Raw genomic sequence first — 72,089 nt, 5'->3', positions numbered from 1 at the left:
TAAATACTTGTTCTGTCTTACATAGAAAAAACCATTAAGATCCTTGATGCAATTCTTTAGATTTTATCCATTTGCTTTTGCACTGAATTAGAAGATCCATGAGACATTAAAGACACAAGGTTAGTTTTCTTTTTTATGTTATATTAATCAATATAATTATTATATTAATTTATTACATCATTAGTTTTTGATGTAGTGTTCCATGATTCATTGTTTGCGTATAACACCCAGTCCTCCATGTAGAACGTGCCCTCTTTAATACCCATCACCTGGCTAACCCATCCCCTCTCCCCTCCAGAACCCTCAGTTTGTTTCTCAGAGTCCATAGTCTCTCATGGTTCGTCTCCCCCTCCGATTTCCCCCTCTTCATTCTTCTCTTCCTGCTTTTTCTTTTTTTTTTAAACATATAATGTATTATTTGTTTCAGGGGTACAGGTCTGTGATTCAACAGTCTTACACAATTCACAGCAAGGTTAACTTTCTCAACAATTAATTATGGTCCTAGATTTGGCTGTGATCCTGATGCTGAAATACTTTAATAACTCCTGCATATTTTATTTTCTTTCTACCAGATTTCACCAATGAGGACAAAAATATAAATTTAACAAGGAATGTTCTATCTTTAAAGTATAGTGTAAATACAAATTTATGTTTTTATCCTGACTGTGAAGTTTTAATATATATTTGGCTAAATCTATCTAGAAAATTGCTGCTTGAAAATTCATGCTTTATTGGGAGCAATTAAACTTTTTTAGGTCACTGGGTTATGGCAAGTTTCACCTAAGATGAATTTATTAGTGAATATTCCAGAGGCCAGTGCCTTTCCATAGTCAGAGAAAAGACAAAAAGAATGAAAAAAGTGAGATATAGAAAAAACTATTCTTGATCCCTAAGCACATCATAGTACACTTCCCCCAACACATGTATATATAATTATCCTTTGACACATATTTTAGAAACACACTCCTAGACCATGTAGGGCACCGGGTATGCCTGTATTGAACGGAAATATAATATGGCTTCTCTTAGATCAGATAAGGTCAATTTATTGAGCAACAAGTAACTAAGACCACTGTACTTTAGCACAGTGTAGGGCCCCTGAGACCGAAGGCATCACTGGATTAAAAAAGACCTGGTTTTGAGTGTCTCTGTCACTTACTAAAGGTCTGACTTTCAACAGGCTTCTGTTTATAGACCTCTAAAACCAGGACAGCCACACCTACTTCAAAAGGGTTGCCATGAGAAATGCATGAGTCGCAAGTGTAAAATCAGCGGCAATGTTCTAGAAAATAGGAAGTGCTTGCCCAGGGCCCTACGAAGGCCCCCACAGTGGTGCACCTGCCTGTTTGCATCCAGGAGGTGTTTCATGCTCTCCTTTCCTGCCACGCTCACTGTACGAGAGCAAGCCTAGCTCCAGTTCAGTTCCTCAGAAACATCCAGGAAAACCTCTGTCCTCATAGACTGTAACCTTCTTTCTCATTTTTAGAAAACTCTTCTCTCACTTGTAATCCGACTATTCCTTCTCATATTTCATGATTGGGCTTACATGTCTCTTTCTTAGGAGGGCCCTTTCTGAGCATCTGCTCATAATACATTACTCTATTTTTCTTGAATGTTAGTATTTGTGTATTTTCCTTTTGAATTTATCAAAACCTTTATATTACATATGTACTTATTTATTGTATACTGTCTCACAGGATTTTAAATTGAGATCAGACTTCAATTCACTAGACTGTATGTTTGACTTAGAGATGTGTATATAGGACAACTTTATAGCTTTTTTTTTTTTTAACAAATCAGTGAGTGAACAAGTGAATGAACTGAATGGATCCTCAAACAGTGTTGTTTTTTAATAAACCTAGACCAGAGTTGCAAAGCTAACAAAAAGCATTTAGATAGGAAACAGGAAAATCAGTTTCCTGCCATGGTTATGCCAGATATTGGATATGCAATTTTGCTAAAATAGAAACTTCCATTTTCTCATGGGTGAAATATACAGTTTGGACCAGATTGTCTCACTGTGAAAGAAGTTCTTAACCTTGCCTGGAACAGGTACCCCTTTAATAATATGCATATATGTGTATAAATGCATGCAAAATTATTGATAAAATTTCAATGGGATTCCCAAACTCATTAAAGCTCATCCCAGAGACCATGAGGGATCCACAGACCTCAGGTTAAGAACAACCTTCCTTTAGAGCACAAACATTCCATTAAATTATAAAATTCTGTAGGATTCGGGAAATTTTCAATCCACTTTGGATTCAGCCAGAAAATTAAATTGACTACAGAGTTAAGAAGGTTAAGTGTGGAAATAGTATCTTTAATTTTCATTAAGAATCATTTCCTCACAATAAGTTGTCATACTGTTCTAGTATGTTTTTAGTTTAAGAAAAATACAAATTAACCACTTACAATATCTTGTTTTCCTTTTTCATCTCATTGTTTTCTAAAAACAGCAGGTAACACTCATAACACATTATCAGGTGTTCAGTCTCTTGTTTCAATCAACAACGGACACAAATGCATAACAGAAGCACTTCAATTATTATACGTGTATCACTTACTGAACATTTATTTAAAAATTATGATCACATGTATCTTTGAGAAGGAAATTTGAGAAATAGGATGTAATAACATAAATTATGTGCATAAAAAATCAAGCATCTACAAAATGAGTAGATTTAAGATAACAAAGTATTAAATCTATGATAAAACAGGTGGAAAGTAATTTTGTCAAATTAAGAAAATCTGAACCTTCCCCAGAGCAAAACAGAAGCATACTAAAACAGTATGTAAGCCTTCCAAAAATAGGCATTTGGAAAACTTTCAAAAAGATAAAAAGGATTAACATTATTATGATATCATTCCAAATGGAATAAAATGAGTAATAGCCAGAAAATTGTTTTAAGGTAATATTACAACAATAAAAAATGGAGCATAAATACCTAGTAATTGATGCTAATTTGTGGATAGCTCATTTAACAACTGGAGTTTTCTTCCAGTTTGTATACCCAAACAATTATGACTTCTGAAAATAGCTTTCTATTTATATATTCAACAAATATATAGAGTACTGAAGATAGTTAGGCATTGATTTGGAAAGGGAGAAGAAAACTATGATAAAAAAAGATGGACATGCTCTCAGTCCATTCCATTAATCTATCCATGACTACTCCTGACTTTAGAAAAAAATACTGTGGTGGGGAAGGACTTTTCCTTGGCTTTTAAAAGTCCTAGGAAGGACTTTTCCTATATAAGAATATATAGGATATTCTTAAAACTAATATAACTGAGATTAGATCACTAATATCATTAAGATATATAAATATATATATGTATATAGGATATATATATTAGCTAAGATATAATTGGGGTAACAAAAAAGGTATATTGAAATTGAAAAAAAAACAATGTGTTGATCATCACATAGTTTAGGAAATCCTAGCAAGAAAGAAGAACTCAACTGTGGAAACTAGCAGAAATCTCTTTTTTTCCCTAAATAGCATTTTTTTTTCTTTTCTCCCACAATTGGCTTTGGTGGTGAAGAGGGGTTAATATTATGTTAACAAATTATATAAAATATTAGTATATAAGTAATTTTAAAGGGGCTTTCACAACCTGAAGAAATTGGAGGAAAAAATCTCTAATTAGATTTTATATTTTCAATTCTGTGCTATCTAGTTTCTATAGGGCCACTAGCTTTAAGATACAGTGATTACTTGCATTCAAGTATATTGTTTATAACCTTATTTAGGCTATCATCCCCTATCAGCCCCAATAAAATTAAAAACACTCCAAGAAGTCACATTCAAATTATTTTAACTAATGTGTATTTATTGAGGATGTATTATGCACTAGACTGTTTTAGTTTCTGAGAGCTAAAAATTATGTAATAAAAAGCCAGTGATCAAGGTTCTCCTGGAGGCAAGCCTGGGGGAAGGAAGTGGTTGGCAAAGAACCAGCAAGTAGAGTACAGTGGGATTTGTGTCATTATGGAACTAGCATGGAATTGTATTGGAGCCAAGATGGGGGAGCTAGTGAGGTAAAGAAAGGAGATACAATTACCAAGGTAATTTCCGCTCTAAACCACACTTAGTTCAATTATAATGAACTGAAGCACCCCATAATTGGTTCATTCTCTATTGTATGCTGCATACACAGCCCTAAACTTAAAGCATCATTATCCTTTGTTTTGGAGGCAAACTAGGAGTTGCAACTGTAAGCCTCAGACCTCCCAATCTCCTTAGCCCCCTGCTTGTGTGGCAGCCCAGCATGCCCTCCGATTGAGGACCATGAGCCACTGCACATTGCCAGAACACACAGACGGGTGGCAGCAGTGGTTTTCTTTCCCTTGGCCCAGCTATTATGTAAGGCATATCAGAGAACTATGTACAAAATTGGCATCTGGGTGTTAAGAAAAAAAGGAAAAAAAAAATGTACCAGGCTCAACCGAACTCACTGTCTAGAAACCACTCTTGCTCCAGCTGCCCTTCAGACTGTCTCGGAGAATCACAACAGAGCTGGGGTGAAGTACAAAGGAAGGTTAAAAGAATGCTTTTTAAAAAGAAAGGATTTCAAAAAGCTATCTCTGTTAGCTAACTTGGAAATGAAGGGATTGTGGAAGGTCTTTTACTTATTATTATAAAGAGACAGTAACATTTCATAACACTGTAAAGGTGGTAATTTCATGCCCCCATAGTATAGTTTTTAAAAAGATTATCATTTCTGCCCCCCCCCCCCACTACTGTTGCTGCATTATACCGATTGTATAATTCCTGGATTGGGTATTTTTTCCTATAGTATTTGCTTGCTTCCCTTTCCTTCCTCTCTCTTTCCTCCTTTTCTTCCTTATATAGTCTCTCCTCCCTCCCACTCTCACCTCCTTCTTTTCCTTCCTCTGTTCTTTCTTCTCTCTATTCTCTTCCTCTGTCTTCTTCCTGGCTTGTTTTTAAGCCTACAATGATCTGATATGCCTGGATGTAATACTGTAATCATAGTATAAATACTATATACTACTATCATAAAGCTGCCAAACCTCTGGATCCTCAATTTCCTCATCTGCAAAATGGGTATAACACAGCTTGCTTCCTCAGCTAGCAATTACATAAGACCATACCCTTAATACAGTTGTTGACATATAATAGACTCTTACTAATTTAAACAATTGTTATTATATCACTCTCAAGGTTTTTCCTTGCTTTGAATATTCTTTCTTTGAGATAAATTATAATACAGGTTATAACTGTTTATTTTTAAATATTGCAAAGTTGTATTATAAAAGATCTATGCAAATTTGATATAACATTTTGATAAAACAAGAATAGAAAAAAATAGCTCCTATTTCAATCCTTCCACTAAAATGCTAAACTAATTACATTATTTAAACAGAGTAAATGAAATCAAAATGTCATAAGAAAACAAAAACAGTAATTGGCATACTCTTTTGTATAAAAGAATCTTCTAAAACTAGAGAAGTAGAGAAAGAAAGCTTATGAATTCACTGATTTTGCTACAATTAAAACAACAGAAACATCAAAAGAGAAGTCACAAAACAAAAAAAAATAACAAATTTGGGATAGCACTGGCAAATACTTTATTGGAAAAGGAAATTCTTTCCCTAATATACAGAGTTCTTACAAATCAACAATTATGGATAGAAAAGAGGACATGAAAAAGACATTCATGAAAGCAAGTAACATTGCTAATAATCATTTTAAAGCATGTTTAACCTTACTTAACTATAAAATAATTACAACTTAAAACACTGTATCATTTTCTATATCAAATAGCAATTATATGAATTCTATGTATCCTTACTATGGAATAGTATAAAGTCATTAAATTGATGTGGTAGAATAATACTAAATATCAAAGACAAAATACATGATAATATTGTTAAATATAAAAAGATCAGGTAAAGGGGGAAGAGCAAGATGGAGGAGGAGGAGATCTGAATTTCGTCTGGTCTCAGGAATTCAGCTGAATAGGGATCAAACCATTCTGAACACCTATGAACTCAACAGGAGATCGAAGAAACAATAGCGGCAACTCTCTGAACAAAAAGCGACCACTTTCTGGAAGGTAGGACGTGTGGAGAAGTGAACCTGAGGCAAAATTCAGGAAGATAGACAGCGGGGGAGGGGGCCTCCATCGGCAGCTTCTGGCAAGTGATAGAGCCACGGAGCACAAAATCAGAACTTTTAGAAGTCGGTCTGCTGAGGGATGTTGCTCCAGTGGCTAAGGGGGGGGGGGTGGAACCCTCGTGGGACAGTGTGGTCTCAGGACTCTCAAGGTCACAGAAAGACTGGGGGTGCCTGAGTGCGGTAGAGCTCCCAGGTATTGGAGCGGGGAAGCCAGCTGCAGAGATGGAGCCGAGGAGTGCGCTCTCAGCTCGGGGTTGCCATAAACCGTGATCCAAGGCACAGTCGGGCCACTGATCCTCCAGCAGGGACCCAACAAGCGGCAGATCTGGGGATACTCCCTTTCCTCCCCCAGGGAGGAGCAGTGCAGGAAGGTGCCGCAGGAATCTGCTGGGTTTGGAGACTCCAAACGGGGTCATGTGCCAGAGATAGAAATGCTTGGTCACAGGCCAGGTGAGCACGGAGTGTGGCTGGAGACGGGAAGATGAGAGTGGTTGACTGCTTTTCTCTGGTGGCGCAATGAGGAGTGGGGCCCCGAGCTCTCTGCTCCCTGGGGGCAGAGATAGGGAGGCCGCCATTTTCACTCTCATCCTTCAATGCTGTACGGAAAGCTTGCAGGGAACAAAAGCTCCTGAGAGCAAACCCAAGCAGATTACTTAGCCCAGACCTGGCAAAGGCAGGGCGATTCCACCTCTGGCAAAGACATTTGGGAACCATGGCAACAGGTCCCTCCCCCAGAAGATCAGCAAGAACAGCCAGCCAAGACCAAGTTTACCCATCAATGAGAAGGGCAGAACTCCAGTGCTAGGAGAATACTGCACATAGAATTCATGGTCTTTCCCATGATTCTTTAGTCTTTCTAAGTTAATTTTTAAAATTTTTTTTGAATTTTTCTTTTTCCCTTTTTCAACCAACATCTTATCAATCCTGTTTTTAAAAATCTTTTTTATTTTTCATTTTTAGAGTCATATTCTATCCCTTCATCTCAACCTTATTTTTGGTATATATATAAGTTGTTCTCTCTTTAAAATATTGGAATACAGTTTCTTCTAGCAGACCAAAATATACCCTAAATCTCTAGTGTAGGCTTTGTTCTAGTCTCCTGCCTGATCACATTCTCTCCCTTTTTTTTAATTACTTTTCTTTTTTTCTTTCAACCAACTTCTTATCAATTCCTTTTATAAAATCTTTTATAATTTTCATCTTTACAGTCATATTCCATCCCTTCATCGTATTTACCCTTATTTTTGTACATACATAAGCTTTTCTTTCATTAAAATTTTGGGAGGCAGTTTCTTCTAAAAGACCAAAATATGCCCAAAATCTAGTGTGTGGCACTGATCTATGCACCAGCCTGAACATATTTGATCATATTCTGTTTTCTTTTTTATCTTTTCTTCTTTTTTCTTTCTTTCCCTTTCTTTTTCCCTGGTTTAAGGTCTCTTCTGGTTTGTTTAGCATATATTTTTCTGGGGTCGTTGTTACCCTGTCAGCATTTTGTTCTCTCATTCATCTCTTCTCTTCTGGACAAAATGACAAGATGGAAAAAAATCACCTCAAAAAAAAAAAAAAAGAAAAGAACAAGAGGTAGTACTGACTGCCAGGGACCTAATAAATACAGCCATTAGTAAGATGTCAGAACTAGAGTTCAGAATGACGATTATAAAGATACTAGCTTGGCTTGAAAAAAGCATGGAAGATATTAGAGAAACCCTTTCTGGAGAAATAAAAGAACTAAAATCTAACCAAGTTGAAATCAAAAAGGCTATTAATGAGGTGCAATAAAAAATGGAAGCTCTATTTGCTAGGATAAAAGAGGCAGAAGAGAGAACTAGTGATATAGAAGACCAAATGATGGAAAATACAGAAGCTGAGAAAAAGATAAACAACTACTGGATCACAAGGGCAGAATTCGAGAGATAAGTGATACCATAAGATGACACAATATTAGAATAATTGGGATCCCAGAAGAAGAAGAAAGAGAGAGGGGAAGAAGCTATATTAGAGCAATTATAGCAGAGAACTTCCCTAATTTGGGGAAGGAAACAGGCATCAAAATCCAGGAGGAACAAAGAATGCCCCTCAAAATCAATAAAAATAGGTTAACACTCCGACATCTAAACTAAAACTTATGAGTCTCAGAGACAAAGAGAAAATCTTTGAATGGATAAAGAAGTGGTATATATATACAATGGACTATTTTGCAGTCATCAAAAGGAATGAAATCTTGGCATTTGCAACAACATGGATGGAACTGGAGGGTATTTTGCTGAGCGAAATAAGTCAATCAGAAAAAGACATGTATCATATGATCCCACTGATATGAGGAATTTTCAATCTCAGGAAACAAACTGAGGGTTGCTGGAGTGGTGAGAGGTGGGAGGGATGGGGTGGCTGGGTGATAGACATTGAGGAGGGTATGTGCTATGGTGAGCGCTGTGAATTGTGCAAGACTGTTGAATCACAGACCTGTACCTCTGTAACAAATAATATATTATATGTTAACAAAAAGAAGACAGTAGGAAGGGAAAAATGAAGGGGTAGAAATCGGAGGGGAGACGAACCATGAGAGACTATGGACTCTGAGAAACAAACTGAGAGTCTAGAGGGGAGGTGGGAGGGGGGATGGGTTAGCCTCGTGATGGGTATTAAAGAGGGCATGTACTGAATGGAGCATTGGGTGTTGTACACAAACAATGAATCATGGAACACTATATCAAAAACTAATGATGTAATGTATGATGATTAACATAATAAAAAAATTTAAAAAATAAAGTGGAATCCTTTTGACACCAAAAAAAAAAATCAGGTAAAGTATGTCCAATATAACATTAAATATATAATGTGTATAAATGTATAGATATACCTTATCATTTATATTAGACTATTTGTCTATGCTGTTTATGTATATAAATACATGCATCTATGTATAAATTAGTATATATACACTACATATAAGTGTATATATGTATATATGTGATATACATATATTTCTTTATGCATAAACATAGATATTTACATATAAACATGCATGTTTCGTGAGGGAGTGTCAGAAAGGGTATTTAGCCCTCAAATTGAGAATATTTGGATATTTGTGGGAAACAGAATGCCACATGAACCACTGATGCATGTTTGCTTAGACTCCGAGATCTCTGAGAAAACTCGAGATTGCAGGGTTAAAAATAACCCAAAAGGATCAGAGTGAAATGCCCTTGGAACATGTGTGGTCATTTCTAAAGTACACAGCAGATGTTTTGTAGATAGGAAGCCAGCTGTAAACAACACACTGTGCACTCCTCTTTGTTCCCTTGTCCTGTAAATTCTGTTTTAAAGATTCTTACATGCTTGACTAATCCTGTATACATGGAGGTATGTGCCTTACTACATCCCTGCTGCAAATCATTATAGATCTATATCACTGTAGAAGGTATATAAGAGCATGGAAAATAAACCTTGGCACCTTGAGCTGATTGCTCGGGGTCCCCTGTGCCTTGCTCTACTGTCCTCTCTTTTTCTCAGTTCCTTCGCCGCTCCCGGTCCCCGACTCTCTGAGGTCGACAAGTGGCGCCCAAACAGGCACCTGAAGCCCCCGATGAGGAGTGATTGGCCAGCGATAGGAACCCTACAGAAGGTGGTAAGTAGGAAAGTTTATTACAGGGTTATGGGGCAATCAAATGCGAAAGCATCAGGTTTTGCTGCATTGATACATCATTTTCTTAAAGAATATGGAGCTAAAGTTACTAAGCAGCGCATAGAAAAATGTTTGGAAACAGTAGTTGAATATAATCCTTGGTTTCCGGACGAAGGCTCCTTAGAGGAAGAGAGTTGGATCCGAGTGAAAAATAATGTCTTGAAGGCTATGAGACAGGGTGAAATGATTCCCCTTGATTTCTGGCCCATTTGGGCTTTAGTAATAGTGGTGATCAATACTATGTAAACTGGGGATAAGTTATCCCCGGCTGAGGTTGCTAAAGAAACTACGAACTCTTTACATACATATGAATTAGACGATGAGACTTTAGAAAAGGCTAAGACTGAAAGTAAAAAAAAAAAATTTTCACGGCTTTACAGTCCCAGCCGTCACCCATGGCCCCTCCGCTTTTAACGGAGGACCCCACCAAAGATGATCAACCACCCTCCAAAGATTTATTCCCTCTCAAATGACCCTCCCTAGCTCTCTCACCTCTCGAAAAGGAACTCCGATGGCAAGGGGCTAATGATCTATTTACGGCTTTCCCCATAGACCGACCACAAGCTGCTGGTCCCGTCTATGAGGGATTAGATTTAAATGCTTTAAGGGAACTAAAGAAGGCTTGCCACTTGTATGGACCCACAGGCCCCTATACTATAGAGATTTTGAAAGCTTGGGCAAATTCTGGGGAGTGGATCCCTCATGATTGGCATATGGTTTGCACAGGCTTGCCTTAAGCCACAGGATTTATTACAATGTAAAATATGGTTATCGGATGCTGCCTATATGAAAGCCCAGGCGAATTAGGCTAACCCAGCCATGCATCATATTTCTTTTGACATGGTCACTGGCTCTGGCCCCTTTTCAGATGTTCGAGCCACAGCGCAGGTATCTAAAATCGCCCTCTCAGCTTGGGGAAAGCTAACCCCTTCAGGGGAAGTGGGGCAAGGTTATATAAAAATTGTGCAAGGCCTTACAGAAGCATATACTGATTTTGTTTCTCATCTCAAAATGGCTATTGACCGCCAAGTCAATAATAAACCTGCTAAAGAACACTTGCTAAGACAGCTTGCTTTTGAAAATGCTAATGAGGACTGCCAAGCGGCCATCCGTCCACATAGGAAAACAGGAAACATTCTCGATTATCTTTGTCTATGTAGAAATATTGGCACTCTTACATATCAAGCTCAGAGAGCCTCCCTTCAGCTCACGGTCTTACAAGAACAACAGGATATAAAATGTTATAATTGTGGGAAAGTAGGACATGTCAAGAAGGAATGAGGTAAAACCCCCCAACCTAGAGCCAATTCTCTAATACCGCCCCTAGCCTCTGCCCTCGTTGCGATAAAGCAAACCTTGGGCCAAGGAATGCAAATCCAAATTTGACAGACAAGGTAACCCACTCCCATTAAGGTCGGGAAACAGGATGCAGGGCCACCCCCAGGCCCCAAACAACAACAGGGGATTCAATATGTCGCCTCTCCAGCAGCAACTTCCTGCTGCGCACATAAACCTTTCATGTTATCACTCAGTCCCACCACCCAGGAAAGTGCTGCAGATTTAACCACTCCTTTTACAGTAAGTCTTCACCCTGGTCTCAGGCCTCAAAAAATACCCACGGGTTATTACGGACCTTTACCAAGAGGAACCGTGGTCTTGTGCTAGGAAATCTAGCCTAAATCTTAAAGGAATCCAGGTGATGCCTGGAGTAATAGATTCTGACTATGAGGGAGAAATAATGGTGGTTGCACAGACTCGGGTTCCTTGGACATTTAAGGGAGGAGATAGAATTGCTCAGTTATTATTATTACCCTATGTACAAATTGGTCAGTCCCAACAGATCAGACGAGGAGGATTCCATAGTACTGATCCTCTCATGGTTAAGTGGGCTTCATTATTGACTCAGACTGATCATCCTCCTATGACTCAAAATTAGAGGGAGGACTTTCTCAGGTCTTGTAGATTCTACCTACCTCTTATAAGGACACTTGTGATGACATTGAAAGTCCATCCAGATAATCCACTGTCCTCTCCTCATCACAAGATCCTTAAACACCTCCACAAAGACACTCCTTTTTCTTTTAAAGATTTTATTTATTTATTTATTTGACACAGAGAGAGATAGTGAAAGGAGGAACACAAGCAGGGGGATTGGGAGAGGGAGAAGCAGGCCTCCCGCTGAGCAGGGAGCCCGATGTGGGGCTCGATCTCAGGACCCTGGGATCATGAGCTGAGCCGAAGGCAGATGCTTAAAAACTGAGCCACCAAGGCACCTCACAGAGACACTCTTTCCAAACAATACAATATTTACAGGTTTCAGGGGTTAGGAGCTGATGATATCTTTGGGGAATATTTTTCAGCCTACCCACCACAATGGTATAATGCAAAATTAAAATAATAAAGTAGGTAAATAACAAAAGATCTGGTTCTGCCATTTAATTTCAAGGTAAACCACCAGACAGAGGCAGTCTGCACCCCTCAGTCACCACTTGGAAGACCAATTGCCTAACAACTTCTTGGATTGTGATATGAGAGAGAAAGGAGCCTCTATTGTGTTAAACCCTTAAAATTTAGGATTGTATCCTATAATTGCTCATGTTAATTATCTTCTTCACATACAGAAATCTATTTATATAGTTCCTTTTGTCTAGTTTCCTCTTCCTTTATGGATCCCTGAGATTGAGTCTCAATTTCTACCCCTGGCAAAGTAATCAAGTTGAACCTCCTTTCTTCATCATACCAATCTGATCTCCCTGAATTTTTCAACATAATCTTTACTTTGTACTGTATCTGCCTGTCTATAAACCTCATTCTTTATGTGAATAAAAATGGTTCAATTTTGGTATTCAGCTTAATAGATTTTTATTCTAAACCATAGCCAGATATACTCCAACTGCCCTCAATTTCATTAGATGGTGAGAATCACCACTCTGAGTGGTTAAAGCCATTAACATCCAGAGGAGGAGAGATGAACCGCACTGGTCATAAAGCTCTTTCATTTCACAGTTCTGTACTTTAGAAAAAATACCCCAAGTTCTCAGGAATTTGAGTTATCTATGACTGCTGATATTCTTACAACTCAGAGGTTTCCATATCTGGGATTGTGATTATCCTCAGTAGGTTCATCACTTGTTTTGGGGGGTTATATTTGTGGCACTTTCCAAGTAGAAAACCTTATTACTTCTTTACACCATAGCATAGTACTAGTTAAGGACATCAACTTTAGGGTCATAAACACCTGAATTCTAATCCCATCAGGCACTTAGTGTATCTGAGAAAACTCCCCATCTAAGACCTTGTTTCTTTTTCTTTAGGGAGATCACTGCTGGAAAGATTTCTTAAATACACATAGCATGTCATTGATTCTGCCTAGCAAGGGCTTCGGAACCCTCACCCTGACCTCAGGTACTCCTGACTGCATTCTAAATATGAATTGAAGAGATGTGACAGCCTATAAAATCTATACAGACTCAGAGCTACCTATCTATCTCCACAGAAAACTATCCTAGACTCACACTGTGAACTCTGATTTACTTGAGACATTCAGATATAACTTTCAAGATTCTTCAAAGAGACCCCAGCTGAATCTGAGATGCTTTCAGTAGACTATCTTGTTTTGCCTCAGTTACCATATTCTGGTTGGGTAACAGTATCTTCTGAAGGGTTGACATATAACCCACAAGTCAATTTTGAAAGGACTTAGAGTCTCTTGTCTAATTGCAAGCCCACCAAGGACTACCGTTCTCAACTCTGATTTAATGTAGATATTTAGATATGATCTGGATGGCTGAATTAGAAAAGGACAATTGTCAACAAATTACAGTTGGGTAGATATCAAATGTCTGCCTTCTGCTCAGAAGTGGGTAATGTTGTGATGGGTGTGATGACACAGCCATTTTGAATAAGATGGAGAAAATGATGCTTATACAGAGGGAGGAAATGGATGATTACTGCCAAATTATATTGATGCTCTATAGGAGAAAAATGATAATCAAATGCTGATAATGGCTAAGGAAGAACTAGGGAGCTTCTGTAACAACATATAAAGAAGCCCTCATCAACTATAGTGGAAGGATGCAGGCAGCCGAATGGCAGATTGAAAACCTAATTGCTAGGAGTCATATAGCTGCAAAACATTTGAATGCTCAGTCAAGGCAGGCCTATTATACAAAGATGAGAGCCTTGGTAGGAAAAGCTATGATCCTGAAAACTCAGAAAAGGATAATGGATGGATGCTCCTAGGGATATTGATGTTACAACCACCTATCTTCACTGAGACCTCCTATGCTTGTGCTAGTAGGCAACACTTCTTTTGGAAGGGTCAGTTTGTTGAAATGGAATATACTGCATAATCCTCTCTCTCATGAGGTGGTATGTGGCCTATTTAGGGCCATGCTCCATCACCTTTCCTAGCTGCCAGACCAAAAATACGCATTAAATCCTAGGATAATGCAGTTCTGCATATACTGGTTCTGATAATTGAGGAAAAAAGGCTATATATGTAAAGAATTTCAAGAACTAGTGATATTACACCTAAAGGAAGCAGAAAAGAACCCCAAAGTTAGAAGGAAGGAAATAATAAAGTCCAGAAGGAAAATAAATGAAATGGAGACTAAAAATAATCATAGAAAAGACCAATGAAACTAAGAGTTGGTGCTTTGAAAATATAAAATTGATAAACCTTTAGCCAGATTCATTAATACAAAAAGAGGGGACTCAAAATCAGAAATGAAAGAGAAACTGCAACCAACACCACAAAAATATAGAGACTACTTTGAAAAATTAAATGCCAACAAATTGGACAACCTAGAAGAAATGGATAAATTTCTAGACACATGCAATCTTCCAAAACTGAATCAGGAAGAAATAGAAAACCTGAACAGATCAATTACTTGCAAGGAAATTAAATTGGTAATCAAAAACTCACAACAAACAAAAGCCCAGGACTAGATGGCATCACAGGAGAATTCTACTAAATATTTAAAGAAGAGCTAATACCTATCCTTCTCAAACATTCCTAAAAACAGAAGAGAAAGAAGGGGCGCCTGGGTAGCTCAGTCGTTAAGCGTCTGCCCTCAGCTCAGTTCATGATCCAGGGCCCTGAGATCGAGCCCCGCATTGGGGTCCTTGCTCGGCGGGAAGCCTGCTTCTCCCTCTCCCATTCCCCCTGCTTGTGTTCCCTCTCTCACTGTGTCTCTCTCTGTCAAATAAATAAATAAAATCTTAAAAAAAAAGAAGAGAAAGAAACACTTCCAAAGTCATTCTATGAGGCCAGCATTACCTTGATATCTAAACCAAAGACACTGAAAAAAGAAAATTACAGAACAGTATCTCTGATGGATATAGATGCAAAAATACTCAAAAAATATTAGCAAACCATATTCAATTAACACTTTAAAATCCTCATTCACCATGATCAGTGAGATTTATTTTAGGAATGCAAGGATGGTTCGATATCCACAAATCAATGTGATACACTACATTGACAAAACGAAGGACAAAAATCCTATGGTATCAATAGATGCAGAGAAAGCATTTGACAAAGTTCAACCCCCATTCATAATAAAACATTTCAACAAGGTAAGTATAAAGTAAACATACCTCAACATAATAAAGGTCATATGTGAAAAACCCACAGCTAACATCATACTCAATGGTGAATACCTCCAAGTTTTTCTTCTAAGATTGGGTACAAGACATGGATGTCTATTCTCGACACTTTTATTCACCATCATACTGGAAGTTCCAGCCACAATAATCAGACAAACAAAAGAGCTAAAAGGCATCCAAACTGGTAAGGAGGAAATAAAATTTTCACTATTTGTGGATGACATTAGAAGACTCCACCAAAAATCTATGAGAACTGATAAACTCAGTAAAATTGCAGGATACAAATCATATAGAAATCTGTTGTATTTCTATATATTAATAACAAACTACCAAAAAGGAATATTAAGAAAACAATCCCATTTACAATTACTAAAAAAGAATAAAGTACAGAGGAATAAATTTAACCAAAGAGGTGAAGGACCTGTACTCTGAAAACCATTAAGATGTTGATGGAAGAAAGTGAAGACCAAACAAATAAATGGAAATGCATACCATGCTTGTGGATTAGAAGAATACTATTTAATGCCCATACTATCCAAAGCAATCTAGATTCAATGCAACCCCTACAAAACTGCCGTTAGTATTTTCCACAGAACTAAAATAATCCAAAAATATCTATGGGACCACAAGACACCCAAATAGCTAATGCAATCTTGAGAAAGAAGAACAAAGCTGGAGGTAGAACAATCCCAATTGTAAACTATACTATAGAGCTATAGTAATCAAAACAGTATGGTATTGGCACAAAAACAGACACATAAATCAGTGTAACACAACAGAAGGATGAGAAATGAAACCACACTTATGAGATCAATTAATATATGACAACACAGGCAAGAATGTACAATGGTGAAAGGACAGTCTTTTCAATAAATGATAACAAGAAAACTGGACCACTTTCTTATACCATACACAAAAAATCAACTGAAAATAAAGACTTGAATGTAAGACTTGAAACCATAAAATTCTTACAACACAGGCAGTAGACTTTTGGACATCAGCTTTAGCAATATTTTCCCAGAACTGCTTCCCCAGCTATGTGAAACAAAAGCAAAAATAAACAATTGGGACTACATTAAACAAAAAGCTTTGGCACAATGAAGGAAACCATTGACAAAATGAAAAGGCAACCTACAAAATGAGAGAAGACATTTCCAAATGATATATCTGAAAAGGGGTTAATATGGTTAATAGCCAAAATATATGAAGAACTCATACAACTCAGCATCAAAAAATAATCCAATTAAAAATGTGCAGAGGATCTGAAGAGACATTTCTCCAAAGAAGACATCCAGATAGCCAGCCGACACATGCAAAAATGCTGAATGTCACTAATCAGCAGGGAAATGCAAATCAAAACCACAATGAAATACCCCCTCACACCAGTCAAAATGGCTGGTATCTCTCTGTATTTATGAGAAAAAACTAGTAGTTACCAGAGGGGAGGTGGGTGGAGAGATAGCAAAATAAACTAAGGGGATTAAGAGGTATAAACTTACAGTGATAAGTCATGGGGATGAGAAGTACAGTCAGGAAATACAATAAAAATATTGAAATATCTTTGTGGTAACAGATGGCAACGATACTTATCATGGGGAGCATTGTGTAATTTTTTTTAAACTAGTTTGCATGGATCAGCTGGAACCAGGGAAAATATTTGTAGGATTGGACTTTTAGGATTCTTGATCAATGGGGTCAGAGTCTAAGACTAGGTAATAAAAACTTTATTGTGTGAGTGACACTTTCTTGAGATATGGGACTTAACACACTGGCCATGAGCCGAGATGATAGAGCAAATTCACTGTGTGTACAGCTCTTATAAGCCTTGGGGGGGGGGAACCCACAGCCAATACTCAGTGTAGTAGAAACATCTAACTTGTCCTGACACATGGTAGAGGAAGAAATAAAGAAGCTAAGGGAAATAAACATGTTGGAAGATATATATGATGTAAAGCTAGAAGATCTGGTGAGTTGTCTTCCACAAGGCAGCTGAGGATACATCATTGACCAAGAACATGACGAACATACTGAAGAAAGTAATGCCGGTATCACTAAGAAGTTCTGTGATGATTCTCCTCTGTAAGTCAGGGCTGGCTGTAGAATGGAGTCACATAGCCTTCTCATTAACATACATGGAGATAATGAGTTCCTAAAATAGTAGGGGGCAGTTGGTCCCACTTTAACCACTAGAAACCAGGAATCTTCAATTATTGTAACAACTAACAAGGTCAAAAGAGCAGGCCAAGGGCATTTGACCTGTGGGGAGTTGAGATGGTTAATGTAGTACAGTGTCCATAAAGGTAAAATAGAGAGCAAGGATGTTATTTAATATCTGTTATAAAAAAATCAAGAACAAAGAGGCTGCAAGAAGACACTCATTTCAGGGGGGGATAAAAAGGTTATGATCCCTTGCATAATTCTAAGATGTGAACTGATTTTCAGATCCAGAATCCACTGCTTAAAAAGGGTACTGGGTCCCTAGGGAGAAAAACTCTGCAGTACCAAAGGGAATATACTGTGAAGATTCCCCAGTCCTTCCTCATAGATACCTATGGTCAATCACTCAAGTGACTATAACTATACCTGGGGAAATGGGGAATGAAACTGTTTAAAATCTAGTTAACATTGAGTGCACTTTGTTCAAGAACCCATCCAGAGTGTGTGTGTGTGTGTGTGTGTGTGTGTGTGTGTGTGTGTGTGTGTGTGTGTGTGTGTGTGTGTAATTTCTTTCCCTGAGTCTCTGAGTGCATTGTTGAAATTCATTGACTTGGCAGTTGGAGTAACTCTAATTTTAGGTCTCCAGATGCCAGATGATGGAGTAAGAACTATTATTGTGAGGAACGTCAAAAAAACAAAAATAAAACCTTCTAAATGTCCTTACCCAACATGCACAGACATCCACATAGGCCAGAATGGCAGAGACTAATGATACCATAAGAAGACCTAAAGAAATCATAGTTAGTGGAGCCTAGAATTTATGCATTTTACATGCCACCCTGGCCCTCACAGAAACCAGATGGATCCTGGAGAATGGTCATAGACTATCACTGATTTAACCAGGTAGAAGCTCTGATCACAACTGATCTGCTGCATGTATTTTAATTGTTAGACCAAGTACTGCAGCCCATGGCATGTGGCTATTAATTCAGCAAATGTGCTATTTTCCACTACAATCAAAAAAAGATCAGAAAGAGTTTGTATTCACATGGAATGGAAAATATTCATTTATAGTTTTGTCTCAGGGCTATGTTTATACTTCCATCCTGTGTTATTATATAATCTGAAGAGATCTAGATTTTCTCAATCGACTGTGTGTGGAATCAGAGAAATCACACTTATCTATTACATTGACAACATTATGCTGATTGAAAAGAGAAGCAAGGTGACTAGCACAATGAAAGACTTGGTAAGACAGAGTGGGAGAGAAACTCTATGAGGATTCACAGAATGGCCATCAATGGCAATTGGCTATCAATTTTTATGGGTGCAGTACCCTCTCCAAAGTAAAAAACAAATTACTATATCTTGCATGCCCCACCTGGAAGAAAGCAGCATTGTGCCTGGTAGCCTTCTTTGCATTCTGGAGGCAATGTATTCCAGGAATATTGGCACAGAAGGCTTCCAGCTTGAGTGGAGCCTAGAGAAAGTCACCATAGTAGGTATGGCCACAATGCAATCAACCCTTCTTCTTGGGACATAGGATACACAGACCTAGAACTTTAGAAGGGTCAGTGGTAGAAAGAGAGGCAATATAGAACTCACAGAAAGTTCTAGAGGGCATAGTCACAATGTAGGACCCTGGGACCTCAGATAAAGCTATGCCCTCTCTAGCAAGGTATTTTACAACCTTCCATAAACAAATCTTCTTGTGTTACCAGACCACAGCAGAGAAAGAACACTTGACCATGGGATACCAAGTGAGTAGGGATTCAAAACTGGCTCAGTTGGTTGGGCGACTGCCTTCAGCTTAGGTCAGGACTCCTGGAGTCCCTGGATCGAGTCCCGCATCGGGCTCCCTGCTCGGCAGGGAGTCTGCTTCTCCCTCTGACCCTCCCCCCCATCTCATGTGCTTTCTCTCTCTCTCTCATTCTCTCTCTCTCAAATGAATAAAAACTTTAAAAAAAACTATAAATAGTTCAGTTTTGTCATACTTGTCAAGTTATAAAATAAGATGGTCTGAGCAGTAGTCCACAGTAAAATGGAGATGGTACATCTAAGACAGATTTCAAGTAGGACCAGAGGGGTCAAGTAAGTTGACTGTGTGGAGTAGCCAAGACAACTCAATTCACTAACTGTTAAGTTTTGATGTTGACAGTTGCTGAATTTGTGTCATTTTCTTCCCAGGGTAAACTCAAAATATTGATAACATCAGTATGTTAAAATGTTTTTCATAAATCAACATTTGTAAAGTATTGTCCTTATTTCAATAATTTCCCTTTTGACCCTTTTCAGGACTGCTTCTATTAGCAACCCATTCCCTTATGTGCAAACTATGTATGAAAGAATAAAAATTCTTAACAATGAATATAAATTCCCATGAAATTCTGTGTAAAATCATCATGGATAGTTTTATAAAATAAAGATCAATTTTTAAACCAAGTTTTAAAGAATTCAAGTAATGTTTACATTAGGATAAAAAATACTAGAAATTAGGTGAATAATGTATAATGTGTTCATATAATTAAGTTTAGGGTGAAAGCAAAATTTTAAAGCAAAGGACTTATAAACCAAATTCCATTTTATTTAATTTTCCAATATATAACTAGGAAACTCAGTTGGCTGAACCCTCATGTCTCGGTTAAATCACTGGAATCTTTAGGGGTCTTATACAATATCACTAATGTGGCTCAATTAAATAATAAAATTCAGAAACACAGCATCACAATATGTGACACATGGATGGAAAAACATTAAAACAAATGCATTTTCTGAGCACTAGAATTCTACACCTCTCATCCCTCGTGGTCTGCATCTTGTATTTGCTAAGAAATAAAAATAAACCCTGAAATAAAACTGCTTTCAATTGTGGACTTTTATACTTCTATAAGCCACTGTGAACTAGCTCAGATTTTAGAGCCTATTTCTTCTGGTCCACTCAGTGTGTTTCATTAGTATTCTTTGCTATCTTGTTAGGTTTATAGAGAAAATGCTAAAAGCAGATAGTAACATGGTTCTATGATAAACCTTTCATGCAAAGTAAGGTTCTGATTTCTTAGCTAAATAGGTAAAGGGAACATAAAAGGCTTGATTCTGAGGATGCAGCTTTGCTCTACAGAGTCTAATTAGTAAGAAATCTTCAGGACGGTTGGACAAAAGTATTGGAGAGTTTTTCCTGGTGTACCTTAATGGGATTCATTAGATATATTCAATAGTCCAATCCTATGCCAAGTGGTTGTCATAATGGATTATGTTATTAGTAGTCAGCCTTGGTTCATCTTTCTGTCAACAACTGAAGAAAACGGGGATCACTGGGAGAAAAATGTGCCAAAGTAATCAAAATGGCCGTGTTTTTCATTGGCACAGCAGTCCTCTATGGTCTGGTGGATAATCTATTCACATTCAAATTTGGTGAGCCTCTGCTAACACGTGTGGCCACTGATGTTACTGGTGATCATAAATGTGGTCAATGCCTCTTAAAATCTTGATACTCTCTCTTTCTCAGTTACCTTATGTATCAGTCCACTTGGATTGCTTGTTTGGTCATTAAAAATTTCTAGTTTCCTGGGGATCTCCAGGTAATCTTGGTTCTTTTAAGAGATCAGAGAATCCGGAATTACAGTGTTCTCAGGATCATAGCTAACATTTCAAAAGATAAAAGATTCCTTTACGTTATGAAATATGGATGCAGTGATTTCTGGAAATACTAATAATTTGATACGTGTGTTTAAAGGTATAAATAACTATGAAAAGATGAGGATTATTTGTTTTTTGGCAATGTAGTTATAGCATAAAACTAGTGTCATGTTCTTTAAATAGAAGACTCAGTGGAGTATTTACCTTTATATTAACTTATGCTTAAACCTAAATGTTATACGTAGTTTGCTAAAGTTAACATTTTTCTGTCTTTGTACTTTATTGCTTTATGGGGTCATGTCTGAGTTCTGAAAATATAGTTAACATTTCAAAAATAAATACATAAAAGCAGTGCCCAAAGATTGATTGATTGATCTTGAGAGTGAATGAGTGAACACATGTGGGGATGTGGGTAGGGAGGGACAGGGAGAGAGAATCCTATGCAGACTCAGCACTGAGAGCTTGACACGGAGCTTGATCCCATGACCCTGAGATCATAACCTGAGCTGAAACCAAGAGTTGGGCACTCAACCAGCTGTACAACCCAGGTGTCCATCAGTGCCCAAAGATTAACTGGGTTTTAAATAAATAAATCTATGTTATAGAACATACAGAAAGAATACAAAAAGAATGAAAAGTAAAAGGAGAGAAAAATGCAAATGATAATCCAAAGGAATTTATATGGGTATACCATAAAAGTTAATTTTAAGGCAAATAATGTTATTAGGGATATATAAGTCGTTTTATAATTTTAAAATCTGAAATTCAATAGATGGTAAAACAATTAAAATATTTATCTACTATCCTAGCATAAATATATAAAGCAAAAACCAGGAAGCCATATATAAAAATATGGTCAAATGCTTAATATATTTGGGGAGTTTAAAACCCTTCTCTCATTACCAGGAGCTAGGAGGTGGAGGAATTGAGATACTGTTTAAGGGTACAAACGTGCAACTAGCAGATATAGAAGTCCTAGAAATCTAATACACAAAATAGAAATTATCAACAAAACTGTATCATAAACTTCAAAGTTCCTAAGACACTAGATCTTAACTGTTCTCTTCACAAAAGTGAAAATTATGTGACATGATAGAGATATTAACTAATACTAAAGTGGTAATCATATTACAATATATAAATGTATCATATAAATGTTATACACCTTAAACTTACAAAATGTTATATGCCAATTATTTCTCAAAAAAGAAAAAACAGACAAATCTATAAGGAAAGAGACTGTCACTAGTATTTAGCAATTATGAGTTGATAATCAAAGAATAACTACAAAACTCTAAAGTACACATTCAAGTACAAATAGCACATTTTAAAGATTGACTATATTCGGTGAGGAGGAGCAAGATGGCAGAGGAGTAGGAGACTTGGATTTTGTCTGGTCCCAGGAATTCAGCTGGATAGGGATCAAACCATTCTGAACACCTACAAACTCAACAGGAGATCAAAGAAAAGAACAGCAACAACACTCTGGACAGAAAAGTGACCGCTTTCTGGAAGCTAAGACGTGCGGAGAAGTGAATCCGAGGTGATATTTGGGAAGATAGACAGCAGGGGAGGGGGCCTCCATCAGCTGCTACCGGCAAGTGATAGAGCCACGGAGCACAAAATCGGACCCTTATAAATCGGCTCCGCTGAGGGACATTGTTCCAGTGGCTAAGCAGCGGGGGGAACCCTCGCAGGACAGTGTGGTCTCAGGACCCTCAGGGTCACAGAAAGACAGAGGGTGCCTGAGTGTGGCAGAGCTCCCAGGTATCAGAGAGGGGAGGCTGGCTGCAGAGACGGAGCCAAGGAGTGGGCTCTCAGCTAGAGGTTGCCATAAACTGTGATCCAGGCACAGGCAGGCCACTGCTCCTCCAGCAGGGACCCAACAAGCGGCAGATCTGATCACAGGCTGGGTGACCACGGAGTGCGGCTGGACATGGGGAGACGGGAGTGACTGACTGCTTTTCTCTAGGGCTCACTGAGGAGCAGGGCCCTGAGTTCTCAGCTCCTCCGGGGTGGAGATTGGGAGGCCACCATTTTCACATTCATCCTTCAATGCTGTATGGAAAGCTTGCAGGGAATAAAAGCTCCTGAGAGCAAACCCGAGCAGAATACATAGCCCGCACCAGAAATGGTGGGGCAATTCGCCTCTGGCAAAGATATTTGGGAACCAAGGCATCAGGCCCCTCCCTCAGAAGATCAGCAAGAACCGCCAGCCGAGATCAAAATTACCGATCAACGAGAAGGGCAGAACTCCAGAGCTAGGGGAATACTGCACATAGAATTCATGGCTTTTTTACCATGATTCTTTAGTCTTTCAAAGTCAATTTTTTTAAAACTTTTTCTAAAATTTTTCTTTTTCCCTTTTTCAATCAACATCTTATCAATCCCTTTTTTAAAAAAACATTTATTTTTCATTTTTAGAGTCATAATCTATCCCTTCATAGTAGTTACCCTTATTTTTGGCATATATATATACATAAGTTGCTCTCTTTTTAAAATTTTGAGATAATTTCTTCTAACAGATCAAAATATACCCTAAATCTCTAGTGTATGCCTTTGTTCTAGTCACCTGCCTGATAATATTCTCTCCCTTTTTTTTCTTTTTTCTTTTTAAATCCTCTTCTTTCTTTTTTCAAACTTATCAATTCCTTTTATAAAATTTTTTATACTTCTCATCTTTACATATTCCATTCCTTCATCATATCAACCCTTATTTTGTACATACATGTCTTTCTTTCTTTAAAATTTTGGGAGGCACTTTCTTCTAACAGACCAAAATACACCCAAAATCTAATGTGTGGCACTGATCTATGTACCAGCCTGATCATATTTGATCATATTCTGTTTTTGTTTGTTTTTATCTTTTACTTTTTTTTTCTTTTTTATTTCTTTCCCTTTCTTTTCCCCCAGTTTCAGGTCTCTTCTGGTTTGTTTAGCATATATTTTTCTGGGGACACTGTTACCCTGTTAGCAATTTGTTCTCTCATTCATCTATTCTCCTCTGTACAAAATGACAAGACAGAAAAAATCACCTCAACAAAAAGAACAAGAGGCAGTACTGACTGCCAGGGACCTACTCAAACGCACATTAGTACAATGTCAGACCTAGAGTTCAGAATGGTGATTTTAAAGATACTAGCTGGGCGTGAAAAAAGCATGGAAGTTATTAGAGAAACCCTTTCTGGAGAAATAAAAGAACTAAGATCTAACCAAGTTGAAATCAAAAAGGCTATTAATGACGTGCAATCAAAAATGGAGGCTCTGACTACTACGTTAATGAGGCAGAAGAGAAAATCAGTGATATAGAAGACCAATGATGGAAAATAAAGAAGCTGAGAAAAAGAGATAAATAACTACTGGATCACAAGGGCAGAATTCAAGAGATAAGCAATACCATAACGAAACATTAGAATAATTGGAATCCCAGAAGAAGAAAGAGACAGAGAGGGTCAGAAGGTATATTGGAGCAAATTACAGCTGAGAACTTCCCTAATGTGGGGGAAGGAAACAGGCATCAAAATTCAGGAGGCACAGAGAACAACCCTCAAAATCAATAAAAAGAGGTCAACACCCCGACATCTAAGAGTAAAACTTACGAGTCTCACAGACAAAGAGAAAATCCTGACAGCAGCTCGGGAGAAGAGATTTGGAACCTACAATGGTAGAAACATTAGATTAGCAACAGACCTATCCACAGAGACCCGGCAGGCCAGAAAGGACTGGCAAGATATCTTCAGAGCACTAAACGAGAAAAATATGCAGCCAAGAATACTATATCCAGCTAGGCTGTCATTGAAAATAGAAGAAGAGATCAAAAGCTTCCAGGACAAATAAAAACTAAAGGAATTTACAAAGACGGAGCCAGCCCTACAAGAAATATTGAAAGGGATCTTCTAAGCAAAGAGAGAGAGCCTAAAAGTAACATAGACCAGAAAGGAACACAGACAATATACAGTAACAGCCACCTTAAAGGCAATACAATGACACTAAATTCATATCTTTCAAGAGTTGCCCTGAATGTGAATGGGCTAAATGCCCCAATCAAAAGACACAGGCTATCAGATTGGATTAAAAAACAAGACCCATCAATATGCTGTCTGCAAGAGACTCATTTTAGACCCAAAGACACCCCCAGATTGAAAGTGAGGGGGTGGAAAACCATTTACCATGCTAATGGACACCAAATAAAGCTGGCATTGCAATCCTTCTTTTACACAAATTAGATTTTAAACCAAAGACTGTAAAGAGATTAGGAAGGACACTATATCCTACTTAAGGGGTATATCCAACAAGAAGATCTAACAATGGTAAATATCTATGCCCCTAAAATGGGAGCAGCGAATTATATAAGGCAATTAATAACAGAAACATAAGAACAGATGGACAACAATTTAATAATAGTGGGGGACTTTAACACCACCCTCACTGAAATACAAAGATCTTCTAAGGAAAATATCAACAAGGAAATAAAGTTTTTAAATGACACAGTGGACAAAATGGACTTCACAGATATATTCAGAACATTCCATCCCAAAGTAACGGAATACACATACTTCTCTAGTGCCCATGGAACATTCTCCAGAATAGATCACATCCTAGGTCCCAAATCAGGTCTCGAATGGTACCAAATGACTGGGATCATTCCCTGCATATTTTCAAATCACAATGCTTTGAAGCTAGAACTCAATCACAGAGGAAAGTCAGAAAGAACTCAAATACATGGAGGCTAAAGAGCATCCTACTAAAGAATGAACGGGTCAACCAGGAAATTAAAGAAGAATTGAAAAAATTCACGGAAACCAATGAAAATGAAAACACAACTGTTCAAAATCTTTGGGATGCAGCAAAGGCAGTCCTGAGAGGAAAGTAGATAGCAATACAAGCCTTTCTCAAGAAACAAGAAAGGTCACCAATACACAACCTAACCATACACCTAAAGGAGCTGGAGAAAAAACAACAAATAAAGCCTAAACCCAGTAGCAGATGATAAATAATAAAGATCAGAGCAGAAATCAATGAAATAGAAACCAAAAGAACAGGAGACCAGATCAACGAAACTAGGAGTTGTTTCTTTGAAAGAATTAACAAGATTGATAAACCCCTGGCCAGACTTATCAAAAAGAAAGGAGAAATGACCCAAATCAACAAAATCATGAAAGAGGAGAAATCACAACCAACACCAAAGAAATTCAAACAATTATAAGAGCATATTATGAGCAACTCTATGCCAGCAAATTAGATAACCTGGAAGAAATGGGTGCATTCCTAGAGATGGATCAACTACCAAAACTGAACCAGAAAGAAATAGAAAACCGGAACAGACCTTTACCCACTAAGGAAATTGAAGCAGTCATCAAAAATCTCCCAACAAAGAAAAGCCCAAGGCCAGATGGCTTCCCAGGGGAATTCTATCAAACATTTAAAGAAGAAATAATACCGATTCTTCAGAAACTGTTCCAAAAAATAGAAATGGAAGGAAAACTTCCAAACTCATTTTATGAGGTCACCATTACCTCGATCCCAAAACCAAAGACCCCATTAAAAAGGAGAATTACAGACCAATATCCCTGATGAACGTGGATGCAAAAATTCTCACCAAAATATCACCAATAGGATCCAAGAGTATATTAAAAGGAGTATTCACCACAACCACATGGGATTTATCCCTGGGCTGCAAGACTGGTTCAACATCCACAAATCAATCAATGTGATACATCAACAAAAGAAAGAACAAGAACCATATGATCCTCTCAATAGATGCAGAAAAAGCATTTGACAAAGTACAGCATCCTTTCTTGATCAAAACTCTTCAGAGTATGGGGATAGAGAGTACATACCTCAATATCATAAAAGCCATCTATGAAAACCCACAGCAAATATCATTCTCAATGGGGAAAAAAATGAGAGCTTTCCCCCTAAGGCAGGGAACATGGCACTCACCATTGCTACTCAACAGAATATTAGAAGTCCTAGCCACAGTAATGAGACAACAAAAAGAAATCAAAGGCATCCAAATTGGCAAGAAAGAAGTCAAATTCACTCTTTGCAGATGATATGATACTTTATCTGTAAAACCCAAAACACTCCACCCCAAAACTGCTAGAACTCATATAGGAATTCAGTAAAGTGGCAGGATAGAAAATCAATGCAAAGAAATCAGTGGCATTCCTATACACCAACAACAAGACAGAAGAAAGAGAAATTAAGGAGTCGATCCCATTTACAATCGCACCCAAAACCATAAGATACCTAGGAATAATAAAATTAAGCAAAGAGACAAAGGATCTGTACTCAGAAAACTATAAAATACTCATGAAGGAAATTGAGGAAGACACAAAGAATGGAAAAACGTTCCATGCTCATGGATTGGAAGAACAAATATTGTGAAGATATCAATGCTACCTAGAGCCATCTACACATTCAATGCAAACCCCATCAAAATACCATCCACTTTTTTCAAAGAAATGGAACAAATAATCCTAAAATTTGTATGGAACCAGAAGAGACCCTGAATAGCCAGAAGAATGTTGAAAAAGAAAAGCAAAGCTGGCGGCATCACAATTCCAGACTTCCAGCTCTATTACAAAGCTGTCATCATCAAGACAGTATGGTACTGGCACAAAAACAGACACATAGATGAATGGAACAGAATTGAGAACCCAGAAATGGACCCTCAACTCTATGGTCAAGTCATCTTCGGCAAAGCAGGAAAGAATGTCCAATGGAAAAAAGACAGTCTCTTCAACAAATGGTGTTGGGAAAAATGGACAGCCACATGCAGAAGAATGAAACTGGACCATTTCCTTACACCATACACAAAAATAGACTCCAAATGGTTGAAAGACCTAAATGTGAGACAGGATTCCATCAAAATCCTAAAGGAGAACACAGGCAGCAACCTCTTCGACCTCAGCCACAGCAAATTCTTTCTAGAAACATTACCTAGGGAAGCAAGAGCAAAAATGAACTACTGGGACTTCATCAAGATAAGAAGCTTTTGCACAGCAAAAGAAACAGTCCACAAAACCAAAAGACAACTGACAGTTTGGGAGAAGATATTTGCAAATGACATATCAGATAAAGGGCTAGTATCCAAAATCTACAAAGAACTTATCAAACTCAACACCCAAAGAACAAATGATCCAATCAAGAAATGGGTTGAAGATATGAACATTTTTCCAAAGAAGACATCCAAATGGCCAGCAGACACATGAAAAAGTGCTCAACATCACTTGGCATCAGGGAAATCCAAATCAAAACCTCAATGAGATATCACCTCATACCAGTCAGAATGGCTAAAATTAACAAATCAGGAAATGACAGATGTTGGCGGGGATGCGGAGAAAGGGGAACCCTCCTACACGGGTGGTAGGAATGCAAGCTGGTGCAACCACTCTGGAAAACAGCATGGAGGTTCTTCAAAAAGTTGAAAATAGAGCTACCATATGCTCCAGAAATTGCACTAGCAGGGTATTTACCCCAAAGATAGAAATGTAGGGATCCGAAGGGGTATGTTCAACCCCAATGTTTAGAGCAGCAATGTGCACAATAGCCAAACTGTGGAAAGAGCCAAGATGTCCATTGACAGATGAATAAAGAAGAAGTGGTATATAAATACAACGGAATATTATGCAGCCATCAAAAAGAATGAGCTCTTGCCATTTGCAACAACATGGATGGAACTGGAGGGTGTTATGCTGAGCAAAATAAGTCAATCAGGGAAGGACATGTATCATATGACCTCACTGATATGAGGAATTCTTAATCTCAGGAAACAGGGTTGCAGGAGTGGTGGAGAGTGGGAGTGAATGGGTGGCTGGTTGACAGACATTGGGAAGGGTATGTGCTATGGTGAGTTGTGTGAATTGTGCAAGACTGTTGAATCACAGATCTGTATCTCTGAAACAAATAATAAAATATATTAAAAAAATAAGAAGTAGATAGGAGGGGAAGTATGAAGTGGGGGAAATTGGAATGGGAGACGAACCATGAGAGACGATGGACTCTCAAAAACAAACTGAGCGTTCTAAAGGGGAGGGGGGTGAGAGGATGGGTTAGCCTGGTGATGGGTATTAAAGAGGGTATGCTCTGCTGGAGCACTGGGTGTTATATACAAACAATGAATCATGGAACACTACATCAAAAACTAATGATGTAATGTATGGTGATTAACATAACAAAATTTTTTTTAAAAATTGACTATATTCTTGGTTATAAAGCAAATTTCAACAAATTTCAAATGACTGATATGATCAGATTATATTCTCTTACCAACAATACTATTAAACTACAAATCCATAACAAAAATATAGCTAGAAATACCTGATATTGTTACAATTCATAAAAAATTTCTAATTCAAGTTTCAAATATGCAACCAAATGGAATTCATAAAAGAGTTTGTAAATAACGAGAGTTTTAGTCACACAATATAATTATATATAACAATTTATAAAAAAATCCAATAAGTGGTTAGGCACATCATGAATAATTCTCCCAGACTTAATGTTGTGAAAAAAGCTTGGTTAAAAAATACATATTATTTAATTTATATGAATTTCAAAATTAGTCAAAACTAATCTATAAATATAGAAATTAGAACTGGGATCACCTTTGACATGTATCAGTTCTAGGGGCCAGAGAAAATCCACTGGTGCACTGCATTTGCTTTTTCTTTTAATTTCAAAAAAAGCATTTGCTTTTTATTTTGATCTAGGTTGTAATTATATGGATATGTAAATAAAAATTCATCACATACACCTCACGTGTACATGTGTACTTTCTGTACTTTATAAAATATATAACTCAAGCATTTAAGAAAATATTTATGTCAACAAATTTGAAAATAAACAAATCCTAGAAAAATATAACTTACCAACCTGATTCTGAAAGAAATTAAGAACCTGAGTTATCTTGTAACCACTGAACAACTGTAATGTTAAACACCACCTTCCCCCTGCCATGTGTGAGCATGCACATGAGCATGCACGCACACACCCCCACACCGAACCACAGCACTGACACAAATGATACTAGGTAAGTTCTACCCAGTATCCACAGTAAGGTAATTGGTAAAGAGCTAAATGATGAGAAAAGGGACATGGGGGAGCTAACAAAATTGAGACAGGTTGAAAAATGAAACGAAGGACCACTAAAAATCACTGGTGTTAAATGGTCAAGTGGTAGAATAACAATTTGTCCTGCTAACATTTGTTATACATTTTCTCTACAATCTTCAGTAATGCATTGTAGTTTATGAATTTTTGTAAATTATGCCATAAGGATATATATGAATAAAGGAGATAAATTTAACATCTGGTGTCAATACCCACAACTCCTAAAGCATGGCCCAGTAAGTGAACAGTTTAAGTCCTACAGAAATCTTCAGAGGGTTTTTGAAAATTCTTGTTTTCTGCCATTTATACTTCTGTGTGTGGGAGGGTTCATTTACTTAAGATTTACAGGAGCTAAGAACAACCAGATGACATCTCAGTGACAGTACAATAATAGGCATTCTTTCAGCCTTATAATGTAAATGCTGGTCCTGTATAAAGAAGCACATGCAAAGGAGAGGTGAGGGCTCATCACAGATGGGAAAATAGACTAAATAATTATATCATTATCTCTTTATGTATTATACACAAGTCTACTAGGCTAGGAGTTCCACATGAGCAGGGAATGTGTTGGTCATATTTACATATGTTCATCCTTAGGGATATAATACAAACATTACATTTTTGCATTGCATTTGGATGAGTCCATAGAAATCAGAAATCTCCATTGAAACATATTTATGTTGTTGTCATGACTAAAAAATGTGCATGAAATTCAATGTGATACACTTGAAATTATGTTACACTGGTTTTTATATATTTGGAATTAAGAATAGGTAATGCTTTGTTCTGAAACCATATTTCCAGACATTTTGTTGGGTACTTTTCAGCCACTAGAGTCTTAATCCCTCCTAGTGGGTCCTAGGAATCCTCCAAGGTTCTGACTCAGACTATTCTAAAGATATTAGTCATGTTTCAACAATTTTTGTGTATTGATTGTATGAAACTATACCATGTTTGAATGGTTCTGAAGGGAAGGTTTTGGAATTATCTGTCACTAATTCTATGACTCCTCAGTGTGGCTGAGATCTGGAGACTGCTGTAGATGAAGCTATTAGGCACTGAAGCTATGTGGCTGGGCTTTCTTTAAATCAATGCATTTTAAGTATGAGGCATATGATCTCTAGTTCAAAAACAGCCAATACAGTCATAGAGCTTTAATCAAATTGGATGAGAGAGGGAGAGCTGTTGATTAAGGCATAATTCAATTCTAGTGACTCTGGGATATTGATTGTTTTTATGAGCTCTGCTTTTATAAGCTAAATGCTAAATAGTGATGCTGGACTAGATACATGTATTTGTATTCCTATCACCTAGGACTTTGGCTTCATATTTTTTCTTCCTTTTCAATTATAATTTCCTATTTTATTTTGCCTTGGCTATGAGTTCCAAGGTGCAATTTTCTCAACATATTTGAGTGAACTCCAACCCTCCCTTTTCTTCATTCCATCACAGAACTTCTCATGTATCATTCCAGAGACCTACTCAGTGCATTATAGAGGAATTTGGGGGGGGGGGGTAAAAGTTGATTATTTATTTTAGGAAGCTGTGAGAGAAATGACTATCTGCTGCCATAAGGTTACAACCTCCTGGTGGGATACATCAGAGTTCCTAAGGCATAGTTAATTCAGACAGGAATTTTCATGTTTTCCCCTGAATTACCCATCTCCCCCCTCCCTTCCACCAAATTTTCAGGAAAGAAAGGGGAGAAATATACTAAAGGCTAGTTTATGTGGTTGTATCCTGGGTTGGGACCAGGTAATTCTGTCCTCAAAGGAAACAGGATCATTACTGATAACTTTTCTTTTCACAATTCTCCAGAGTCAGAAAAGAAGGGCTCCTTTTGCTTAAATTTTCTTTCTCCCTAACTCAATTTTTCCTTCCCTTGACTGTAAACTTTCTGTGTAAGACTTAAGTGGAAAAACAGGTACCTTTAAATAGGTATTAAAAGACTGCATAATTTGAAAACTCCAGAATAGATCACTAAAATGCGCTTTCTCAAATCAATAGCTTGGCTTTTATTCCAAATTTTATTTTTGAATGTCAACAGCTAAGTACTACTTCTCTCTCTTTTCATTACTTCTGTGACAAAATCTAATCCACACTCCAGGAAGAGCTAGTTTAGATCAACTGAAACAACTCATGTGCTCAGAAGGATTAAAATAGAAGTGCATATTATTAGCTTATTTAAAAACTGTCTCCACTTCACTAAGACTGGGAATGAAACAGTCCATGAAGCTTGTCTATTTCATAATCCACCAATATGTTCACAGTATAGTGTAAGCCAAATATGCATATCTTTTGAAACATGCTGAATTTGCCCAATAGAAAATACAGCCCAAGAAAGGTATCTTGAGACTCTTCTTCTTTACTGCATATTCATGGATAGAAAACTTAAAAATGGATTCAAGAAGAAGCTGTACTTCACTGGCAGTCATAATGAGTAACTACTTATAGCTCCTGACTTTATAGTTAAAACAAACATCTCAAATCTCTCCCTGAAATAACAGTGGCTTAGATTCAAATTTTTCAAGGCTTTACCAAATGCTTTCATTGTATACTTGTCAATAAAGGCCATTTCCTATTGGATATATAAAATTACTTAATGTATATAAATTAGCAAAGACTTCTCTATAAAAAGACACAAAATATAAATATATTTGGTATTTCCTGATTTAGGACTCAATAAAACAGATCTGGAAACTTACTCATGTTTCTTCTTAAGAGTCAATCTATTCTAAATGACTTTAAACATCTGTCTATATTTGTATGTTTTTATAATCTACCCTTAATGTCAAATATGTAATTATTCAAATAAACAGGATGTGCTAACTACATGCCAATGTATATATACATATGTTATATATATATGTTATATACATAATCCACAATGAGGGTGGAATGTAATGAAGAAAAACTAATGAGAATAGAAAAACTTAAAGTGTATCAACTTATATTATTTTTGTTACATGTATGTGAATATTTTGGGAATCCAAAAATTATCTTGTACATTATAGGAAACTTATGAAATCTATGTAGGAGGCAAAGAGGAAGCCAAGGAGGGAAAAACAAGGAAAAGGATGTGCTTATTCATTAAAAAGAAGAAGACACGAAGAAATGGAAAAACGTTCCATGCTCATGGATTGGAAGAACCAACATTGTGAAGATGTCAATGCTACCTACAGCAATCTACACATTCAATGCAATCCTCATCAAAATACCACCCACCTTTTTCAAAGAAATGGAACAAATAATCCTAAAATTTGTATGGAACCAGAAGAGACCCCGAATAGCCAGAGGAATATTGAAAAAGAAAAGCAAAGCTGGCGGCATCACAATTCTGGACTTCCAGGTCTATTACAAAGCTGTCATCATCAAGACAGTATGGTACTGGCACAAAAACAGACACATAGATCAATGGAACAGAATCGAGAGCCCAGAAATGGACGCTCAACTCTATGGTCAACTCATCTTTGACAAAGCAGGAAAAAATTTCCAATGGAAAAAAGACAGTCTCTTCAACAAATGGTGTTGGGAAAATTGGACAGCCACATGCAGAAGAATGAAACTGGACCATTTCCTTACACCATACACAAAAATAGACTCCAAATGGTTGAAAGACCTAAACGTGAGACAGGAGTCCATCAAAATCCTAAAGGAGAAGAACACCAGCAGCAACCTCTGCAACCTCAGCCACAGCAACTTCTTCCTAGAAACATCACCAAAAGCACGGGAAGCAAGGGCAAAAATGAACTTTTGGGAATTCATCAAGATAAAAAGCTTTTGCACAGTGAAAGAAACAGTCCACAAAACCAAAAGACAACCGACAGAATGGGAGAAAATATTTGCAAATGACATATCAGATAAAGGGCTAGTATCCAAAATCTATAAAGAACTTATCAAACTCAACACCCAAAGAACAAATAACCCAATCAAGAAATGGGCAGAAGACATGAACAGACATTTTTCCAAAGAAGACATCCAAATGGCCACCAGGCACATGAAAAAGTGCTCAACATGGCTTGGCATCAGGGAAATCCAAATCAAAACCTCAATGAGATACCACCTCACACCCATCAGAATGGCTAAAATGAACAAGTCAGGGAACGACAGATGTTGGCGGGGATGTGGAGAAAGGGGAACCCTCCTACACTGTTGGTGGGAATGCAAGCTGGTGCAATCACTCTGGAAAACAGTATGGAGGTTCCTCAAACAGTTGAAATTAGAGCTACCATACGATCCAGCAATTGCACTACTGGGTATTTACCCGAAAGATACAATGTAGGGATCCGAAGGGGTACGTGCACCCCAATGTTTATAGCAGCAATGTCCACAATAGCCAAACTGTGGAAAGAGCCAAGATGTCCATCGACAGATGAATGGATAAAGAAGAGGTGGTATATATACACAATGGAATATTATGCAGCCATCAAAAGGAATGAGATCTTGCCATTTGCAATGACGTGGATGGAACTGGAGGGTGTTATGCTGAGCGAAATAAGTCAATCAGAGAAAGACATGTATCATATGACCTCACTGATATGAGGAATTCTTAATCTCAGGAAACAAACTGAGGGTTGCTGGAGTGGTGGGGGGTGGGAGGGATTGGGTGGCTGGGTGATAGACACTGGGGAGGGTATGTGCTATGGTGAGCACTGTGAATTGTACAAGACTGATGAATCACGGATCTGTACTTCTGAAACAAATAATGCAATTTATGTTAAGACAAAAAAAGAAGATAGCAGGAGGGGAAGAATGAAGGGGGAGTAAGTCGGAGGGGGAGACGAACCATTAGAGACGATGGACTCTGAAAAACAAACTGAGGGTTCTAGAGGGGAGGAGGGTGGGGGGATGGGTTAGCCTGGTGATGGGTATTAAAGAGGGCACATTCTGCGTGGAGCACTGGGTGTTATGTACAAACAATGAATCATGGAACACTACATCAAAAACTAATGATGTAATGTATGATGATCAACATAATAAAAAATTATTTAAAAAAAAGAAGAAAAGAGAAAGAAAAGGGATACAGGAAATATTTAAAGAAGATGGCACTCCTTTTGAGCATTGGCCTATATGGAAATTCAATATATGCCTTGGGCTTAATTAGCTTAAGCAATTTATCAAGTGTGCACTTATACTGTATGAATTAAACAGAAGGTGTACTTAGTGTGAGGCACTCTAGATGCCAAGCTTGAGATGTTGAACATTATGTATATAAATATTCATATCTGAAATATTTTTCTTGATTAAAATGTATTCTGTGAATTTTTGGAAAGTTTCTTAAAGAAAATTCATTTAATTTCAGAAGTCATGAAAAGAAAAGGAATTGATAAAATAAAAAAGCAATATATCAAGCAAGATGGCTGAGTAGGATGTCTCTCAACATATCCTCCACTCAACAATGACAGTTGAATTTGGGATCCTTCCATGGACAAAAGTGCCTCTGTGGGATTTGTGGGATCCAGCACCACAGGCCTAGGGACCTAGAGTCTTGCCCACCCATGCACTGAACAATAGGCTGATAGACCTTGGTACCAGCTACAGACCCAAAGTGACCTGTGGACCAGTTCCAGCCCCTCTTGGCTGCAGTCTGGAAACCCCTGGAGAACACTGACTTAGACAATAACTCACATACAAGAGAACCTTTCTGGAAATCCAGCAACCAGTGAAGTTCCAGCACCCCACTGAAGCAAAAAAAAAAAAAAAAAAAAAAAAAAGAGATTGGATGCATTTGAGAGGGTAAGAGAAAAAGTTTGACTTTAACTGTATCACCCCTCCCAAAAGGCAGCACAGGGGCCATAGGGAGTGAAGGAATATGAGGGTGTATGTGTGAGTGCTAGGTTTTCCCAGCTGTTGGGCATGCTGCTGAAAAGGCTCATTTTTCTCTCCCCCATTCAGAACGGTAAACTACATGAAGGTGGTGGAGTTTGAGGAGTGGGGATGAGAGTGACTGGGAGAAAAGCAGCCAGGGCTCAGAAATATGTCAAAGGGATGCAGATCTTACTAAGTGCATCAGGAACTCCATCAGGAGACTCACACACAAGCCAGTGGGATGCCCTGCCCTCTGACTCCCCAAACTGGACCCATCCAGTGCTTGAGATGCCAAAACCATATAACCTTCAACCCCATAGCAGGCTTCCTGTGCACACTCCTGACTGCAATGAGAGTGAGCTTTGGGAGACAGTTAGTGAGCATGTTCAGAAAACTGGCTTGAACCTGTGAACCAGGAAGAACCACAAACTTTAGCACAGTCCTTGGGAAAGGAAAAGGGAGGCTGTCAGCAAACAGATCTGGAAGCACCATATATCAAAACCTATGGGGTGCTGAACAAGCAGTTTTAAGAAGACAACATAGAGCAATAAAAGCCTACATTAAGAAAAAACAAAAATCTTAAATAAACCACTAACTTTACACCTCAAGGAACTTTATAGAAAAACAAAGCCCAATGTTAACAGAAGGAAGAAAAAAACACGGATTGGAATGGAATTAAATGAAAGATCAAAGAAACTAAGCTGGGTTTTTTTTAAAAGATAAAATTGACAAATCTTCAGTGAGACTAAAAAAAAGACTGAAATCAGAAATCAAAGAGGATACATTACAACTGATGTCACAGAAATGAAAGATCATAAAAGACTACCATGAATGGTGAAGTATCAACCAATCAAGGAATAAACCTCTAGAAATATATGTCTTACCAAGACTGAATCATGTTGAAAATCTGAGCAGACCAAGAATAAGTAATGAGACTGAATCAGTAGTCAAAAACCTTCCAAAAGAAAAGCCCAGGATCAGATGGTTTCACTGGTGAATTCTGCCAAACATTTAAAGAAAAAGTAATGCCAATTCTTCTAACTCTTCCAAAACAACTGAAGAGGTGGGAATATGCTCAAACTCATTTATTTTATAAGGCCAGCATTACTTTGATACCAAAGCAAGATCAGGACACTACAAAAAACAACAGGCCAGTATTTCTGATGAGCACAGATGGAAAAATTCTGAACGTTAGAAAACCAAATACAACAGCTCATTAAAAGAATCATGCACTACCATGAAGAGGAATTTATCCCTGGGATGCAAAGGTGGTTCAACATATGCAAATCAGTAAATGTGATACATCATAGTAATAGAATGATAATATCATATGGTTATCTCAATAAATGTAAAAAAAGGTTTGAAAAAATACAAATCCTTTCATAAAAACTTTCAATGAATTGGGTAAAGAAGGAATGTACCTGAACATAATAAAGACCATATATGATAAACCCTCAGCTAACAGCATATTAAAAGCTAAAAAGCTGAAAGTTTTTTCTCTAAACTCAGGAACAGGGCAAGGATGTCCATTCTCACCACTCCTATTCAACATGGTAATGGAAATCCTAGCCAGAGAAATTAGGTAAGAAAAAGAAATAAAGGCATCCAAAATGGAAAGAAAGAAGTTAAATTGTCTTTGCAGATGATATGATCTTATATGTACAAAATCCTAAAGACTCCACCAAAAAACTCTTAAAAGTAATCACCAAATTCAATAAATTTACAGAATGCAAGATCAATATACACTAATTAATTTGTTTCTGTACACTAAGAATGAAATATCTCAAAAAGAAATAAGAAAGCAATCCTATTTACAATAGCATCAAAAATAATAAAATGCTTCAGAATAAATTTAAACAGGAAGTGAAAAATCTGAAAACTCTAAAATTATGAAATAAGTTGAAAAATGTACAAATAAATGCAATTATATCTCATGTATGTATATTGAAAAAAATATTGTTAAAATGATTATACTACCCAAAGCCATCTATAGATTCAACAAAATTCCTATCAAAATTCCAAAGTCATTTTTTGAAATAGAAAATACAATCCTAAAATTTATATTGAACCACAAAAGACCCTAAACAGTCAATGCAGTTCTCAGAAAGAAGAACAAAGGTAGAGATACCACACTTCTTGATATTAAACTATGTTATAAAGCTACAGTAAGCAAAATAGTACAGTACTGACATTATAAACAGGTACATATACCAATGGAACTGAATCTAGAGCCCAGAAATAAACTCATAGACACCATCTAGTAATATTTGACAGAGGAGCCAAGAATATTCAATGGGGAAATAATATTCTTTCAGGAAATGGTGCTGGGAAAACCAGATACACATATGCAAAAAAAAAAAAAAAAAGAAAGAAACTGGATCCCTATCTTACACCACTCACAAAAATTAACCAAAAATGAATTAGAGACTTAAACATAAGACTTGAAACCAAAGAACTTCTAGAAGAAAACAGAGGAAAAAATCTTCTGGACATCCACCTTGGCAAGGACTTTTTGGATATGAAACCAGAAGCAGGAGCAGCAAAAGCAAAAATTAACATGTGAGACTATATCAAACTAAAAAGCATCTGCACAGCAAAAGAAACCATCAACAAAATGAAAAGGCAACCTGCAGGAGAAAATATTCACAAACTGTCTATTTGATATGGGGTTAATATCCAAAATATAGCAACAAGTCATAAACCTCAATACAAAAAACAAACAAAAAAACAACAAAAAACTATTTGATTAAATAATGAGCAGAGGACCTGAATAGATATTTTTCCAAAGAAGGCACACAAATGGCCAACAGTTATATGAAAAGATGGTCAACATGACTGATCATCAGGAAAATGCAAATCAAAGCCACAATGTGGTATTATCTCACATCTGTTAGAATGGCTATTATAAAAAGACAAGTAGGTTTTGGCAAGAATGTAAAGAGAACACTTGTGCACTTCTGGTGGAAACGTAAATCGGGGCAGCCACTATGAAGAACAGAATGAAGGTTCCTCAAAAAATTAAACACAGAACTGCCACATGACTCAATAATGCCACTTCTGGGTGTATAAGTAAAAGAAGTGAAATCAGGTTCTCAAAGAGATATCTGTACTCCCATGTTCATTGCAGTATTATTCACAATAACCAACAATAGCCAAGACACAGAAATATCCTAAATGTCCACCTATAAACAGATGAAGATGTGGTGTGAGTGTGTGTGAGTGTGTGTGTGTGTGTGTGTGTGTGTGTGTGTGTGTGTGTGTGTGTGTGTGTGTGTGTGTAATGTGATAATCAGCCACAGGAAAAAAAGGAAATCCTGCCACTTGTGACAACACGGACTGATCTTGAAGGCATTATGCTAAGTGAAATAAGTCAGAAGGAAAATGACAAATACTGTAAGATTTCTCTTATATGTGGAACCTGAAAGAGCTGAACTCCTAAAAAGAGAGTAGACTGATGGTTGCCAGAGGCTGGAGTGTGGCGGAAATGGGGAGATGTCAGTCAAAGGGTACAAGCTTACCATTAGAAGATGAAAAATTTCTCGGTATCTAATTAACAATATTGTTAACAATATTATACTATATACTTGAAAGTTGCTAAGTGAGATATTAAATATTCTCACCACACACACAATGATAATTATAGGAGATGAAGGACCTGCAAATTTTGCAATATCAAATTAGCAGGTTGTACACTTTATATTTACACAATGTTATATGTCATTTGTATCTCAATAATGCAGTGGAGGACAGCAATATACTTAAAATATCAAATAGTTGAAGGGAAGGGAATTACCTTTTACATATATAAGATAATACAAAAGACATCCTTGATCTAAATTTGGCCAAGTTCTTAAAGTTTTTGTCAAGGAATACATTTTTAAAAAATGATTGAAAACTGAAAATATAGCTTCCTTAGTTCACTGAAAAAGATACTACTCTTCACTAATACTTTAAAAGTGAGTCCAGATTTGAGACAGTAATTTTGATATCATTTACCATATAAAAACTATCTACTGTAGTCGTTACCTAATTCAGTCAGTGAGCTGCATTTTTAGTTTTGCTTGTATGTAGGGCAGAAAGTCATGGTCAGTGGCCTGGAAAGCAAATTATGATTTAAGGACTAAGTACTCTTAACTCTAATAAAATGGGGAAAAAAATGTTCCTGAAACAAAAAAGTGCTCTGATGAGACACTAAGGCTTTAGGGGAGGTGAAGATTTACCTGTTATACCACTCTATCAGTTTGTATCCACAGTCAAATGTAGTGGAAAGAGAGTTTATTATCCCCTCTGAGTATAATAATTCAGGTAAGAGCAAAGCTGCCAGCCTTAGGCAGATCAAACAAGTGGTCCACGTTTGTCTTCCTTGTTCCTCTCCACTTTGTTCAGCAGACCCCTCATCCATCAGGGCTCTCGCATTTCATGATTGATTCTCTCCCTCTCAACCCCCTTTACTTCAACCTCTATGATCTGCTAAATGAAGAAATTATTGCAAAACCAGCACATATTTGTTTCATCTGGATAACCCAGGGTTACCTAAAACTTTAGGACTAACTTCAGTGCACCATTTTGTTCATTCCTAAAAGCTCTAGAAGTTGATCCTTCTACTCCTTCCTCCTTAACTTGATAAACATTTTTTTACTTCCAACAGTTTCTGTGTGCTCAAGATTGGTTACAGGTGTGAATCTAAAATCTAATTATTCCAGAACTTTTTCAAAATTTTTATTTATACTTCTATCCCTCTTATATAATGGAATGCATTATAAATATAATTCCAGGTATTACAGTAACTCATACACACATACATATATGTGTGTAAATATGTAACTTATATTTTAAAAAACATCCCCAATCTTAATTAATTGCTGGTCTGCTTAGCTCTATATAAAGAACAAGTTCTAAAAATGGAAAAATGTAGAGTACACTGGGCTTCCACTAATGACAACTCATCTACTGAAAACATGTATAAAAGCTGAGATTGTATAGGTAAGTTTGAAGGTACTGGAAAACTGACAAGGCAGTGAAAAATTATAGGGCTGATATGAAAGAGAGGGACACATAGAAATGTTGCTTTGGGAACATATGTGATCATGTTGCATTCCAGGAAAGCATCTGTGAACCAAGGAAGGGGAGGAATGTTAACAGTCTTGAATGTCTAAAAGGACAAAAATTAGAGTTGAAGGTTATTCATTGGGAGAATGTCATGGGAAATCACAAGCACTTTGGACAGAAATACCAAATGGATACATTATAGGATTAAGAAAGAGACAGAAATAGAACTACCCTTAAGGACTGAAAGCAAAAATTTACATTCCCTTATTCCCTGAGATTATTTATATGATCCAAATGGCTAGTGTCTCTAGCCATCTGCCAGAAGCAAATGTAAATTTTCTCTGAAGGAAGATAACATTATACTTAGCCTCTAGTCTCCCTCCCCCACTATATCTAAGAAAATGCAATGTTCATCACTCAAACAAAAATCATCAGGCACTTAAGGATAAGAGATGAGACCAAAATCCAAGTAAACAGAAAAGACAAAACATTAAGATCTTGAGATAAAGGATTATTACACAGATACTTTAAAATAACTATTCTGAATATGTTAATAGAAACAAAAGTGTCAAAATCTGTTAGAGAATGGGAAACATTGTTTTGAAAATGAAATTTCTAGAACAGAAAAGTACAATAAAAAGTGAGAATTTACAGGGTGTAACAGTTGTTAGACACAGATGAAGAAGGCATTGCATGATTGGACATGAGAAAATATTGGGGATGAAGCACAGAAACACAAGATGCTAAGTACATTAAAGGAAGTAAGAGATACTAGGAATGCAGATTTTAAAGAGCCTGTAATATGTGTAACTGAAGTTCTAGGATATGACCTTGTATATAAAGGAGAGAGAGGAGGGAAAAGAAAGGAAGAGAAGGGCAAAGGACAAAGAGTAAAGCAGAAGCAATACTTCATGTGATAAGGACTGAAGGTTTTTTCAGAAGGATGAAAGAGTGATCTGCGGAGTCAAGAAGTTTTATGAATCTAAAGTGTGTTAGAGGGGCGCGTGGGTGGCTCAGTCGTTAAGCATCTGCCTGCGGCTCAGGTCATGATCCCAGGGTCCTGGGATCAAGCCCCGCATCGGGCTCCCTACTCGGTGGGAGGCCTGCTTCTCCCTCTCCCACTCCCCCTGCTTGTGTTCCTTATGTCTCTCTCTGTCAAATAAATAAATAAATAATCTTTTCAAAAAATAAAGTGTGTTAGAATGCAATGGCACCTGGGGGATAGGAAGAAGGGCAGAGGACTTACTACACAAGTTATTTAGAAATCATCTTATTCATAGTATAAGGATGATTCAGAAAGGGTCTGGGCAAAATAGCCACAGTCATAAATTTCAGGAGACTGTATTACTGTATTATCTCATCTAACTCAACAACAGAATGGGCACTATACTATTTTTTCTTCTAATTTACAAATGAGAAATTAAGTTTGAGTAATGTGTGTTTTTTTTCCCCCCTAAGTTCACACAGAGACTAAGAAGTGCCACTGGAACTGCAATGTTTGTTTGTTGTAACAACCCAAACTCTAAACCATTCCAATCTATAATACTTCAATCATGTTGACATATAAATTTTGGTTCAAAAAATTATCACTTTCAAGGTCTATCATTTTACAAGTACTATTATATATCCACATAAGTGCTGTAGTTTTTTTTATTCACCCACATATCCATTAACACAGGTATATTTATTTAGTATGCTCAATGAAGTATACACTTTATAGGTGTTTGAGTTACATTAGTGTCAACAACTGTGAAGGGTCTGAGATTTTTCCCTACTTGGAAGCTAATCAGTTAACCTGTCATGATTTCATAGATATGGACAAGGAACATCTCCTGGACCAAAGACAAAGAAATTTATTATTTCTAGAATAACAGGCAATATAAACGTGTGTTTGCAACAGTTCCCTTACCCCTCAAGCCATAGAGAGTGACAGGGAACGTCTTCAGAGGATTCTATGCACACAGTGGGTTTGCATCACTCTTGAGAAAGCCCAAAGTTTGTCAACTCCAATTATAAGAGGATGCCAGCAAACATGCCCAACTTTGGACCTGCAGGGAGATACTATATTTATTATACTGGGAAACAAACACAAACTTGCCCTCCATTTTCAAGGGAGATACTATCTAAGATTTCTTCCAAGTTTGTTTGCTATACAAAAATCCTTGAAAAGATAATCCAGATCAAAAGGCTACAGTGCCTCTGCTTATAAGAAGTGGAGAAATGAAAATGACCTGGGGCACCTGAGTGGCTCTGTCAGTTGGGTGGCCAACTCTTGATTTTGGCTCGTCATGATCTCAGGGTAGAGCCTGCTTAAGACTGTCTCTCTCCCTCTCCCTGTGCCCCTCTTCTCACTTGCTCTCACAACAAAACAAAAAGCAGAAAATGAGCCACATAGAACTCTCTCAATAATTAATGGACAGCAAAAAGTTCCTTCCTGTGAAGCTTACACTCTAAGACAAAAACAGTTAATATAATAAATAAATTTTTAGATTAAATACAATGAACGCTGGGAGGGGAGAGTAGATAAAGGAGACTGGGAGATTTGGGGAGTGCAATATAAATTTTGGTTGATCACACTAGGTCTAGATGAGAATGTAAGATGAGCAAAGAAAGTATTGAACAAAACATTTTTCCTGAATATTGCATTTTCACTTGCTTTTATATTAATTTTGTTTTCTTGGGAAAAATGAATACACTTAAAAAAAAAATGTTCATAGTGTTGATTGTAGATCAAGTCTTCACAGGAGGCTAGTTAAGAATATAGAGGAGGAAACCTCTCCTAACCAGCATTTTTGTATAGGGAGTTTATTAGAGATAGGAGTATATACATATATTTGGGGTTTGATCAACAGCTATATTCAAGTCCCCAAAATGTTGCTCTGGTAAAGTAATTCTGAATTCCCAAAGTACATTGGCCTATTTTATAATCCTTTTGGCACCCATTTTCTTATAAGTGAGAAACCAATTTTCTCAAGAGAAGCAAACAAACAAAACCTCATTTCGAGTCCCTAGAGATTCAGGTTGACTTTGCAAGCCAAGCTCATGAGGTGAAAGTGTTTCTAATCTTGGCAATGTACATTTTCCTTGCTTGTGAGATCTTTTCTGGTCATTACCCATGGTGCTCTCTCAATTCACAGTTAATTCATCCAAACTGGCTTGCATCCTCTGGGACCCAACAGGGAAGTTTGGGCCTACTTATGGCTGCAGGAAATGCTATATTGTGTATTTTGAGGGAACAAGAAAATGATGGTTTGGATACTGTGAAATCCTGCAATCCCTTGAGGACAATATACTTCACATAAGGCATGATGATAAAAAGATACACCAGATTTTTACACTGATCAACCAAAGCAAATTCAGAGGCATAATATCATTATAGGAAATTTACACTACCATGTAATGGGATAGTATATATACAGCTTATATAAATATCCAAATTAAGTATAAAGATTTGGTGAAAATTAATGTACTTCATATAACTTACTAAAATAGATGTCCTGCTGACAGCACCGGAAAGATTACTTGCTTGACAGAGAGTGTAAGAAATATAGTTCTGGGTATAGAAATATCTTTTTATCACTTATTTTTCAAAATAAAGTTATATGTATTGTGAGAAGTTTTACAAACTCTATAGATTTTGTAGCTGCTAACTCCTAAAATGATTGCCTAAGGGTGCAATATTTCTGAAGTGTAAATTAGGCTTTTGGTTTCTGTCAAAAGTTGCATCAGTATTTTCTTACACATATGAACATACTGATTTGCATTCTCAGAAAAATGCGCCTATCACTTATCACAGAGAAAAATGGAAACCTAGTTTTCATCTTCAAATCATGAGGACATAATGGTAGATGTTGTTGAATAAAAGCCTGTAAAATTAATTTGCATCAATTTATTTAACTATTTTACTCTTTGTGGGAACTGACTGTAAGCAATTTCATCATATTCTACTACACTAGAATTTGGGCATTTAAGAATTAGTCTTGGAAAATCAAACAAATCTACTATTTAAATAACACAGTTTTCAAATTTTTTAAGTTTTTGTAATATTACATCATGTCTCAACAGACTGAAATAATCCACTGGAATATAGTCAGCATTTATAAACATGAGAAACTGGAAGGGGATACCATATTAGAAAGGACATATTTAGGATGTTGGAAGACAACTCTACTTCAAGGAATTTAATTTTTTAAAAAGTTTGTCTATCCACTTAATTGGGGCCCTGAAATTTTTCAGACATCATAATCTGAGTAAAATATAGGAAAAAGGAACCCACCCAGGAATTATATAGGGAAGCCCAAGAAAGGGAACTCATGAGGTAAACCTCATGATGATCCTTGTTTCTGTCTGCAGAATATTTCCAAATGGCTATAGCAAGCTGGAGTCCTAGTAGAGGACAGTAGTTCTGCTGTGCTGAAGAATGAGAGATCAGAGTTTGTAGCTACTGAAGGGGCTGGAATTGGTGCAGTATAGAACTGGAGAGGGAGGGTTCCCTCTACCTCCATGGCTGAAGTCTAGGTTTGCATACAGAGAGTGAGACTACGCAAGGCTTACCAGAAAGCAGTTGCATTATAGGTCAAATCTGCAACAGTAGAGACCTGCCCCCAACAGGATAGAAAGAATTCCTTAACACTGGAAACAAACTGAGACACAAGAAAGGCTTAACCTTTAGGAATAAGGATGCTCTCAGGAGAATGGGCTACTCTAAAACATCCCCCCTGCCCCCAACAAGTTGTCAAGGCAAACTCAGATGATCTAAGGAAAGACCAAGTCTGGAGTTCAAGTCCTATTACAGTGACTTGTCTTGCTGCAAACTTATCCAGACAAAGGGTAAAACTAATATTACACAATGTAAGCTTATCAGCCAGTTACTGAACTGTTTAATACAACAAAACTTAGAAACTTCCAGAGGAAGACAACGGACACAGTACCTCTAAATTATGTCATAATTAATGTCTGGTACACATAAAATTTGACATGGAGAGAAACAGAAAAAATGTAATCCATAATCAAGAGAAGTCCAATAACAGGAAGAAAAACCCCATAAAATGTACAGATGATTTGAACTCATATATCAAAAAGGAAAATGATGTATTTTCAAAAAGCATATGCAAATATTCACACTATTATTAGTTATAGAAGAAATACAAACTAAAACCACAATTAATCACTACTATACACTAAAATAAAAGTAATAATACAATAATGCCAAGTATTGGCAAAGATGAGTGCAAGTGGAAACCTCATGCATTGGTGGGGATTGTGTAAAATACTCTAACGAGGTGGAAAATAGTTTGGTAGTTACATAAATACATTTGCCATATTATTCACCAATTCCACTCACTAGTAGATTATCCTAAAGGAATGCAAATTTATATCCACAAAGAAGGCTGTGATCAGAAGGAGCAATCAATGATCAGAGAACAGATCTTCAGTATTTGGAGAAGAGTCCTTTTTGCCCACTCTTGCTCCTAAAAGCTATGTTCAAGCTGCTCCAGGAACATGTGCACAGCTGCCTATCCTGGGGCTGGAGGTAGGGGACAGGTAGCTGCTACTGTGCTAAGAGCTGAAATTGCTGGAAATCAACCACGATTTGCCATCAAGTCTTCTTCTGTTAAGTTATAAACTTCCACAGATGCCAGACTTCCAAAACTGTTACAACATACAGATTCTGCCAATGCGGTTGTTGTGGAGTTGGGGAGACCTTTTCCTGGCACTTCCCACTTTGCCATCTTCCCAGAATCCTGTTCCCTGTACTGACTGGTTCGTGAATGTTTTTGTTTTTGTTTTGTTTTTTTTTAAATCCTTGTATTTCAGGAATTAAATACGTGGCTGGGATGTATTATCCTTTTTAATATGTTTCTTGAATTTGATTTGCTAGTACTTTGTTTAGAACTTATAGTTTTCCTTTCTTGTAATATCTTTATAAGTTTCATGAAAGCTTCATGAAAGGAGTTCTGAGGTGTTCTCTCTTTTTTCCACTTTCTAAAATACTTTGGTAAGACTGATGTTACCCTTCAAAAGATTGAAAAATTTACTGATGAAGCCATCTAAGCCTGGAGATATCTTTTGTGGGAAGTTTTTAATTACAGATTCCACTGCTATAATCGATATTTAGATTTTCTAACTCTTCTTGATCATTTTTGACAGAATGTGTTTTTCTAGGCATTCATCAATTACATCCAAATTTAAACATTTGCTATTTTGAAGTTTTACATTAAAGTAATACCCTCCTATTATCTTTTCAATGGCTTTAACATCTACATTCAAGTCATCATTTTCTTCTGGCTATGGTCTTCCACTTTTGTTTTCTGTGGGGTGACAGGTTTAGTCAAATAACTTTTGGATTTGTTGGTAGTTTCTATTATAGGTTTGTTTTCTGTATCACTGTTTCTTTTCTTAATTCCCTTTTCTCATAAAGCTTAGGTGTTTAAAGTAATTTTTTCCACTTCTTGAGAGCACAGATTTTCAGTCTTTATTTCTTTTATATGGCTACAAATTTCTCTTTAAACCTGACTTAATTTGAAACCCACAAATTTTTAGATATTTATCATTCAAATCAAAATATATTTTAATTTCCATTAGAATTGTTCTTTGACCATACAGTATCTAGATATATATTTCTCAATTTCCAAATATTTAATGATTTCCTTATCTTTTATTATTGATTGTAACTTTTACTCTATTCAGAAAACATAATCTATATTATTTACTCATTTAAAAATTGTTGCAACTATTTTATGACCTGACTTGTTATGAATCTGATAATCACTCCAAGATCATTTAAAAATGTTTTGCAACTTGGGGTGCCTGGGTGGCTCAGTCAGTTAAACCTCTGACTCATGGTTTTGGCTCAAGTCATGATCTCATGGGTCATGAGACAGAGACCCACATCAGGCTCCATGCTCAGAGCAGTCCGCTTGGGATTCTCTCTCCCCCTCCCCTTCTGCCCCTTCCCAGCACGTACTCTCTCTTAAAATAAATAAAATCTTTAAAAAATATTCTGCAGCTGTTCTGTAGAGCTTTATCTTCTCTGTAGAGCTTTCTATAATTAAATATATTAATTATCTTAAAATTTTCTATAGGTCTTTGACTTTCCATCTGCTTGAGCTATCCATAATTAAAATGGATGTGTTAAAAATTCCCACTATGTAAAATTTTCTAATTTTCCCTTTTGTTTTATATGTTTAAAAGTTATGTTATACAGGCATATATATATTTAGAAGTTTTTTTTATCTACTCATTGCACTGATCTTGCAATATTATGAAATATAGCCTGCTTCGGGTGCCTGGGTGGCTCTGTTGATTAAGCGGCTGCCTTCAGCTCAGGTCATGATCCCAGGGTCCTGGGATCGAGCCCCACATCTGGCTTTTTGCTCACCGGGGAGTGTGCTCCTCTCTCTCCCTCTACCTGCTACTCCACTTGCTTATGGTCTGTCAAATAAATAAGTAAAAATTCTTAAAAAAAATATAGCCTGCTTTATTTGTAGTACTTATTAACTTAAAACAAATTTCTACTTGTATTAATATTGTCATAAAGGTTTTTTGGATTAATATTAGTGAGACATTATTTTTGCCATCCTTTTGCTTCCAATGTTTGTATGTCCTTATATTTAAGGTATGCAATATAGAGTTTATATGCATATATGTGCAATATATAGTTTAGGTTGTCATCTATCCTAACCATTTTATTCCATCAAATGAACATCGTCCAATTAAGTAACATTAACATGTAATTGATGTGTTAGGTTTTAATCCCTCTTCTTACTCTTTGTTTTCTGTCTGCTTCTTCTGCATTTTATTCCCCTTTTCTCCTTTTCTCTGCCTTTTATATTAGAGTGTGACTGATAGGTAGAAGTAGGGGAGCACAGCCTTTCCCCCTTTATTTTTCTTGCTGTTATTGCGGGCATTTCTCCAGAAATGGTAGCAGCCATTGGTTCCCATCCATAAATTTTTAAATATCACCATATCCAGCTTCAGCATGATGCTCACACATACCACTGCCAGACAGACGAAGCCACACCTTAGAAATCAGAGTTCCTGCTACATGAGGCCTCACTTAGTTTACTCATCCTCAAATACATTGATCATACTTCTAACTCAAAGGTTTAAAGATTAAATAATTTAAAGCATATCCAACACTTGGAATGGTACATGAACATTATAAAGTATATAATATAATCAATTTATAACAATATATATCAATATCTAACATATACATGTATGTATATATATGTAACATATCCATCCCTTGACCTTGAAAGATATACTCTATAAAAATGGATTATATTTTTTGAAAGATTCTAAATAAATTTAAGGTAAATAATCATATCTCATCATGAGAGATGGTATAAGCAGACCCTATGACTTTTGGAATCCTCAGAAAGTTGCGATTATTATAGGAGTTGTAAAGTTATACACAAGAAATATATCTTTAAAGGTTCATGCACTCATAGGTAAAATAAATTAGATTTTCATTTAAAATTCATTAATTAGAGAGTAAAAGCATGGGTAGGTTTGACTACTACATATGCTTTTCAAATGAATATTTAAAACAATGCCTATTCCCATGCAGAGATCACTCATATTGAATCTTGACTTCAAAGGCCAATTTGTATTCAAAGAAAATGTTATCGTAGCAAGAATTCTAAATTATAGTGTGAAAAAAAATTTGCTTCAGTTATAAAACAAATTATACAAGTTGTTGAAAGAATGGTAGAGATTTCAAGGAACATAATGTATAGAATTATATAAATTATTTAAGGTTAGTTCCTAATTAGGTTTAATAACATCAATAATTAACAATTCTCCAAACTCAACAAAAGTGTTTTTTTCTTTTCAAAGAGCTTTCTTTTTATTTCCTTATTAGATGCTCACATCAACTCCCCAAGGTTACTTGGGAAAATGTTACCCTCATTGGAGACGTCTGCAGACAGCTTGTTTATCATATCATCTATCATCTGTCATCACAGGATTACAATGGAGTTAATGTTACAATTAATCAGTTGTTGTCTCAGTGCCTACCTCATAATCTGTGAGATATCCTAACATTTCACTGTATACACCTCACTTTTGGATTCATACACCCTATAATAGTCTATGAAATCAAGTTTACAAATCTACCACAATTAAACAGAAGAAACAACTAAGAACAACAAAAACATAACTTATCATGACTAGATGGTAAGGAGTCACCACAAAGAGAAAATCTGTCAGTCATTTTAGAAGAAACATAGGGAGAGCCTGCTCTGAACTGAAACAATAAGCATCTTGCTGGCCCAAAGAGAGAGAGGGGGAGCATGAAGGAAAGAAATCACAGACCTCCAGGAAGGGAAAGAAAACGAAGGCACTTTCCAGTGCAAAAAATTAATATTCATTCCTTCCTTTGAAATCAGATACAGAACACAGGAAACAGTCATTGTGTAGCCAGGTGACTAGCCACAGCCAATATTTTAAAAATTAAAAAACAAACAATTACCTCAAGATGGGCAGAAAAATATCTGGAGGGACGAGCACAGAGGAAGTCTTTTTTTTTAAGATTTTATTTATTTATTTGACAGAGAGAGACACAGCTAGAGAGGGAACACAAGCAGGGAGAGTGGGAGAGGGAGAAGCAGGCTTCCCGCCGAGCAGGGAGCCTGATGCGGGGCTCGATCCCAGGACCCTGAGATTATGACCTGAGCCAAAGGCAGACGCCCAACGACTGAGCCACCCAGGCGCCCCAAGAGGAAGTCTTAACAGAAAAATACTGCCATCCTTCATCATCACCATCTTCATCAGCATGGTTAATATTTTGTATGTTCTAGGTTTAATGTCAAGAGTTTTAAAAACATTGTCTACTTTGTTCTTCAATGCAGTTTCAGGAGGTAATTTATTGTTCTGCATTCTATAGATAAGAAAACTGAAGAGCTGAAAAACTGAGTAATTTGCCCAAGATTAGTGAAATGGATTACAGTTTGTGTCCTCTCTAGCAAAAAGTTCATGCTTCTACCTCCAAAACAAACTTCCTTTCATAACACTCAGAAATATGATGGCACACTTAACAGCAACTTCAAGTTATCCCAGGAAAGCAGATCATCTTTATAGGAGACCTCCTGTGACTCACATTGGAATTGCCCTCAGAACAATGGCATCCTAGTCTGAGAGGAAGACTACAAATGCTACACTAAATTTATGGAAGTCAATACTTGAATCATCAGTCTTGACTCTTACTATGGACTGAATGTTATGTTCCCCCCTCCCCCCGCCAAATTCATACCTTGAAATCCGAATCCCCAATGTGATAGTATTAGAAAATGGGACTTTCTTGGAGGTGATAAAGGTGGAGTCTCCATGAATGAATTAGTGCTCTTATAAAAAAGGCCTCAGAGAGCTTTTTCAACCGTTTCTCCTGTGTGAATGCACAGTAAGATGTCCATGAACCAAGAAGTGAATTTTCACCTGATACCAATCTACCAGTGTCTTGATCTTGGACTTCCCAGCCTCCAGAACCATGAGAAATTAATACTGGCTGTGTATATACCACAGTCTATATGATACTTATTATAGCACATTGAATGGACTAAAACAACTCTCCACCATATTAAGTGACAAATTTAGAACTTTTACTTGTCCACGCACTTCAGAATCTTAAACTTTGAAATTATCAACACTCATTATTACCAAATTATCCTCACATTCTAGATAATTCTTGACTTTTTATTAAATCTGTAGCCCTATTAATAGTAATCATCCAGGATTAACCCTGCATTTTGCTCTTAATACTGACAATTCTATATACTGTGGTATCTCTCAGAGGAAAATTCAAAACATATTTTCAGTATTTTAAGATTTTTAATGTATATATATATATATAGTTTTATATATAGGTAATATATACTTGAGCCTTCTAATTACTTGAGAAAAATTTTTTTAAAGATTTTATTTATTTATTTGAGAGAGAGAATGAGATAGAGAGAGCATGAGAGGGGGGAGGGTCAGAGGGAGAAGCAGACTCCCTACTGAGCAGGGAGCCCAATGCGGGACTCTATCCCAGGACTCCAGGATCATGACCTGAGCCGAAGGCAGTCGCTTAACCAACTGAGCCACCCAGGCGCCCCACTTGAGAAGATGTTTAATTCCCCTAAAATGTTTCCATAACTTACCTTTTTTCATCTTTAGCTATTATCTTCATAGCTGTTATCTTTATATCTAAGTTTATGCACTATGATCATGTGACCTTATTTCAGAGAAGCCATAACTTTCTATATCCTAAGTAAGATGTCAAGTCATTTTATAACATCTTTTTTTTTTTAAGATTTTATTTTTTTTGACAGAGAGTGACACAGCGAGAGAGGGAACACAAGCAGGGGGACGGGAGAGGGAGAAGCAGGCTTCTTGCTGAGCAGGGAGCCCGATGGGGGGCTCAATTCCAGGACCCTGGGATCATGACCTGAGTCGAAGGCAGACACTTAACAACTGAGCCACCCAGGCGCCCCTAACATCTTTTTTAATATAACCTTTGAACACTTCATGCCAGGACCCGTATAAGGTGCTAGTGATGGAAGGGTGAACAAGACTTAAAACCTACTCTCAGGGAATAAGCAGTAAACAAAAGTGGGGCACTCAAACCAATCAGGTTGATTGCCCTTTTGTTGTTTTTATTTTATGCTATCTCTTCACAGTTACTGTGATGGTGAATTTTATGCATCAAATTTGACTTGGGCTACCAGGTGTCCAAATATCTTGTCAAATATTCTAATGTTGGCATAGGATACATTTATGAGTGTGTTCTTGGATGAAATTAACATTTAAATTAGTAAGAAGAGCAAAGCAGAATGCTCAGTGTCTGGCTGACACCCTGTTAGTGCACAGCTGGAATGGTTAGTCCCATCTGCAGATGGCAGTGGGGGTCCACTGTAGGGACCTAGGCTGGATACCTCTGCAGCCACACAGGTGCCTGGGCTAGGACCCGGGCTCTTGTGGGGGAAGAGAGAGAGGGAACAGGGAGGGTTTTGGGTGGCTGGTTCACGGAAATGTGAATACTCTTGGGACAAAAACTGGTGAAATCTGTAGGGGGTCCATGGCAGCTGTGTTAGCCATTAAAGTGACAAAATTTGCAGGGCTGGCTGCAGAGCAGACCCATGAACCTCCACAGCTCCCACTGTGTGACCGCTATTGGTTGCCCCTGCTTTTCTTCTTGTTCCTAGATCTCTCTATAGTTCTCAGCTTTGCTGGAATGAACCTGAGGTGAGACCTTCATGTGGTGCCCTGAAAGTCTAAGGAACTTGGTCACTCAATCCACTCTTCCTTTTTTAGTCAAGGGAGCTCTTTTTAGCTGGAAGTTTCCTCTTAGCACTGTGAAGTACCAGCTTGGAGAATAGGATGATTGCAGGCAAAGGAAACGGTCTTCCTTCTCTTAGTAGGATTACATTCTTAGCAGTTATTCTCAGGTTTTTTTGTTGCACTGTGTTGCTAAAAGCTTCTTAAGTGGACTCTGGAGCTTTCCCAGAGCTGCTTTTGTTCTGGGATAGCCGTCAATCTTTGAGGGAAGATGGAGGCAGGTTGCCATTTTTGTGACATGACTCCATGAATCCTTTCTCTCTCTCTCTCTCTCTCTTTCAGACACACACACACACACACACACACACACACCTCATTCTGTATTGATGAACCCTAATACAGGTACAATGTTTTTATTTTGCTTTTTCCTTGTATACATTAGATAAAGGAGAAATCTGTCTAGCTTTTGTGATTATGCAGAGATTGATTGTGGCTTGTCATTAGCAGCACTCATTATCCACTTTGGTGTGTCAGATCCAATACAATTCCTGGTCATATAAACCTGAAGTTTATATGGTACCTATGATAATTATGTTTTATGGAAAGATAAGTCGACATTCAGAATGACTTGACAGCTTATATAAGTCTACCTAGAGTGAAAAAAATGGGCTTATCATGAGGGGTGCAAATGTTGTTGTTCTTATGGCAGTTCCATTTCTCAGTGAATTAATCATTCACCATTCTGAATTTATAAGTGTCTTAAGAGCTTGCTTAATGTGCTTCTACCTCTGAGATATTAATGTACTCTTGGTATGCTGATAAAATCAATGTGCTGAGCCAGCAAAAGGCCATATCTGAACCTTAATAAATTCATCAAGATAATGAATTTAATCCCTAGAGGTCTCTTGGCAGTATTCTTGTGTGCACTTATCAGCTAGAGAGGTAGAAGAACCAACAGTCCTCTAAATATGGGAACTAAGCATTTATTTTCCTTTTGAAATTTCTACCAATGTATGTAGAATGCAAAGGAAAAGAGAAAAATCAAAGAAAACTAGGCATTTCAATAGTATGAATAATTTAATGTCTAATTTGTTTAATTAAAAGAAATAAAAGTTAAATAATCCCTGAATACTGACCTGTGTAATTATACAGTGTATAATAGCATAATTAGCACTAGAATATAAGATCCTCAAGGGTGGTAATGGTAATTCAATTCTGTATCCCTAGAGCCAAGCATAATATCTGGCACATAGTAGATGCTTAATAAATATTGTTGAAGGGACAAATATTTTAAAAATAGGGAACTATTAAAAGAGGACTGATAAACACATTGCCTAACTGATTAAATATTTTTATTCGTGACCTATGTCGGGCATTTTCCCCTCAGTATTTTTCCCTTTCCCCTAGAATAAAATATCTAGATTTTAGCTGGGTACATGGTCACCAAGAAAAAGGTTCCATTTCATTTCTCTTCTAAGCAGAGTCTCTAGATAGCAGTGTGCTAACCAATGGCTTAAGATAGAAGTTTTCTCTAACAAATTCAAGAAATTATTTACCACCATATTCTTTTTTGGCCCTTCTCTGCTTATGTCCTTGAAATACAGACATGATGGCAGGAACTGTAGCTCCCATTTGGCCTATGTGGTTGGAATGAGACATCTTGGGGTTGCAGAGATACAAGCTGCTAACACATGGAGTCTCTGAGACCTTAACACTACAGGGTCACCAAATAAGAGCCAAACTGTTTATCTCTTAACTTTTATATGTGAAAGAAATAAACTTAAAGAGTCACTCTTATTTTATTGTATTTAACACTCACAACTGAACATAACATCACACAGCCGAACAAACACACCTATAGAAAACAGCAATGGGAATTTCTGCTTTATTACCTTACATCTACTAAAACTTGACAGCAGGGTTAGTGAGAAATGAAACCATGGAAATGCCTTCATAAGTCAGAATTTAATTGTGGCTCAAGTGTATTTGTACATAGAAACAGAAACAGAGCAGGCCACAGATGGTTTGATGAAAAACATCAGCATGGTGGAAGAAGAAAAGAAGAGGAAGAGCCTAGAAGGACTGGAGATACACATGCTTAGTTCTCTATTTTCAATCACATAAGCCACTTCTTAAAAAATAAAGCATGAGTGAGAGATGGAGGGGAAGGCGAGTAGCATTATTTTGCATAAGTCTTAAGTTCCATTTTAGAAATCTGAGAATAAGAACAGAGTGATCCTCCAACATTTATAAGCTTAGAGAAAATAATGTGGTGCCATTTTCCAGTTGATAAGTGAATGATTTTATTTTTGGGGTTCTTTCCCCCATTGATCTTTTGAGTTTCCCTTCCCTGAAATTTGATTCAACAATAGCTATTTGAACTAGAGTAGACACCTGACCCAAATGATCATTTCCCAGAAATTTGGAATCATGAAACGTTAAGAAAGAGGATGAATCAGACTTCGCAAGATCTAGATGGTAAATTCTGTACTCCAAGAGCTGTGGAATGGCTCTGTTAGACCAGGTTGACCATGAAGAAGTTTTCATTAGTTGCAGTGAGAGAACATGAGAGGAGATTCATGCTGTAAACATGCTGTAAACAGAAATGAAAAAGAGAATGGGGAAATGGCTTTCAGATTCTTAGGCCTATTCCTTTCCTGAGGACCAACTCATCCCTACCTTTGGTAAGGTGTGTGATACTGATCTTGAAAGTCCCTTTGTGCTCAAGCTACACACGTTAGCCTCCAAATTATATTCTAAGAGGGGATGACTCTTCCTGTTTTAGTTTATGCTATATTTATATATTTCAACCCATAACTTACTATATTCTTGATTTAAGTCACATTATTCCAGTTAATCTTAAGAATCTATAGTATTAAAAACAAATGAAGATTGCTTGCTCCTGACTTAAGACTGAAAAAATCTGTATGGTGTTATATCAATTTAAATGTGTTTGACTGCTAGTAAGTAACCCCAAAATAATTGCTTAAACTTTATTATTTTATGGGATAAAAAGCCCAGGTCACAGTAACTCAATGTTGCTATTAGTGACCAAAGTTTTTTTGATGTTTTAGTTCTGTCATAACAGTGTAAGTCTGTTTTTATGTTTGTTGCCTCTGGATCTCAAGAGAGCTAACCAATTTTCAGCCTCCTGTCCACACCCAAACAGGAAGAACAAGGAAGGGAGAAAGAGAAGGGACAGAGCCTCTAAAAAGAAATCAAAAGCTCTTCAAGAAAGTCTCAGAGGAATTCTGCTTAATGTCATTAGGCAGAACTATGATACACAGCCACACCTAGATGTAAGAGAGTCTTGGGAAGTGAATATTTTTATCCAGGCACATTAGTGCCATCACAAAATGAGATTTTGATAATAAGAAAGAAGGCGAGAATGTATACTAGGATTCTATTGCAGATAACTCTAGGAAGGTAACAACATCTTATAGCAAATTAAGCATAAATACAAAAGTTAAACTACCAAGAGGAGTTGGCATTTAAATCAACTAGGTTGTTTATAAGAATATTTGTCATTTTTAATGAAATTCTTGATCTGGTTGACGGGAAAGATGCATTCATAAGTAATTTAAATAAAAATCATATTACCAAAAATCCTATAATTAGTCTTTAATTTTAATTGAAACATTATTTTAAATAAAATGTAGGAATGCTAACTCTTGGTGAATGTATTGACCTTTTCATATTCATTGTTTTCCTTTAGCACAGTATCTGGCATATAGCTGAGGCTCAGTAAATATAAATGAATTATTGATGTTTCTAATATCTCCTCTACATTTTCTATATTTACTATAGATTTTATAAATTTGTGAATTTGTCTTCTAAACATAGAACAATTAACAATATTTTAAAAAATATTAGCAGAAAGAAAATGCTAAGAAAGTCCAAGAGAGAGAAATTCTGGGGGGTTCTAGGGAGGATTCTTAGATGATAACCAAGAATAATTCTATAGAGAGAAGATAGAGTAGGGCATTCCATTCTGGGCACCATGAGTGAGACAGAAATGTAAGGTATGATTAATACAGCTATTAAAAAGTTTGTATGTATTCATTGGAATAGCGATAGGAGCAGAGTGTTTTAAATGGCCTTTGATCAAGTTTTGTTTTATAATCACACACACACAAGAACACTCCCTGACACATAATTAATGTGTTTGTTGCTTCCTATTGGAAAAAAAAGATGGAATATTGTCTATCAAGTAAGATATTCTAGTATCCTAGGAAGCATCTACATTTTCATATATATACAAAGTATGTAAGACTTACAAAGATCCTATAGAAAATCTCTTTATCCAACATAATGCTCCCTTACCAAATAATTTTTCAACTAACAAAAAAGGGAAAGAGAATCTACCCTCCCTCAAGGGAAGTAATAGATTCATGATTAGATATGTTCCCTAGCACGGAGTACCCCAAATCCTCACATTTTCATAGACACAATTAGATTCTACTCCATAGAAAGGGGTATACTGAAGGAGTTTGGTGTCTGTCCCTTTTCTTTTTCTTTTCTAAGGAAAAGTGGTTTATCTGATTGTTGGAACCAGTTCATCCTCAGTGTTAACGCATTTTCTCCCCTTTTATATTTTGTCTACCCTGGAATCCTCAGTCTTTAAAAAGATTTCAGGTGGATTTGTCCATTTTAATGAGAAACATTAGGAAGATCAACTCTGATTTTACATCAAGCTGCAATCTTCAATTCAGCTTTATTAACAATATTTTGATCTCTAACTCTCTGACTCAATCGGCCCAGAACTCAAAGGAAGAATGGTCAAATCAATTATTACTCAAGCCTAACATGTCAGCTCATCATTTTTCCATAGGGGAAATAGTTTTTAAACTGCAAAGCACCCCTCTCTAACCTCTGCCCTTCAAACAGTTACCTCATCATAGCCCCCACCCCCCTCCAGTAACAGACCTTCACAAAGCCCCTCCCCCTGACACCACTCATCCTGCATGAGTTGGTCCAGTACTACCCATGTACTTGGGATTAAAAAAAAATCCTAAGACTTCCATGGCTGACATTTGAATGTTTCAAAATATTACTTTATGTAAAGAAAAATAAGCAGTAGTAAAATGCCTGGACTGATTTTAATGGTCTCTTGAAACTTGCATCTCACTCTTTATTAAAAACAAAACAAAACAATGATCTCAAACCAGGAATCCCATTTATTTTGACCATAGCTGAAAACAGTATGGTGATGGTTTTTTAAACACCATTTTGATTTAAAGTATTACTTTAGCCCATACATTAAATCCACATTAAGAATTGTTTGTGTATGAAACACTTTTTTCCCTGTGTTTCCTGGACAGTTTTTATTCCATCTTCCAAACAAAAGTGTCAGAATCATTTCTATACTTGTTCGAAAGAAAGCCACTCAGATATTCTAATTGTCTGCTGTTCAAGGAGATTATAATTCTGAAAGATGATCAATTTTTAATTAAGTAGATTATGCTTGCACAAATCAGTCTTTTAAGATTACTGAAATGACTTTAAAAATAATATTGTATCTATGAGTTATTCATGGTTGACAACCATTACAAATCAAGGTAAAATAACTTTGTGAGAGTAAGTGCTATACTATTTCATCACATATTTAAAAAATCTATTATGATTCAAAATGTTTAGAGATTTATGAAAAAGATATGCAACAGATGATTTCCTAGCAAAATATAAATAACCAAAATTGATCCAAGAAGAAAAGCTAGAATATACAAATAACTTTAGAAGATATTTAAAAGGCAATTTTTTTGCTTTAAAAAATTATCATAAAAGAAGGCAACAGGACAAGATAGTTTGACAGAGGAGTATATCTAATATCTAGGAAATACATTTGCTGTTAGATTTCTTGAATCTGTCATTCAAATCTTTGTTTTTTATACTCAGATTTTCATCATTCCATACTTCTACCATTTTGTGTTTTGGTATAATTCTTTCACTCAATTTCCTATAAGCAACTATTTCAGAAATAGCCATTTACATTTACATTTTGTCTTTTTAAAAAAAATCTCTCTCTCTCTCTCTCTCTCTATATATATATATACACACATACATATATTAGTTTTTTTCATGAGTTCACTCTTTAGTTGCAGTATTAATTTAGGAGGAACCATCTGATGTGGACAGAGTAAGACAAATCTTATAAATTTGCAAACCTTATGTCTGAAAATGGATATTCAGAATATATAAAATTTTTCAAAATTCTATAATAAACTAATTTTTAAAATGGGCAATTTGAATTGATACCTCACCAAATATTATATATTTATTAGACAAAGAAAACTAAATTAAAACCACAATGAGATATCACCACTAAGTTATCTATGAGAATGTCTAAAAGCATTGGTCATACCATCAAGTGCTGACAATAATGTGGGGAAACTGACACTTTTATGCACATCTAGTGGAAATGTAAAATAGTACAGCCACTTTGAAAAACAGTTTGACAGATTAAAAGAAATTTAAATGTCATATGATATGCCATTCTGTTCCTAGGTATTTAAAAAGGAATAAAAACCTTTATTCTTACAAAAATATACATTAATATTCACAGTTTTATTTTCAATAACTAAAAACTAGAAACAAACCAAATGCCCATCAACAGGTTAAAGGATAAACAGTAGTATATTCATAAAATGGAATACTACTTAGCAATAAAAAATAAATGAAGTATTGATACATGCTTTTTAAAAAACACTGGTAAAATAACAGGTGAATCTTAAACTTATGATTATTAGTAAAAGAAACTATACCAGTGGATTAATCACTTATAAAGCTAGTATGAAGGTTAAAAGACAAAAGTAGTAAAACGAACTAAAATCTACAATTGAATTGTGACACACTAAATAAAAAGATACAAAATATGTTAAAAACATAAAATATATGTGTATGTGAGTAAAAATGTATCACTTTTAGACTGCTCTTATACTTAAGTGATTATCAATTTAAAATAGACTATTATGGGGCACCTGGGTGGCTTAGTTGGTTGAGTGTCTAACTTGTGATTTTGGCTCAGTCACAATCTCATGAGTCATGGGATAGAGTCCCATGTTGGACTCCATGATTAGCAGGGAGTCTGCTTGATATTCTCTTCCTACCCCTCCCCCCATTTGTACTCTCCCCCTCTCTAAAATAAATCTTAAAAAAATAGACTGTTATATACATAGGTTGTTATATATGAAACTCACAGCAATCAAAAACCTATAATATTTACACAAAAGTAGAGAAAATAACTCAAACATAACACTAAAATTCATTAAATCAAAGAGGAAGAGAGCAAGAGAAAAATAAATATAACTGCAAAAAAAACCCAGAAAACAATTAACAAAATGGCAATAAATACATACCTATTGATAATTAAGTGTAAATGGACTAAAATGCCCTAATTGAAAGACACAGTGTAGCAGAAAGATTAAAAAAAAGACCCATGTATATGCTGCCTATAAGAAACTCACTTCAGATCTAAAGACACACACACTGAAAATGAAGGGATGGAAAAAAGATCCCATGCAAATGGAAATGAAGATAAAGATGAAGTACTAATACTTAATCAGACAAAACAGACTTTAAAACAAAGTTTGTGATATGAGACAAAGAAGGGAATTATATAAAGATTAAAGGAAAAATCTAACAAGACGATAAAACACTTGTAAGTATATATTCACTAAATATAAGAGCACCTAGATACATAAAACTAATATTAACACATGCAAAGGGAAACTGACAGTAATGCTACAGGACTTTAACACCTCACTTATACCAATGGACAGATCATCTAGACGGAAAATAAATAAGTAAACAGTGGTTTTGAACAACACATTAGACCATATAGACTTAGTGTGTGTGTATATATATATATAGAACATTCCATCCAAATCAGCAGAATAAACATTATTCTCAAGTACATATGGAACATTCTCCAGAATAGATCAAGTTAGGTCACAAAACAAGACTCAGTAAATTTGAAAAGGTTGAAATCATATCAAGCATCTTTTCCAATCACAAAACGACAACTGAAAAAAACACACAAACCTGTGGAGACTAAAGAACATACTACTAAATAACCAATGGATCAGAAAAAATCAAAGAGGAAATTAAAAAGAATACCTTAAGACAAATGAAAACAACACTCCAAAATTAATGGGACACAGGAAAAAAAAAAAAAACAGTTATAAAAACAAAGTTTACACAGGCCTACCTCAACAAACAAGAAAAAAAATCTAACTTTACACATAAAGGAACCAGAAAAAGAAGAACAAACAAATCCCAAAGTTAGTAGAAGAAAGAAAATCATAAAATCGGAGTGGAAATAAATGAAACAGAGAACAAAAAAAAAAAAAAATAAACCTGAGAAACCTTTCGTAAGGCTCATCAAGACATATAAATAACAAATAGATATAATAAATTACATAAAAGATGAAAATAAAGAGAAATTGAAACTAATTCCACAGATATATAAGGATCATAAAAGACTACTAAGAATAATTAAATGCCAACAGATGTACAACTGAGAAGAAATGGATAAATACTTAGAAACATACAATCTTCCAATCTCAATCAGGAAGAAATAGAAATTTGAACAGACCAATTACTAGTAATAAAATTTAATATGTAATTAAAAAAATCTCCCAACAAACCAGGACCAGGCTCCAAAAGTGAATCCTTTTTTTTCCCCCTAATATTTAAAGAACAGTAAATACCTATCCTTCTGAAACTATTTCAAAAATTAAATTCCAAGTTCATTCTTCAAGACCAGCATTACTCTGATACCTAAACCAAAGACACTACAAAGAAAACTAGAGGCCAACATCTCTGAAGAAATTCCTCATATCAGTAAACAAAAGTCAACAATACATTAAAAAGATTATATAGCATGATCAAGTGGGATTTATTCCAGAGATGCAAGGATAGTTCAATATTTGTAAAACAATCAATGCAAAACAGCACATTAACAAAATGAGATGAAAATCATATGATCATCTCAATAGATGCAGAAAAAGCATTTTTTTTAAAGGATTTTATTTATTTATTTGAGAGAGAGAGAGAGAGCACAAGCAGGGAGAGCAGCAGAGAGAGAAGGGAAGAAGCAGGCTCCCTGCTGAGCAGGGAGCCCAAAGTGGGGCTCAATCCCAGGACCCTGGGATCACGACCTGAGCCAAAGGCAGATGCTTAATGACTGAGCCATCCAGGTGCCCCAAGAGAAAGCAGTTGAAAAATTTAATATCTATTTATTATAAAACTCTCAACAAAATGAGTTTGGGGGAATATACTAAATAATAATAAAGGCTATACATGACATAACATAGACTTATATGACATAATAATGTCTATATATAATAAAGACTATACATGACAAACCCACAGAAAGCTTTTTCTCTAAGACAAGAAACAAGACATGGATGCCCATTCCCCCCCCCTTTCATTCAACATACTATTGGAAGACCTAGCTATAGCAATTAGGCAAGAAAATAAAGCTATCCCAATTGTAAAGGAAGAAGTAAAAGTATCACAATTTGCAGATAACATACTATATATAGAAAACCCAAAAGCCTCTACCAAAAACCATTACAACTAACAAATGAATTCAGTAAAGTAGCAAGAGACAAAAATCAATCTACAGAAATCTGTTGTATTTCTTTTGTTGTTGTTGTATTTCTATACACTAATAAACTATCAGAAAAATCAAAAAAAATTTTTAAAATTCAAGTATAACTGACAGTGTTATATTAATTTCAGATGTACAATGATTTAACAATTCTACACATTTCTCAGTGCTCATCAAGAGTGTGTACTCTTAATCCCCTTTATCTATTTCACTCATCCCCTCATCTGCCTCCCCTCTGGCAACCACCTTTCTGTTCTCTGTAAAATTTAAGAGTCTGGTTTTGGGAACGCTTGGGTGGGACTGTTAAGCCTCCAACTCTTGATTTCAGCTTAGGTCATGTTCTCAGAGTCGTGGGATTGAGCTCAGCGTTAGGATCCACACTTGGGGAGGGTTCTGCTTGAGATTCTCTCTCTCCCTCTCCCCAACCCCTCCCCCTGCTTGTGTGCACTCTCTCTCACTCTAAAACAAATGTATCTTAAAGAGAGTCTGTTTTTTTGTTTTTTAATTTCCACATGAGTGAAATTATATGGTATTTGTCTTTTCTGACAGACATTTCACTTAGCATGATACCCTCTAGGTCCATCAATGTTGTTGCAAATGGCAAGATTTCATTCTTTCTTTTATGGCTCAGTAATATTCCATTATATATATCACATCTTTATCTGCTCATCTATGACAAAGGAGGTAAGAATATACAGTGGGGAAAGCCTGTATTGTCTACCTTCTATTTATTGAATCTGTTTTAATTGTTTCAAGTTTTGAGATCCTGCTGGAAAGGCTGCTATTTTTAAAAATTCCACTTTTAACTGCATAAAAAAGAATAAAATATCTAGGGATAAATTTAACTAAGGAGGTGAAATTTTATACTTTGAAAATTATAAAAACATCACTGAAAGAAACTGAAGATGACACAAATAGAAAGATATACCACTCTCATGAATTAGGATATTCTTAAAATGTCCACACTACCCAAAGAAATCTACAAATTCAATGCAATCCCTATCAAAATACCAACGCATTTTTCATAAAACCAGGACAAATAACCTTAAAATTTGTATGGAACCACAAAAGACCATGAGTAGCCAAAGCAATCTTAAGCAGAACAAAAATGCTGGATCACACTTCCAGATTTCAAACTATACTACAAAGTAATTGAAACAACAGAGCCCAGATATAAACCCGCATTAATATGGTCAATTAATCTATGACAAAGGAAGAGTATGCAATGGGGAAAAGACTGTTTTTCAATAAATGGTGATGGGAAAATTGGACAGCTACATGCAAAACAATGACACTGGACCACTTTCTTATACTATATATAAAAATAAATAAAAAGTGGCCAAAGGACTTAATATAACACCTGAGACTTAAAACTCTAGAAAAAAACATAGGCAGTAAGCTCTTTGACACTGGTCTTAGCAATAATTTTTTCTTGGATAAGTCTCCTCAGGGAAGGGCATTAAAAGCAAAAATAAAATGGGGCTATATTAAACCAAAAAACTTTTGCATAGTGAAGGAAACCATCAACCTATTGAATGGGAGAAAATATTCACAAATGATGTATTTAAGAGTTAACATCTAAAATGAAAAACTCCTACAACTCAGTATCAAACAACAATCTGATTTTTAAAAATGGGCAGAAGCTTGAATAGGCATTTTTCCAAAGAAGACGTACAGACTGTTGACAGGCACATGAATCAGATGTTCAACATCACTCATCATGAGAAAAATGCAAATCAAAACCACAGTAAAAGTATCACCTCATACCTGTCAGAATGGCTATTATCAAAAAGACAAAAAATAACAAGTGTTGGTGAGGGCATGGAGAAAAGAGAACCCTCGTGCACTGTTGAGGGGAATGTCAATTGGTAGAGCCACTATTTGAAAACAATATGGAGGTTCCTCAAAAAATTAAAAATCATACTATACGATTCTGCATTCCACCTCTAGGTATTCATCCAAAGAAAATGAAAACAGTAATTCAAAAAAATATAGGCATCCCCTATGTTCACTGAAGCATTATTTAAAATAGCCAAGATATAAAAGCAACCTAAATGTCTACTAATAGATTAATGGATAAAGAAAGTATGGAAATACATACAAAATGGAATATTACAGAAATGAAAAAGAATGAAATCTTGCCATTTGTGACAAAATGGACAGACCTAGAGGGTGTCATCCTAAGTGAAAAAAGAGAAAGACAAATACTGTTGAATTTCACTTGTATGTGTAATGGGCAAATGAACAAACAAAATAGAAACAGGCCCAAAGATACAGAGAACATACTGAGGGTTGCCAGAGAGGAGGGTTGTGTGGGCCAGTGGGTAAAACAAATGGAAAAAAATTAAGAGATACAATCTTCCATTATAAAACAAGATCTACATGTGTAATGTATAGAAAATATTGTCAACAATGTAACAATTTTGTGTGATGACAGGAGGTAACTAGACTTGTGATCATTTCAATTTATTTAATATCAAATTACTTTTGTACACAGGAAACTAAAAAAAATTGGTAACATATTTTCAACCAAATTTGTAGAAATCTTTTAGAACAGCAGAAAAAGCTAATTAAAATGGGCATATGAAGTTGAGGTGCAATTATGAAAATTGCTCTTATTAAAAAAATAAAACATACTTAATGCTAAAAAGAATATATACTCAAAAAAGAACATAATTTATTCCATTTATATAAAACTGTGGAAAAGGCAAACAATGGATTCAGAAAGTAGATCAGTGTTGCTGGGATGGGAAGAAGACATGGGAGGAAAAAGATTAGAAAGGGTCATGAGAAAATTAATGAGTGATATGCTCATTATCTTTCTTTTTAAGATTTTTAAAATTTATTTTAGGGAGAGAGAGAGTAAGCACAAGCAGAAGGGAAGGAGCAGAGAGAGAGAGGGTGAAGCAAAGTCCCTGCTGAGCGGGCAGCCCAACATGGGGCTCAATCCCAGGACCCTGAGATCATGACCTGAGTCGAAGGCAGATGCTTAATGGACTGAGCCACCCAAGTGTCCCAATATGTTCATTATCTTGATTGTAATGATGTTTTTATGGTGCAAACATATCAAAAACTATAGCCATGTACTTTGGTTTTTTTCTTATTCTATCTGAAGACTCAAAGATACCTTCTTACATTATGTTACAGAAGTTATATAACAATAGCTTTTAACATTTAAGTTTATGATCCATTTTGAATTAATGTTTGTACATGGTACAAGAGTCAAGGTTCATTTTTGCATAAGGATGTCCAATTTTTCAGGCACTATTTGTTGATATTATTATTTCCCCATTGAAATATCTTGACTGTTTGAACAATTGGACATAAGGTTTTGGTCTATTTTGGATAGACTTCTACTTCACTGATCTGTGAATCCTTACACTAGTATCAAACTGTCTTAATTATTCTTTCATTATAGTACCCTTTGAAATCAGTGTATATTTCATTTTTCTTCTATTTTCACAATCGTTTGCTTCTTCTAGGTCTTTTATATTTTTTCCTAAATATTAGTATTGGCTTGTCAATGTTTATAGAATAGCCAGCTAGGATCTGAGTAAGAATTGAGATTAATCTACTTACTAATTTGGAATAATTGCCATGTTAACAATTTTGAAGGCCTGTGCCATGAACAAAGCACACCTCTAAGTTCATTATTTAATTTTTCTCAGGAGTATTTTGTTCTTTCCAGTATGCACATCTATTTTCTTAGTATCAAGAATTTATCAAATCTATTTTTATTGTTCATTGTAAGCACATAGAAATACAATTGATTTTTGTATATTCATCTTGAATCCTACAACCTTATTAAGTGCTCTCAGTACCTATAGTAGCTTTTGAGTAAATTCTTTGGTATTTTTATTTATACAATCATGTTGTCTTGAAAGAAGTCAAAATTTATTTCTTCCTTTCCTATCAGCCATTTTTTTCTCTTTCTCGTTCTACTAGCTCAGATCCCAAATACACTGTTGACCAGAAGTAGAGAGGGTGAGCATCCTAAACTTGTTCCTGATCTGAGGAGAAAAGCATTCAGTACTTCTCCACTTAATATAGTATTAGCTATAGATTTTTTATAGATGCTTTTTATTAAGTTGAGGAAGTTTCCTTCCATTCCTAAATTTCTGAGTGTCTTTATTATATATATATATATGTTTTATATAGCTTATTGATAATTACTGTAACTTCAGAAAAATATATGTGCTTATAAATATATATTATATATATGCACATTATATATATGTATACAGATAAACATGTATGTAAATGTGTTTATGCATACATAGATATTTAAATTGCTGCATTGCTATGGAAATCCATCAATCAGGCAGCTAGAACAAGCTGACTTGTAGCAACAGTGAGCCAGATAAGTTCATCTGAGGAAAAGCTTTGTACTCTTCAAGCAGGGACCAGAATCTGGACGTCAACACGGGTTTTCAATGTGAACATCAAAGCAAAACTGGTCACAAAGGCTCCTCTCCTAGCCACACTCACAATTGTACAAAGGTGATCTTCTAAGATTAAACAGAAAATAAAAATAGTTTAGATCCCCATTCCAAATTTAAAAAGGCATGCATTGAAATCAAACTGCATAGCCACAAACAAATTTACACCATCAGTCTGTCAGTAATGTGAATAAACCCATTTTGTAAGCATTGGTAGAAATAGGACAGTGAAGAAATACATGTCTCTTATTACTTATGTAGTATATTTAATGCAAGGTCAGAATTCTTGAGAGTCACAAACTGAAGCAGAAAACAAATGATGAACATCAATACTGGTTGTCAGAACAGAGCTCCAATTAGATCCCTGGGTAACATTACATGTTCTAAAATTACTTGCAGAATACATTATTAAAACACAATGCCAGACCAAATTTCTTTTTTAAGGAAAACAAGCAAGTTTTTTTTCCAGTTTATTTCAAAGACAGTTTACTGTATCAAATCCAGTTCCTTATTTACAAAATTAGTTTTGAAGAATTAATGCTCATGGAAAAAAAATATGTGTGAAGACCTCCATAGACAGCTATTCGAACATTTCTTTTGATAAACCATCATAGTATTAAATAATCTTCATGCCTCAAAATCTACATCGCTATTTTACATAAACCTGATATCCCCCAGTTTTAGCCTGAATTTTTCTCTTCCATCCTTTCAGATAATGAAACATATCTTATTAAGTTCTATATAAAGACTTCTAATTATCCAAAAGCAAAGTTTCTCATCTTTCTTCCAATACATACTTCTACTTTGTTCTTCGGACCATGGAAGATAAAAGGCTCAAGACTCACTGAGAGCAGTGGCTGATCACCTTAGCTTTGTCCTACCATATCTTTACAGTTCTCTTTTATTGTGGTTGGATCTCACTCTCATGCCAGCCTCTTTCATTTATTTAATAATTGCTAAACTTTAAGGACCTTCTAATGCCTCTCCTACTGCCAACTCCCTTCTACCTCCCCCACTAAAGTGTAAGATTCTTGGTGCAATGCAATATATGAGGAGAAATAGCATGTATCATCAGACATGACACTAGCCAGGGGCAAAACCTTAATGAGACACATGTTCTTCTGGTAACACATGTGTGCATCTGTGTGTGTGTGTGTGTGTGTGTGTGTGTGTATGAGCATATCCTCTCTATATCCCTTTTACTGCTTTGCATTTTGGGGTATTCTTTTATGCACATTTATCTTCCATTCTCACACTTCAAATGTGTTTAATTCAATCAAAAATTTCAACCACTATGACTGCTTTAAACCTTTGCTTTTGGATAGTTTGCCCCTAGCACTTTAATCTTTTTGAAACTTTTACAAATCAGGAAGTTCCCAGCATATAAATTAGAGTTATGGAACTGCACAGTTCATTTTCATTTAGCAAACCACCGAATAAGGTGCTGGATTCTGGGGAAACACTGGTGAGAAAACATATATAGTGCCCTAGTATACTTCGTTTTATTCTTATCTGGCTCTATAATCCCAAATACAATTCCATCAAGTAGTCATTGGATCTGAATTTTGACTTGCATTCTCCAAGTGTCTGAACACCAGATTTTCAGATACAAATGGACGCAGGTTGTCCCCATGGCACTTGATACTCTGGGCAGTCTCTGGGAATAAGTCCACACTCTAGTTCTTCCCCCACCCCCCCACAATGGCCAACAACCCACCTTAATCAGATTTGATTCTTCCCAACACATATCCGATAACCCTTTTAAAATAGCTCCTCTTTTATATGCACATACACATATGCACACAAAGGGCTGATTTGGAAAGCCTGGATAATTTTCAAGTCTACATATTTTAACCACTTCTTCTTTGTTCTCCTTATCCTACTAATTACCCTGTTTCCTTTCACTTACTTCCCGTCTTTGCTTTAATCCTAGGTCCTAATATTTAATGCTTTTATATTATTAATCTGAAGATTTCTTGGTTCTTTGAACTTCAAGACCTCAAACCCACACATTTCTGTAACATGCTTTTATTATTTGACTTTGTCTTTGTTATTATATGGTTAATGTTTTATATTCACCTAGAGACCATGGCAATGGGTGCATTTTAAAAATCAAATGAATAAATTATAAACAGATGTGTCATTTCCTGTATATCTGCCCAGAGACTGAGGAAATGGCTACATTTTCAAAACCAGAATATAAATAAGTAAGCATTTCAAAATCTGGGTAACGAATGCCATTATGCAAACTAAATTATTTCATCTCACATTTTAAAAATGTCACTTTCCACATCCAACAAACAGGAATGTCACATAAAAAACAGATATAAAAATGGCCAGTGCCCTTCCATTACACTTATTATCCTCATTTCTGGGGCAGAGGTTTTTGGTGCCATTTTCTGTGTGAAGGAGGCATCGGAATTTTAATGCCTAATACTCAACATGGAGAATGGCGTGCAAGCCTCCTAAAAGGACAATGACTTAGTGTGCAAGCTCTCACTCAAGTGGGCGTAGCAAAGACGACTACGTGGGAGTCAATAAAACACCTTCCCCTAAAGGACAAAGTACAGTGGTCTCCTTTTACCTGAACGTTAGCAACCGCATGTTTTACTGTAGGGGCTAAGATTATAAAGAGATGTGGTACAACATAAATACATCCTTATAAGAATGACAGCAAGGAGAATTGAAAACATCATTATCACTTGATCATGGCAACCCTATGGGTCTTCCCCAGAGCTCTTCCTGCCCCTACAAAATAGTTACAGCTTTCTTTTCATTTTCCATTCATTGTTGTTCACAAAAGTGAGACCTGTAATTCTTAGATTCCTCACCCTCCCCATTTTTACTGGAATTACATGTTCATAGGTGACATATTCCTAAGGTGGTGCTGAATAACACAGCAAAAAAAAAAAAAAAAATGAACACTGTGTAGTATAAACCTTAATCATGCCATTAAGACAAAAAATGTTTAAAAATATGTTTGTCTTTGTTATTTCATATAATCCTGATGCTTCAGGGAGAAAAAAACACTCCCTGAGGTTTTTTGCTGCATCTATCTTATAAATGATTTGCTCTGATCAAAATCTAGTGCAAGCTCTCCTTTTTCTGGAGTCATAGAGGCAATGATTTCATATTACAGTATTTCAACTCTTGACAGCTCAGTGGGAGTGAGGAAAAGGAGGAGGGGAATTATCTAAAGGAGAGGAAGAGATGGGGAGAGGGATTCAAAGTCAGACCAAAAATGACAGGCAAAGCATGGGAGCAGCTGTACAAACTGTTACTTGATCTCTTCCAGAGATTGGTGTGCTGGGGTGAATGACAACTTCTAATTAAAATGGTGGCTGATTATCATGTAAGAAGTGACACAATTTGCCTAAGACCTGGAGTAGAAGATGAATCACTTTTATTTGTAGAAAATTCTAATTTAAAGATATGCATTTCTAGATGAACATCTGTGGTGTGTTTTTGATGGGAGACGTGGTAATTAAATACTTTTTATTTTGTGGCTGAAATGTTCATATTGTATTTTTGTCATGTATCAACTTTTATATTTCCATAAATAAGAATAAAGCAAGTTCTCAATACACACATGCAAAATTTAAAAGTTTATATAATTCAGAGCTTTTAAGTGCTAAAATTAGATACCCAGATCATGATTGCAAGTTCATATCTCACCATGAAATCTACTGGAGTAATAATTTCCAAGCTAAATGACCTCTTTAGTGGACTTATATCTATTAAACCTGATTCATAGGCCTTTTTCAAGGCAAATGCTCGTAATTATCCTCAGAACACTTGCTGCCTGTTTTTTTTTTTTGAACTTTCTGAGAACTTGGAAATACACAGATTTCATTCTCTTTAGTGAATATATTTCACAGGTAAGAGAAATATTTTCCAATCATACATGTACAGAAATTGATTTTACTCTTTCATAAGAAAAACACACCTCTCTGATTCCAAATAGCTGTCTATGGTTTTCCAAAAATTTGTCTGATTAAGAATTCTATATGTAAATGGGCAAATATCTCAAGAAGATAAATAATGCTAAATAAGCATATATGAATATATATAAAATATATACCATATATAATATAGAATAGGTAATGTATTGATATATATTATATACATTTTATACATACATACACATAGATCTATAATATACAAATAGCTACATGATTACATATACACACATATTATGCACATATGTGATATATATCATCACGTTAGTGCAAATTACATATATATGCATATATCATTGATGCATAGTTATATCACACATATTAGTATATATGCATATATTTGTATGTATCATGTATCTAAGACGTATACACAAAGATACATGATACATACATACACATAAAATATATTGCTTGAGGGGTATATATATATATGTATATGCCATATATCATAAATGTTTCTATATTTATTATAAAACATTTACATATATTTATATATGTTTATATAACATGTTTCTATATGTTTACACACACACATACTGAACTATGGCTCTGGGAACCAAATAATTGTCCCATTTGCTTTTCCAATGGACTTCCTCTAAATTTGGT

Source organism: Zalophus californianus, chromosome 11 (assembly GCF_009762305.2).
Source record: "Zalophus californianus isolate mZalCal1 chromosome 11, mZalCal1.pri.v2, whole genome shotgun sequence".
Lineage (NCBI taxonomy): Eukaryota > Metazoa > Chordata > Mammalia > Carnivora > Otariidae > Zalophus > Zalophus californianus.
Note: the sequence above shows the minus strand (reverse complement) of the source record.